A 62,600-nucleotide genomic window follows, 5' to 3' on the forward strand; every position below is an offset into this window, starting at 1 on the left:
GGCGGGGGCACAGGTCACTGTGGCTTCGCCCTCTGCCTGGCGCGACGTCCTGGCTTTGACTTTTGCGAATGCACGCGGAGCTGTGGGTGTGTGGGGACATCGCCAGGCGACAGGAGGGGAGGGGCTGGCGCCGGAGGCCGAGGAGAAGCAACGGGTCCTTATGATGCAGCTTTTATTTCAAAAAGTAAGAAACCCGGCCTGCCCATTTCCTGCGTCAGCCGGCCAGACGGCGCTGTCCTCCCGTCCGTCCGTCCTCGCTGCTGGGCCGCGTCGGGCCCTGTGGTTTCCTGGGTCCAGAAGCCCTGGCCCACGCCTCGGCCGAGCACTCACTGCCTCTGAAAGTGGGCGAAGAAGGTCCGGATCTCCTTGGGGCCGATGGTGACGACGGGGCCTTGCTGGGCGCTGGGCCGGGAGCTGCCTGGCAGGGGCAGAGGTGGTCAGCCCGGCCCTCCCCCTCGGAGCCCCTGTTCCCGGGACCCCCAGCACCACAGCGTGTGTGGCTGCCCCTCCTGCCAGGACCCACGGCCGCGGCCTGGCATTCCTGCCTTCCCGGGCCCTGGGCCTGCAGAGGAGCTGGTGCTGGTCACGCGGCCTCAGGACCTGAGGGGCTTCTCACTGAGGCCATTGGGGGCCTGCCCTTTAGGTCACTGCCTCCCCAAAGTCACGCCCTGGGGTTTGGGCTCATACTGCTCATCCACCCTCCCCTCCTGCACCCACCCATGCATGATCCACCCGTTCACCCCCCCACACACTGACTGAACGGCCCCCCCTCCCGCCCCCGCCACGGTGCTGCGCAGTGGACAGAGAGGAGGTCCTGGGACCGAGACTCGCGGCACGGAGAGCAGAGGCTCTGCCCCTGCCTGGCCCGGAGCAGGACAGGCCGGAAGGCAGGGCCAGGCGCGTTCCGGCGGAGGGAACAGCGGAGGGAACAGCGTCGGCCAGGCCAGGGCGGCAGGAAGCAGCCCGTGGTTGGCGGGGGCCACAGTGGTGTGTGCGGAGCGAGGCACAGCCTGGCACACTCAGACCCTGGGGCACGCCGGCGAGCGTGGGTCTCACCCAGGGCACGGACAGCGGCGTGGCCTGCACACACGCACACGCACTCGCACCCGCACACACCTGTGTGGAGCCCTGGCAGGCAGGCACTGACCCAAAGCCTCTCCTAACTACCCGCTCGGGTAGATTCAGGGCGGCTGCGGAATCAGAGGGGGTGAGCGGCCGCTCAAGGTCACACAGCCTGAAGGGCCGCGCGGGCAGCACCCAAACCCGGGCTCCCAAACCTGCGTGGCGTGTCCTCCACCTCCAGCGCTGCAGCGAGTTCACACTCCAGGTCCCCGTGAGCGAGCGCTCCTCCACGGCCACCAGCGTGCCCAGCCCCCGCAGCACGGACTGCAGGGAAAGCGGCGCGGGGAGGGGTGAGCCGCCCGGGCTCCAGGGCTGAGCCGAGGACACACAGCTGCAGGGGGGGGCACCCGGGCCCAACACGCCTCCCTCATTCCATTCCCGCAGCAAAGCTACCGGCGGGAGCCCACTTCACAGGTGAGGAAACTGAGGCCAGGAGGCCTGCTTCCCGCTGCCCAGCGGATGGGCGTGCCCAGGAGGTGGCTGCGCTCAGAGCTGCCCCTCCCACACGGAGCCCCCTCCTGCCCAGCGGGGCTCAGGCGGCGCCAGGCCCGGCCCGGGAGGAGGCCCGTCAGTTACCCACCCCCTTTGCCACGTAGCTCAACCCAGCCACCCACGCAGGGAGGGAGGCAGGGGCCCGACTGGCCGTCGGGAGACAGGGACAGTGGCTGGCCGTGGGCGGAGGTTCTGGGCCAGCTGCCCATGCTGATGGACGGGACGCGCACGGGCGACCGGGCCCCGGGTGCTGCAACCCTGCTTCGGTCTTTACGCCTGCTGGTGAGGCCCGACCGGCTGTGACCACGGGCGACAGCAGGAAGGACAGGAGCTGGCGTGCTGAGGACGGCCCGGAGGACAGAGTGACCGAGGACAGCACGGCCCAGCCGCGTCCGCCGGTGAGACGCGCCCGGCCTGCTCCAGGCGCCCTGGCAGCCGCGCACCGTCCTCCCTGAGACCCGCTTGGGCCACCGACCAGCACCACCACGCGGAGAAGCAGCGCGGCGTCCGCCCGGCCACCTGCCCCCCAAGGGCCTCGGCACGCCACCTGGGCGGGGGCAGCACAGGGCGACCGACGCCCAAGTGCCCCCTTCATCTTCCCTGCGCCCCGACCACACTCAGACCTGCTCTCGGCCTCCGAGGGGCCCGTGGACGGGGGCAGGTGAGGGAGGAGACTGGTGAGGCTGGGAAAGGGGGCGTCGGGAGGCACACCGGGGAGAGGGGAGGCGTCTCGAACTACCTTCCGGGAGAAGGGTCCGGCCGGGCACCGGCTGGGGCGGGGCGGGGCGGGCCCACCAGAGCCCACACGGTCCGTGGTGAGCGCACCCTGACACGCCTCTAGCCGAGTGGTTTCCGAGTCGGGATTGTGACCTGGGAATGTGACTCCCTGGCCCAGCGCCCCCAAGAGGCTGGACAGGGTGGTCTGGCAGAGGGACATGGGGGGTGTGTTTCACCTTCAGGTTCACGGTCACCGGCCGAGACAGGACCCGGTGCTCCCCGACCTCGTACAGGTGGTGGAGCCGCAGCAGGACGCGGCGGAGGTCGGCCTTGGCCTTCCTCGGAAAGCCTGAGGGACGGGAGGAAGGCGGCCGTGAGGGCCCGACTGGTGCCCGCACTTCACACACTCACTCCCTTTCCACCCTCACGCCCCTGGGAGGCTGCGGCACGGCCTCCACCGGCTCAGAGAGGGGCAGCCCCCGCCCGAGGCCACACAGCGCTGCTGAGCAGGGAGCTGCCCGCCCTCCGTCCTCCCCTGTGGCTGTGGCCTCGCGACCCTGTCCTCAGATCTCCTGTCTCTGGAGCATTCTCGCCTTCTCTGCCTGTGGCCACGGAACCCTGAGGCCCGTGCAAAGCCAGCAGAGGTGACCTGTCACTCGAGACAGGAGCGTTTCCTGTCACCGGGACTAAGGCGGCACGTGGTGCACCTGGCCTCCGTCTCAGGTCCCTGGTCCCACAGCGAGAGGGGTTTGCTGCTGCTGACCGGCAAGACAGACAGCGGTGGGGGCAGAGCCGGGGGGCAGGGGGTGGGGTGGGGGGAGGGGGACGTGCTGTGGGCACAGGGCCAACTGGGCCCTTGGTTACGGCGGCAGAAGGTTTATAAAATTCCTTCTCCGTGGTCCTGGCGTGGAGGTTCAGGACGGGCCTCGAGCCGAGCGAGGCTTCGGGCCCCGATGAGGTGGGGGGGGGGGGGGTGAGGAGGACGGTGAGGATGACAGCCTACTTCATGGGGGTCGGGGGACGCCCGCCCTCCCGGTGCTCCCCGGCCTCTCCAGGGAGGGGTTTCTCATCGGGGCTGCGGGGCTCCCCGGCCCAGCCCCTTCCTCCTCCTCCTGGGGAGCCAGCCGCCCACAGGAGTCTCGTTCGCAGTCGGCTGGGCCACGCGCCCGCCCGTGGGAAGGGTGTGCTGCGGGGGGCGGGGGCGGGGGGGGTGAGAGGCCGCCCGCCCAGTGTCTCCTGTGATGGGGGGTTGAGGAGCTGGGGTTCAGTGTTAGGGTGCCTCTAGGATGCAGGCATGAGCCAAGGTCGCCCACATGCACTTTTTCAGGGACAAGGATGCTATTTGGCCTGTCGCCGCTTCCTCATTCCACAGGCTCGTACTTTGGGGGGGGACTGTGGGGACCCGAGGGTGGCTGAGGCGCAGCCAGCCTGCCTTTGAGCCGCTCGAGTGCAAAGGGCAGAGGAGGGGCAGCTGGAGCCTTGGCAGCAGGACCAGTCGCTTCCTGGTCGGTCTCGCCTCCACCGTGAAGCCCTCCCTGATGCCCAGCCCCGGGCTTCGGTCTGATCACTGTCATCGCTGCCTGGTGGCTTGACTGCTTCCCCCTCTAGACCGAGAGCTCAGCGAGCAGAGACCTTGCCGCACCGGTCACTGCGCACCCCCGGCCCCGGCCCGGAGACGTTGGCTTCACGAATGAATGGAAGCTCCGGGCAGGCGGGCTGCCAGGGCTCCGAGGGGGAGGGAGTCGGGTGCTCGCGGCCCCAGGAGGAGTCCCTGGGGGAATCAGGCCCGGAGCGCAGCCCTAGGTCCGGCAGGATGTGGACAATGGTCTGGAGATGAGGTGGGCTTAGAGGGGTCCAGGGAGAGTCATTTGGGCAGGTCCTGGGCTGGGGTCCAGGCCCCCCGTCCCTGAGCCCTCGATGCTTCTCTGTGGGCCTCAGTCTCCCCATTGGACAGGTGAAGGGACCAGGTGACCTCCTGAGCCATGACAACTCTGAGGAGGCCCCTCGCCAGGCGGTGCGGTGGGGGCCGGGTCGGCAGGGGAGGGAGGAGTGGCCGGCCCAGGGCCCGCTCACTTTTCTGGAGGTTCTGCAGGTGCTTGGTGTGGTCTGAGCTGTAGTTCCAGCCGGGGATGCTCAGGATCTGCAGGTGAAGACTCGGGGGCAGCGTCACAGCCTCCTGCTGACGGGCGACGGGCCTCTTGGAGTCAGCCTCTGCCAAGCCCACGGACACAGCGAGGGGACGGGTTTGGGGCCAAACTGCTCCTCCTGCATTCGGAGCTCTCCACACCGCCCAGCCCACCTCCCGGCCTCCCCACGGGCAGCCTACACGGCTGGTCCAGAGTCCACCCAGGCTCCCACCCCAGGTCCTTCCCCCACAATGCCCCTCCTCCCTCAGGGCCAGCAGCTCAGATGACGAATCTAAGAGCTGGACGGACCCTGAATCTCCGGTCCATCCACGGCAAGTACAGGTGGGGGACCACGGCCCCGAGGGGCACTGTTTGTTGCAGGTCAGGTGAGGCGCTCACGAAGAGCCCTGTTTTCTATTCACGCCCGGGAAGCCAGCTCCTCCCTCGTCTGGTCACCCGGGGTCTCTGCTCTGAAGACACCTCAGCCCCTCATCTTTCTGGAAAATGCTCCTTTCAACTCTGGGCTGCAGCTGGAGTGCCATCTCCCCGCTGTACTCCCGGCCACAGTGATTGGTCCAGGCTGGGGTCATGTGATCCCATAGGGCCAATCAGAATCTTTCCCTGGGACTTTTGCGTTTGAGACCCGTGGGGAGATGGCAGAGGCGGGAGAAACAGCCTCGTGCAGGTTCCAGCCTCGGGTCCGCGTTACACCCTGCCCGTCCCTCGATGTCTCTCACTTGCAACCAACAGAGACCGGAGTGAGGCCAGATGGAGGGAGCAGAGCGCAGCCTCGGCGCTTTCTCAGACACGGCTCTGCCCCTCCGGGGGAAAGGCCTTTCCCAGGAAGAACACGGGCGGCCAGCGTGGGGCCTGGCGGGGCAGGCAGCCGCTCCGGGCAGTCCTGGGAGAGATGGCTCCCGAGAAGCCCAGCTGCCCGGCCGCCCGCCTGCCCGGGCCGCTGCCCAGCTCTGCCTCCCGCCCTGGGCTACCCAGCCTCTGCCCAGCCAGCTGTTCCCTCAGCGCTTTTCCTGTCAAACACGAGAACCCTGAGACAGCCCCCAGAGCTGGCCCATGGGCTCGTCTCCGCTTGTGGGTGACACTACCTAACCCCCAGGTCACCGGCCCTCTCGTCAGCCCCGCCCACTGTCCGCCCTGAATCTCAAAGGACATCCCACGAGGAATCCCTCCCGAGAGGACTCGGCCTCACGGCGCACACAGCCCAGGCCCCGAGGACACCCACTCTCCCAGGTTCTCGCCGGCCCGACGGGCTCCTTCTCGGCACCCCCTTACCAGTCAGCCTTCCCAGCACCACCACGGGTCTGTGCTGCAGGGCCAGCCCACTCCGCGGGCGCAGGCGCGTGGTCATGGACGGCGGTCCCAGCAGGAGCCAGAACACCGGGCGGATAATCGAGGGTTCTTTCAGGGAGACGTTGAAGTACTGGGTCAACTCCAAGTTGTTCCACAGCCGCCGGTGAAGCAGGACCTGCAGGGGAGAGCTGGGTGGCAGGCCCCTGGCACCGGGGATGCCGTGGGGGGCAGCGCGGGGCCCCGCCTACCTCCACCTCTCCGTCCCCCTGGCTGGAGACGCCGTGCGCCTGCTCAGAGAGCAGCACCAGCCGGCTCCTGCTGTCCTCGATGTAGGCCGACTGCACCATGGGGTAGTAATTCTGTGGACACAGACATGGCCAGGAGGGCCGTCGGGCAAAGGGCAAGGCAGGCCACCTGGTCAGCGATCGCCCTCTGCCCACCCAGCCGAGCCCCAGCTCAGGCGCAGCGGCAGCTCGAGGTGCCATCGGGGAGGGACTCACATCCGGCTCCCCTGCCACCTGACCTGTGAGCTGGGGACCTGAGCCCACTCGAGCCTCAGTTTCCCCTTCTGTAGACGGGGCGCGAAGACCCACTCTGGACAAGTGCTGCAGGGAGGAGGTGACACAGGCCGGTCAGGGCCCTGGGCCGATGCGTGCTGGCGTAAGGCCCGTGAGCTGAGCAGCAGCCACACAGCCGTGCCCCTGGCTCCCGAGGGGGAGAACCTCCCGGGGTGACAGGCTGGACTGTGGGGGGCCTGGCCGCAGAGGGTGAGGACCAGCGAACAGAGATGCCAGGGAACACACTCAAGGCAGGCAGTGCGGGGCGGGGCGGGGATCCCGTGGGAGGAGGAATAACCAAGGCGCATTGCGGGCACACGAGGTTCCCCTAGGGACCCTCACAGCCCCGGGGCGAGGAGAGGGCACGGGCACCGGGAAGCTAAGTCACTTGCCCAAGGCCACCCCGCCTGGAGCTGAAGGGCGTGGGCGCTGGACCCCACGTCTGACTTGAGGCCCCGCTGCTGCATGTTCCGGCTCAGAGCACGAACACGCCAGCCCTCGACACGCGTCATCCCGCGAACCCTCAGACGGCTCTCTGAGCAGCGAGCCCTCATCTTACGGAGGTGGAAGCGGGGGCCCCTCGGGGACTGTCCTCAGCCGGGGCAGCCCGAGTTCAGAGGCCAGGCTGACCCCGCGGGGGCTCCACCCCACCGGCAGCCCGTGGGGCCCCTCCGGAGGCCGCCGCGCCCAGGCCTCGCCGGCCTACCCGGGAGATGGCGTGGACCAGGTAGTCCCGGGGGAGCCTCCGCTGCATCTGGAAGGCGTTGCTGTCCGAGTGCAGGACCCGCAGGCTGTGCAGGTCGGTGCTGGTCCTCAGGATGGCCTCGCGGTTCACCTCCAGGGGGCCCACGCGCAGCTCCTGCTCGATGCGGCCGCAGAGCAGCTCCCGGGCGGGCGGCACGTGCGCCAGGCGGGAGTAGATGGCGTAGGTGTGCTCTTTGGCGTCCAACGTCCTGGAAGACAAGGGCCGAATCGGTAAGCAACCTCCGGGCCCTCTGGATGCCCTCCCCCTCCCCCTCCTCTCCTGCCCGCTCTTTCTTTTTTCTTTCTTTTTTCTAATATATTTTCTTGATTTCAGAGAGGAAGGGAGAGGGAGAGAGGTAGAAATATCAATGATGGGAGAGAATCATTGATCGGCTGCCTCCTGCACGCTCCCTACTGGGGATCGAGCCCCCAACCCGGGCATGTGCCCTTGACCGGAATCAAACCTGGGACCCTTCAGTCCGCAGGCCTACGCTCTACCCACTGAGCCACACCGGCCAGGGCTGCCCTTTCTTGCTTCTCTCCCCCTTCCTCCCGCAGGCAGGCGGGCAGGGTGCCTTGTCAGGGACAGGACAGGAGGCGCCGGTTCCCTGAGGGTGCAGGGCCCGGCCAGGACCGATGGCTTCTGGCAGGGAAAACACGAGAACTCCCCCTGTGCTAAGTCACTGGCGCCGCGGGTCCCTGTCCCGGCCCCGCTCAGACACCGCCAAGGTGACACAGCACACGCAGACGCAGCCGGAACGCGTGGCCCGGAGCCCTTCATTCCTGCACCAGACTGCCATCCCATACGGGTGCCCACGTGCACCCGGAGGCCGGCGCACCTGTAGAAGTACTGCCGGATCTCCGTCAGGAGGCGCCCGCGCTCGATCTGCACTCTCACCGCCTCCCACGCCGGGTCCGCGGGCCCTTTAGGCAGAAACACGTAGTTGTCAGAGACGGGGCCGTCATTCGAGTCGCCATTGACGGTGTACTCCAGGAACTCCTGGGTCACGCTGACCGTCCGGTTGTTCCATCTACAAAAGCAGCCCAAGAAAGTCGGTCACTGCGTGCCCAGCACCTCCCGGCATCACCGCACCAGCTGGAGCCAGGTGGCCGCCCTCTCTGCCGCTCCAGCTGCCCAGCAGGCGCGAAGGGAGGATGAGTCGCCTCTGCACCCACTCTGGGGTGGCTTAGGGCGTCTGCACCCACTCTGGGGTGGCTTAGGGCCTCTGCACCCACTCTGGGGTGGCTTAGGGCCTCTGCACCCACTCTGGGGTGGCTTAGGGCCTCTGCACCCACTCTGGGGTGGCTTAGGGCCTCTGCACCCACTCTGGGGTGGCTTAGGGCCTCTGCACCCACTCTGGGGTGGCTTAGGGCCTCTGCACCCACTCTGGGGTGGCTTAGAGCCTCTGCACCCACTCTGGGGTGGCTTAGGGCGTCTGCACCCACTCTGGGGTGGCTTAGGGCGTCTGCACCCACTCTGGGGTGGCTTAGGGCCTCTGCACCCACTCTGGCATGGCTTAGGGCCTCTGCACCCACTCTGGGGTGGCTTAGAGCCTCTGCACCCACTCTGGGGTGGCTTAGGGCCTCTGCACCCACTCTGGCGTGGCTTAGGGCCTCTGCACCCACTCTGGGGTGGCTTAGAGCCTCTGCACCCACTCTGGGGTGGCTTAGGGCCTCTGCACCCACTCTGGGGTGGCTTAGGGCCTCTGCACCCACTCTGGGGTGGCTTAGGGCCTCTGCACCCACTCTGGGGTGGCTTAGGGCGTCTGCACCCACTCTGGGGTGGCTTAGGGCGTCTGCACCCACTCTGGGGTGGCTTAGGGCCTCTGCACCCACTCTGGGGTGGCTTAGGGCGTCTGCACCCACTCTGGGGTGGCTTAGGGCCTCTGCACCCACTCTGGGGTGGCTTAGGGCCTCTGCACCCACTCTGGGGTGGCTTAGGGCGTCTGCACCCACTCTGGGGTGGCTTAGGGCCTCTGCACCCACTCTGGCGTGGCTTAGGGCCTCTGCACCCACTCTGGGGTGGCTTAGAGCCTCTGCACCCACTCTGGGGTGGCTTAGAGCCTCTGCACCCACTCTGGGGTGGCTTAGGGCGTCTGCACCCACTCTGGGGTGGCTTAGGGCGTCTGCACCCACTCTGGGGTGGCTTAGGGCGTCTGCACCCACTCTGGGGTGGCTTAGGGCGTCTGCACCCACTCTGGGGTGGCTTAGGGCGTCTGCACCCACTCTGGGGTGGCTTAGGGCCTCTGCACCCACTCTGGGGTGGCTTAGGGCCTCTGCACCCACTCTGGGGTGGCTTAGGGCCTCTGCACCCACTCTGGGGTGGCTTAGGGCCTCTGCACCCACTCTGGGGTGGCTTAGGGCCTCTGCACCCACTCTGGGGTGGCTTAGAGCCTCTGCACCCACTCTGGGGTGGCTTAGGGCGTCTGCACCCACTCTGGGGTGGCTTAGGGCGTCTGCACCCACTCTGGGGTGGCTTAGGGCCTCTGCACCCACTCTGGCATGGCTTAGGGCCTCTGCACCCACTCTGGGGTGGCTTAGAGCCTCTGCACCCACTCTGGGGTGGCTTAGGGCCTCTGCACCCACTCTGGCGTGGCTTAGGGCCTCTGCACCCACTCTGGGGTGGCTTAGAGCCTCTGCACCCACTCTGGGGTGGCTTAGGGCCTCTGCACCCACTCTGGGGTGGCTTAGGGCCTCTGCACCCACTCTGGGGTGGCTTAGGGCCTCTGCACCCACTCTGGGGTGGCTTAGGGCGTCTGCACCCACTCTGGGGTGGCTTAGGGCGTCTGCACCCACTCTGGGGTGGCTTAGGGCCTCTGCACCCACTCTGGGGTGGCTTAGGGCGTCTGCACCCACTCTGGGGTGGCTTAGGGCCTCTGCACCCACTCTGGGGTGGCTTAGGGCCTCTGCACCCACTCTGGGGTGGCTTAGGGCGTCTGCACCCACTCTGGGGTGGCTTAGGGCCTCTGCACCCACTCTGGCGTGGCTTAGGGCCTCTGCACCCACTCTGGGGTGGCTTAGAGCCTCTGCACCCACTCTGGGGTGGCTTAGGGCCTCTGCACCCACTCTGGGGTGGCTTAGGGCGTCTGCACCCACTCTGGGGTGGCTTAGGGCGTCTGCACCCACTCTGGGGTGGCTTAGGGCGTCTGCACCCACTCTGGGGTGGCTTAGGGCCTCTGCACCCACTCTGGCATGGCTTAGGGCCTCTGCACCCACTCTGGGGTGGCTTAGAGCCTCTGCACCCACTCTGGGGTGGCTTAGAGCCTCTGCACCCACTCTGGGGTGGCTTAGGGCCTCTGCACCCACTCTGGGGTGGCTTAGAGCCTCTGCACCCACTCTGGGGTGGCTTAGGGCGTCTGCACCCACTCTGGGGTGGCTTAGGGCCTCTGCACCCACTCTGGCATGGCTTAGGGCCTCTGCACCCACTCTGGGGTGGCTTAGGGCGTCTGCACCCACTCTGGGGTGGCTTAGGGCGTCTGCACCCACTCTGGGGTGGCTTAGGGCCTCTGCACCCACTCTGGCATGGCTTAGGGCCTCTGCACCCACTCTGGGGTGGCTTAGAGCCTCTGCACCCACTCTGGGGTGGCTTAGAGCCTCTGCACCCACTCTGGGGTGGCTTAGGGCCTCTGCACCCACTCTGGGGTGGCTTAGGGCGTCTGCACCCACTCTGGGGTGGCTTAGGGCGTCTGCACCCACTCTGGGGTGGCTTAGGGCCTCTGCACCCACTCTGGGGTGGCTTAGGGCGTCTGCACCCACTCTGGGGTGGCTTAGAGCCTCTGCACCCACTCTGGGGTGGCTTAGGGCCTCTGCACCCACTCTGGGGTGGCTTAGGGCGTCTGCACCCACTCTGGGGTGGCTTAGGGCGTCTGCACCCACTCTGGGGTGGCTTAGGGCGTCTGCACCCACTCTGGCATGGCTTAGGGCCTCTGCACCCACTCTGGGGTGGCTTAGAGCCTCTGCACCCACTCTGGGGTGGCTTAGAGCCTCTGCACCCACTCTGGGGTGGCTTAGGGCCTCTGCACCCACTCTGGGGTGGCTTAGGGCGTCTGCACCCACTCTGGGGTGGCTTAGGGCGTCTGCACCCACTCTGGGGTGGCTTAGGGCGTCTGCACCCACTCTGTGGTGGCTTAGGGCGTCTGCACCCACTCTGGGGTGGCTTAGGGCGTCTGCACCCACTCTGGGGTGGCTTAGGGCCTCTGCACCCACTCTGGGGTGGCTTAGGGCGTCTGCACCCACTCTGGGGTGGCTTAGGGCGTCTGCACCCACTCTGGGGTGGCTTAGGGCGTCTGCACCCACTCTGGGGTGGCTTAGGGCGTCTGCACCCACTCTGGGGTGGCTTAGGGCGTCTGCACCCACTCTGGGGTGGCTTAGGGCCTCTGCACCCACTCTGGGGTGGCTTAGGGCCTCTGCACCCACTCTGGGGTGGCTTAGGGCCTCTGCACCCACTCTGGGGTGGCTTAGGGCCTCTGCACCCACTCTGGGGTGGCTTAGGGCATCTGCACCCACTCTGGGGTGGCTTAGGGCCTCTGCACCCACTCTGGGGTGGCTTAGGGCGTCTGCACCCACTCTGGGGTGGCTTAGGGCGTCTGCACCCACTCTGGGGTGGCTTAGGGCCTCTGCACCCACTCTGGGGTGGCTTAGGGCCTCTGCACCCACTCTGGGGTGGCTTAGAGCCTCTGCACCCACTCTGGGGTGGCTTAGAGCCTCTGCACCCACTCTGGGGTGGCTTAGGGCCTCTGCACCCACTCTGGGGTGGCTTAGGGCCTCTGCACCCACTCTGGGGTGGCTTAGGGCGTCTGCACCCACTCTGGGGTGGCTTAGGGCCTCTGCACCCACTCTGGCGTGGCTTAGGGCCTCTGCACCCACTCTGGGGTGGCTTAGGGCGTCTGCACCCACTCTGGGGTGGCTTAGGGCCTCTGCACCCACTCTGGGGTGGCTTAGGGCCTCTGCACCCACTCTGGGGTGGCTTAGAGCCTCTGCACCCACTCTGGGGTGGCTTAGAGCCTCTGCACCCACTCTGGGGTGGCTTAGGGCCTCTGCACCCACTCTGGGGTGGCTTAGAGCCTCTGCACCCACTCTGGGGTGGCTTAGGGCGTCTGCACCCACTCTGGGGTGGCTTAGGGCGTCTGCACCCACTCTGGGGTGGCTTAGGGCCTCTGCACCCACTCTGGGCATGGCTTAGGGCCTCTGCACCCACTCTGGGGTGGCTTAGGGCGTCTGCACCCACTCTGGGGTGGCTTAGGGCCTCTGCACCCACTCTGGGGTGGCTTAGGGCCTCTGCACCCACTCTGGGGTGGCTTAGAGCCTCTGCACCCACTCTGGGGTGGCTTAGAGCCTCTGCACCCACTCTGGGGTGGCTTAGAGCCTCTGCACCCACTCTGGGGTGGCTTAGGGCCTCTGCACCCACTCTGGGGTGGCTTAGAGCCTCTGCACCCACTCTGGGGTGGCTTAGGGCGTCTGCACCCACTCTGGGGTGGCTTAGGGCCTCTGCACCCACTCTGGGCTGGCTTAGGGCCTCTGCACCCACTCTGGGGTGGCTTAGGGCGTCTGCACCCACTCTGGGGTGGCTTAGGGCGTCTGCACCCACTCTGGGGTGGCTTAGGGCCTCTGCACCCACTCTGGGGTGGCTTAGGGCCTCTGCACCCACTCTGGGGTGGCTTAGGGCCTCTGCACCCACTCTGGGGTGGCTTAGAGCCTCTGCACCCACTCTGGGGTGGCTTAGGGCCTCTGCACCCACTCTGGGGTGGCTTAGGGCCTCTGCACCCACTCTGGGGTGGCTTAGGGCCTCTGCACCCACTCTGGGGTGGCTTAGAGCCTCTGCACCCACTCTGGGGTGGCTTAGGGCGTCTGCACCCACTCTGGGGTGGCTTAGGGCCTCTGCACCCACTCTGGGCTGGCTTAGGGCCTCTGCACCCACTCTGGGGTGGCTTAGGGCGTCTGCACCCACTCTGGGGTGGCTTAGAGCCTCTGCACCCACTCTGGGGTGGCTTAGGGCGTCTGCACCCACTCTGGGGTGGCTTAGGGCGTCTGCACCCACTCTGGGGTGGCTTAGGGCCTCTGCACCCACTCTGGCATGGCTTAGGGCCTCTGCACCCACTCTGGGGTGGCTTAGGGCGTCTGCACCCACTCTGGGGTGGCTTAGGGCCTCTGCACCCACTCTGGCGTGGCTTAGGGCCTCTGCACCCACTCTGGGGTGGCTTAGAGCCTCTGCACCCACTCTGGGGTGGCTTAGAGCCTCTGCACCCACTCTGGGGTGGCTTAGAGCCTCTGCACCCACTCTGGGGTGGCTTAGGGCCTCTGCACCCACTCTGGGGTGGCTTAGAGCCTCTGCACCCACTCTGGGGTGGCTTAGGGCGTCTGCACCCACTCTGGGGTGGCTTAGGGCCTCTGCACCCACTCTGGCATGGCTTAGGGCCTCTGCACCCACTCTGGGGTGGCTTAGGGCGTCTGCACCCACTCTGGGGTGGCTTAGGGCCTCTGCACCCACTCTGGCATGGCTTAGGGCCTCTGCACCCACTCTGGGGTGGCTTAGAGCCTCTGCACCCACTCTGGGGTGGCTTAGAGCCTCTGTACCCACTCTGGGGTGGCTTAGGGCGTCTGCACCCACTCTGGGGTGGCTTAGGGCGTCTGCACCCACTCTGGGGTGGCTTAGGGCGTCTGCACCCACTCTGGGGTGGCTTAGGGCCTCTGCACCCACTCTGGGGTGGCTTAGGGCCTCTGCACCCACTCTGGGGTGGCTTAGAGCCTCTGCACCCACTCTGGGGTGGCTTAGAGCCTCTGCACCCACTCTGGGTGGCTTAGGGCGTCTGCACCCACTCTGGGGTGGCTTAGGGCCTCTGCACCCACTCTGGGGTGGCTTAGGGTGTCTGCACCCACTCTGGGGTGGCTTAGGGCGTCTGCACCCACTCTGGGGTGGCTTAGGGCCTCTGCACCCACTCTGGGGTGGCTTAGGGCCTCTGCACCCACTCTGGGGTGGCTTAGGGCCTCTGCACCCACTCTGGGGTGGCTTAGGGCATCTGCACCCACTCTGGGGTGGCTTAGGGCGTCTGCACCCACTCTGGGGTGGCTTAGGTACGGTGCTGGGGACAGGACAGATGAGGAGGCGTCCGAGAGGCCCCTCTGCCCTCCGAAGGAGGCGGAAGAGAAAAGCCTCCTTTTTGTTCATCGGGCCTCCAAGGCTCCCCGCTCGGCTTCTTCCACAAACACGCCCCCAAGGGAGTGAAAAGTCACCAGGACGGGAGGTCTGCAAACCACGCCTGACAAGGGCCTTGCATCCGGAAAAGATAAAGAACTCTTACAACTGAATAATAAAAAGGCAACTCAGCCCGGCCGGCGTGGCTCAGCGGTTGAGCATCGACCTAGGAACCAGGAGATCATGGTTGGATTCCTGGTCAGGGCACATGCCCGGGTTGTGGGCTCCATCCCCAGTGTGGGGCAGGCAGGAGGCAGCCGATCCATGATTCTCTCTCACATGGATGTTTCTATCTCCCTCTCCCTTCCTCTCTGAAATCAATAAAAATATATTCTTTAAAAGACTTAAAAAAAAGACAACCCAATTTCAAGCTGGACAAAGGATCTGCCCAGAGATTTCATCAGAGAAGATATACAGGAGGCCGCCGGCCTCGCGAGAGATGCCCGGCACCACGGTCAGCAAGGAAATGCAAGTCAGAAGCACGTCGGACGGGCGCCACTTCACCCCGAGGAGCGCGACCAAGCAGCGGCAGAGAGCGGCCCCCACACACCGCGGTGGGACTGGAAGGTGGAGCTGGCACCGTGCAAACAGCCTGCCGGTGCCTCACATGGTAGACGGATTCCTCCTGCGACCTAGTGATTCCGCTCCTAGGCGTCCACCCAAGGAAAGGAAAACCACATGCGCACAAAACCAGGTGCATGGCCGAAACCGGTGTGGCTCGGTGGATAGAGAGTCGGTCTGCGGACTGAAAGGTCCCAGGTTCGATTCCGGTCCAGGGCATGTACATTGGTTGCGGGCACATCCCCAGTGGGGGGGGTGCAGGAGGCAGCTGGTCGATGTTTCTCTCTCTCATCGATGTTTCTAGCTCTCTATCCCTCTCCCTTCCTCTCTGTAAAAAATCAATAAAATATATATTTTTTTAAAAAACAGGAGCATGCATCGTCATGGCAACATGCCTCAGAAGAGCCAAAACGGACACTACACAAATGCCCGTCCGCTGTGGGCTGGATGAATAAGCTGGTGTGGCTAAGCGGTGGAATACTACTGAGGCATGAAAAAGGCACGCCGTGCACATCAAACGTGCCCCGTGGATGAAGCTTTGGGAACATGATGCTACCTGACAGAAGCCAGTCACAAAAGGACCACGTGTGGTCTGCTTTCATTTTATGAAATCTCCAAATTGGGCAAATCCAGAGGGACAGAAAGGAGACTAGACCTGCCGGGGAGTCGGGGACAAGGAGCATGAGCCGTCTCGTTGGGTGAGGAATATGTTCTGACATTGGTGGTGGTGACGCCTGCACAGCTCTGTGAACATGCTAAAATCATAGGTGCATGCAGTTAAGTGGGTGGGCGGGATGGTGTGTGAATTACAGCCGTCCAGCCCTTATCCACCGCAGGCCCGGCGCGGGCGTTCCCTTCTATGGCACAGTGCCCCTCATCTGTGCCAGCAGATTCTCCCCCTCGAGGCCTCAGGCCCGGCCCCTGGGGTCTCCTCCCCGCAAGCTCCTCTGAGCACTCCCACTCCAGCTCCAGCAGCTCCTCTCTGAGAATGCCTCAGATGCTGCTTTGCGTGAGCTCACTGGGACTTCGGGGAGCCCAGTGAGAAAGCTAACAGGGAGACAGGGGCAGGAGGTGGGTGGTGGGTCCTGGCTTAGGTGCGGGCATCCAGGGCTGGGAGAAAGGGGTGGCGAGCTGGAGCTGGCCCTGACAGGGGCATTCCGGATGGTGTGCAGGACCGAGCAAAGAAGGACCCAAAGCCAGCGGCTGACTCCACCTTTTCCACCTGACCAGGGAGCTCAAGGCATGCTGGGGCATTTCTGTGTCTCCCCTCCACCACCTGCTGAGGACCAGTCTCCTGAATGAGTGACTGAATGGATGGATGGATGGATGGACGGACGGATGGATGATTGACAGACAGTTTGATGGACAGTTTGATGGCTGAGTGCAAAATCGGATGGGTTGGTGAATGGATGGATGGATGGACGAATAGATGGATAACTGGGTGGATGGATGGATGGATGGATGGATGGATGGATGGGACAGGTGTGTGGATAAATGGGTGGGTTATATGGAAGAATGGAGGTGTAATGGGTGAATAGATGGGTGAGTGGGTGGGTAGATGGGTAGTTTGGTGGGTGAGTGAATAGATTAAGGAATTTTATGTTTCACTAAATTTTAAAAAGGGGGTAAAATGATTATTATATTTATTCCCTCAGGTGGAGGTCCTTCAATACCCCTTTTTCCTCAGGATCAACAGCTCTGGAATGAAAAAGTTTAAGAAAGTCTTTTTTGCACTGGCCAAAACTCATACTCCTAGAAATAAAGATGGCAAAATACTGAAAGGCCTAAACCCACCATCAGGTTCTTCGCCCAGGCAGGAGAGGAAATAAAGTCCCCTGTGGGGGAATGACAGCTCGGGCCTCAGGGAATGCCTCCACCTCAGAGCCAGCAATGGCTGCACCTCACCTCTCCCAGATGCTGTGCATCAGGTTGGTGTCCGGGTCTAGGAAGACCGTGTAGCAGTCGTTCTTCACGGACACCAGGTTCTGGCCCCTGGGCCTGGTGCGTAGTTTTCTCGGCTTGAGGTCAAGCTCGGAGGTGACCGTCATGGTGGCACTTGATGCCTGTTTGCCATCCGGGGCCTGCTTGGTGGGCCTGATACTATAGTACCGGTAGCTGAGGCCCGGGATTGTGGTCAGCACATACAAGTCATATTTATGTGGGATCTCCTTCGATCTCTGGACCTGCAGGGCCCAAGGTACAAGATAAAAGAGATTCGGGGTTGGAGGGCCAGTCTCCGCAGTAACCCTCAGCTTGCCCTCCTCCGGTGCAGGGTGCTACCCAGGAGGCAGCGGGGTCTGTCCATCATCAAACTGAGCTGAGTTCCCCTCCTTGCATCCTCCCTGCTCAGCAGACTCCAGCCCTGGCCTCATCTGCCTCCCCTGCCTCCCTCCCTCTGGGCACCAGCACCACCAACTGCCCTTCCTTCCCAACACTCCTGCTGCTTCCTGCCCCCGAGCCATTGCCCATGCTGTTCCCTCTGCCGGAGGCCCCCTCCCGGGAGGGGGCAGCCTTCTCCCTCCATCCTCCAATTTCCCATGGAGGGACGCTTTGGAGGGAATGACCCTTTTCACCCCCTTCTCTGGTTTGGGGAGGGGCTTGGAAAAGACATGGGTCCCACTCAGCCATGCCCCTCACTCTTAGGGCAAGTGGGAGGTTTTGGGGAGGCCCGTCAGCACACCCCGGAAGCCCCACACAGCCTCCCACCCGCCTTCACTGAGATGCCGCGGACGTCTGTCCCCCGCAGCCTGCCCCGGGACTTCCTCCACCATCACCGTCATCACTGTCACCGTCTGCACTTCCTCCTTTGGTTTACTGCCTGTCTCTCCGCTAGAAGGCGGGCCCGGCGGGCAGGGACTTTGGCTGGGATAGTACCCCAGTGCCTAGACCAGCGCGGACACGTGGCAGGGGCTCCAGAATATTCGGTCAGTGATTTACTCTGCGTGGTGCTGCCCTTGACGGGAAGGGGTCCGTGCTGGGTCTGCACAGACCAAGCCCTCCTCCAGCGCCTCCTGCTCAGGCGCACTCCCCCCGCCTCCGGTGTCAGCAGGGGCTGCGGCCCTGGCTCCTGGGCGCCACGCCACGCCTTCCCTGGCCACTCAGCACTGCTCCCCTCCCCACAGTGACGGGTCCGGAGACCCAGCACCCAGCCCAGAGCCAGGCCCAGAACAGGCACGGGGGAGTGTTTGCTGAATGACTGGCGGTGGTACCCCCCAGGGAAGGGCCCGCAGGATGGCAGGAGGGGTGCCCGGGGGCACCAGGTCCAGTTCCAGCCCGGGGAGGAGAGGAGAATGGACCACACACTCACAGTGGGGGACCCCTCGGTGTCTGGGTGCTGGGCCGAGAGGCAGCCCCTGATATCAGCCCCTCCATAACCACCCCTTTAAGGGACAGGAAGGCCTTTCCCTGGCAAAGTGGACATTTGCACGAGAAAACGCACACTCTCGGGGCGGGGCGAGCAGCCCGCAGGCACGCAGGCCACAGAGGCCCTCCAGGGAGGGACTGTCCCGGGACCGTGGCCACGTCAGATGCCCCAGCCCAGAGTCAGCCCCCTGGGTAGGTCCCTCCGGCCCTCAGTGGACACGCCCCCCATGGATGTCCTCCGGGAGGGCGGGGCGGTCGGAGGTCCCTGGGAGGGCCTGGTCCGGGCAGGTGTCAGCAGCAGCAAGTGCATCCGCGCAGAAACGGCGCCCATACCTGGGCCTCCGCCGGGTGGCCTGACTCGTCGGTGACCGTGACGTGGGGAACGCTCACGGTCAGGTTGATCAAAGTGGTGACGGTCCAGGCCAGGGGGTTGTAGACCGCGGCCAAGTGTCCCTCGGGCTCGGAGCCTGCAACCGAGGGCGGGCTTTCCTCCTGTTCTCATGCGCCACCGTGGGGGGCCCCTCGGTGCAGGAGAAACAGGCAGGCGAGAGCGGCCCCGCAGGGCTCCCCAGGAGAGGGCCAGGGACGGGGTGTCATCCCTGCAGGGCGCCCCACACCGCTCGCTCCGTGTGCTCCTGGCTCACCTGCCGGTCAGCCCACCTGCTGCTGAGGACACCGAGGCCAGAGAAAGATCGCGGCCCCAGGTGGCCCAGCTCCGGAGGCCGCGCTCCGAGGCTCTGAGTGCCTGGCGTGGGGAGTGACCGGAGAATTCTCTGGAGCCTGGAAGTCACGTCCAACTAACTGCCCAGCCCGGCATGCGAGACCCTTTCTGTTCCATCGTGTGCCCCGCGTGCAGCCAGCTCTGACCCTGCCTGTAACCCGCGCACAGCACACGCTGTCCAGCGCCTGCCCCTGCTCGGCTGCTCCCTCGGGCTGCGGTGCCCTCCCGGTCGTCTCCGCTGACCCCTCGCTGCACCACTGCCCCGCCAGCAGTGGGAGGGACTGCCCTGTCCTAGCTCTTACCTTGACTGTCTGTCTCTCCCTCCCAGCCCAGGCCTGTAGGCAGCGCTCTGTGTGCTGCCCCCGTCCCCAGGGCCCCCCAGAGTCCGAAGGTGGGATGGGGTCCCACACAGACACGGGGCGGGGGAGCAGGCCAGGTGAGCAGTGACATGAGGGGAGAGGCCCGGTGCAGCGTGCAGGCTGGGGGTGGGGTGGGGGCTGTGGGTTTGAAGCCCCTCAGACCCGTCAGACGGGTGTGATCGTCACTGCAAACTCGTGCCGCCCTCGCAGTCAAAGGCCCGGGTCCTCGGCTGCGCGGGGGTGTCTGTGCCCACGCTGACGCTCGGCCGGGGCGGGAGCCCAGCGAGTCAGGTTCCCGGGGTCCTCTAGGCCTGCGCAGCCCTTCCCGCCGGCGTGGCCTGGGGAGTCCGCAGCACCGTCCCCCCATGTCCTCAGCTAGAAGAGCAGGGCAGGAGCCGCCCTCGCATGCACAGAGCGGGGGCGGGACATGAGCCGGCCTGGGGGGAGGCCCAGCGATGCTCGGCCCGCCCTTGTGCAGGGAGAGGAAACGGAGGCTCGGAGCAGTCACGCGGCTGCCCAAGGTCAGGCGAGGTCAGCGCACACGAGGGATGTGGCTGCTGCCTTTGACGGTCAGGTATTCAGCCCTGGCCCCGGCCCCCAGGCTCTCTCAGAAAGGACCAGAGCGTCCGCACCCCCAGCCCGCACCCCACCCTGCGGGCCTCGCGCACCTGGTGAGTCCCGGCGCCGGTCCAGGACGATGGAGGCCATCAGCCGGAGCACGGCCTGCACCCCTGCGCGCAGGTGCCCCACGAACATGTCCCGCACCTGCACGGCCTGCGTCCCCGTGATGCCGTCGTGGTGCTGCACCTGCGCTCCCACCAGAGGGAGCAGTGGGTCCGCCTGCCCGCCCAGAGCGTGCTGGGCCCCTGCCTGCTCGGCCCTGGCCACCCTTCCGCTCAGCAGGTGGGCGGAGGGGTCCCTCGCACTTCACAGAAGGGGCACCGAGGCGCTGGGAGGCCAGCAGCTGGCGCGTGCCTTCCTGACCTTGCGGAAACCAGCTGACTTTGGGGAGGGACTAGGCTCCCGTTGGGCACTCCCGGGACACACTGGGTCCCCCCCCCCCCCGACACGCTGGGCGCCCCTGAGACACACTGGGTCCCCCCCCCCCCGGGACACGCTGGGCACCCTGGAAACGCTGGGTGCCCCCGGGACACGCTGGGCTCAGTCAGCCCCTGCGCTGCGGCAGGGCGAGATGCAAACGGCGCCATGTGGCCACCGCCAGGCCAAGCGGGTCCTGCACATTATGGCACTCAATTGCCCCCGCCCACCGGGTGGGCATGTGTTGTCATGGCACAGGGACGGGTTAGGGCTCGGGACGTCCCATGCCCGAGGCCATGGCAGAGCAGGGCCTGCATCCAGCGTCCCCCGTCCAGCCTGGTCACCAGGGCCGACCTCTGCGCCGTGGCCAGTAGTGACCAGGGCTGGACAGGGAGGGCACGGCATGGGGATTCCGAAGCGCGGCCGCTGCGGTGCCGTTACCTCGGAGACAGCCCAGCGGAGCTTCTGGAGCTGCTTCAGGGCCCAGCCGGGGTCCAGGCGGCGCCCGGGGCGGGGCCACATGTAGCGCGTGAACATGGACTCCCCCGCATGCAGCAGCGCGCTGGCCCGCCTCGCCAGCCCCTTGAGCGGGCTGCGGGAGGCGTAGAAGCCGGTCCACACCTGCGACTCCTCTGGGAGACAAGGGCCGGCAGGGGAGTGAGCCCCCGGCCCGCAGAGCCTCCCAAGCCCTGGCCCGAGAGAGCTGGGCCCAGAGGGGCAGGGTCACCTGGCTCACCCAGGGGGTCACCTGGCTCACCCAGGAAGGCCTGGGGCTCCTGCCACAGCCAGGCCAGGGACTGCCCAGAGCCCTGGAGGCGCTGGGGCAGGTGGGAGGAGGGTGCCTGGGTGGGCTGGGGGACAGGAAAGCCCAGGGAGGGTCAAGAAGGCCTGGCTCAGCCTTGAACCAGGGGCCTTCAGGGCCTGGGGGAGGGGAGGGAGGCCAGGGGAGTGGGCAGGACCCGCTGAGAGGCCCGAGCACCGCAGCCTCTGAATGTGATTCTGGGACAATGGGGGCCCAGGACAGGCCTGCACTCGGCAGGTCCCCCTGGCGGCCCAGGGAGGGTGGGAGGAGGGTGGAAGGAGCTGAGAGACCAGGAGATGCTGTCCTCACCCAGACAGAGGATGAGGCCTGACCAAGGTGGGGGGAGGGGGTTGAGGGTCTCCAAAGCGGGGCTCTGTCAGATGGGTCCACGTTTGGCCCACACCGTTCCCAGCTGCCCCCCACGCAGGCGCAGGAGGGCGTTTCCTGCAGCCAGCTCCCCGCGCCTGCACGCGGTGCTGCGTCTAATTTCTCCGGGTTGCAGTGGGGGAGCTGGGGCCTGCAAGGGGCCCCTCAGCAGGGGGCTGAGCACCGGGTGGGCGGCCTGAAGGGGCACACGCTGCAGGCCCCGAGTCAGCCTCCTGGGCAGGGCCTGCTCGGCTCACACCCAGGGCGGGGCCTGGCACAGCCGGATGGGAACGGCGTCAGTTATTCATCGCTACATCTGCGGGCCCTTGCTCTGCGCTGGACCCGGGATCCGAGCTTTCCTTCTTTCGCTTCATCGTCACAACGCGATAGACTAAGCGCCATCACTGTCCCGGTTTCGCTGAGGCACCGCCCGTCCGTGAGGTGCGCGCAGCCACAGAGCGGGCTCAGGCCGGGCCGCCTCCCCAGCTTGGCGGCGCCGTGTGGGGCCGGCGCACCGGCCTCCAGGACGCAGGCGTGAAGCATCGGGCTCCCCTGAGCAGGACCGTGGAGGGCCATCGTCACAGACGAGTGGAACTTGCGCAGGAAGAGGCGGAGGGGGCCCTTCCGCGGGGAAGCCGCAGTGCAAGGTGCGGACGCAGGAGCCTACTGTGTGCGGGGGCAGCCTGGGAACCAGGCTGTGGGTGTGGCGGCCCGGACGGCCAAGGGGGCAGGTGGGTGGGGCCAGGGCCAGGCTCCCAGACTGGAAGGGCAGACACTGAGGGGGCACCGCCCTGGCACCAAATGGCCACCCTCCCCCCGAGGCGGGTACCTGAGGAGTAGGGCAGGAAGTCCTGGTGGCCACGGACGTGCCAGGTGGCGTTGTGGGCGTGCACAGCCTGGAAGTAGGAGCTCAGGGTGGCGTACTCCACCGTGATGCCCAGCTGGGATGATTGCGTGTTGATGAAGCTCAGCAGAAGGTCCATGTTGGCAAACTGCATGCCCGCGTTGAAGAACTTCCTGTCACACCCCTGCGGCAGGACACGGGCCACGTCCCGTCCTGAGGGCAGAGCTCAGCCCAGCAGAACGGCCCCGGGGGCCTTCCCAGGACACCCTGCCACCCTCCACAGGCCGTGCACGTCCCCACACCAGCTCCCCAGCTGAATTCCTGGCCGTTTCCTTCTCTCTTTTTCTTCCTTTTCTCTACATCATGTTGTACATCCCCTATATTTGTTTATCTTTTATCTTATAAGAAGTTTGTTCCTGCCCTGGCTGGTTTGGCTCAGTGGATAGAGCATCAGCCTGTGGACTGAAGGGTCCCAGGTTCGATTCTGGTCAAGGGCATATGCCCAGGTTGCGGGCTCAGTCCCCAGTGGGGGGCGTGCAGGAGGCAGCCCATCAGTGATTCTCTCTCATCATTAATGTTTCTCTCTCTCTCCCTCTCCCTTCCTCTCTGAAATCAATAAAAATGTATTTTTTAAAAAAGAAGTTTGATCCTTTGACTAATCCCCCACCCCCCACCTCTGACAACCACAAATGGGATCTCTATTTTTCTACGTGTTTTGTGTTTTTAAATTTTACATATACTGTAAGTGAAATCATACAGTATTTTGTCTTCCTCTGACTTATTCCACTCCCTGGCATTTCTAAAAGCCATTTAGTATTACTACTCATCGAAGTCACCCATCCTAGAACTGTGAGAATTGTGAATGACAATGAACTAGCCACGACTCACATTTCCTGGCCTTAACTTCACCTTCAAAACAGCAAAGTCAAAATTGTTAGAAACATAGTACCTACCAAGACTGAATCTGAAAAAGTAGGAAGTGTAAACAGACATATTACTAGTAAGGAGACTGAATCAGTAATCAATAGGCTCTGAACTAAAGTCCAGGACCAGATGATTTCACTGGTTAATGCTATTAAAAGAAGAATCCATACCAATCCTTCTAAAATCTTCCCCAAAAAACAGAAGAGGAGAGAGCATTTCCACACGCATTTCCGAGGCCAGCATTATCCTGATGCCACAATGAGACTGGACACACCACACGTGAAGAAAAGTGCAGGTGACCACCCCCAATGAACACAGATGCAAAAATTCTCAACAAGATGTGAGCGAACTGGATTCAACAACACACCACGGGGTCAAGTGGGGAAACAATCCAATTTTAAAATGGACGAAGGATTTCCGGAGATGCCTTTCCAAAGAGGACATACAGATGGCCAGCAGGCCCAATGCAAAGGGGCCCAGCACCCCTAATCTTCAGTGAAATACAAAGCAAAAACCACATTGCCCTGGCCAGTGTGGCTCAGTGGATAGAGCATTGGCCTGCAACCGGAAGGGTCAAGGGCACGTGCCTCGGTTGCAGGTTCCTCCCCGGCCCGGGCCCTGGCCGGGGCTTGTGCAGGAGGCAACCAATCGATGTGTTTCTTTCACATTGATGTTTCTCTCTGTCTTTCCCTCTCTCTTCCACTCTCTCTAAAAATCAATGGAGAGCCGAAACCAGTTTGGCTCAGTGGATAGAGCATCGGCCTGCGGACTGAAAGGTCCCAGGTTCGATTCCGGTCAAGGGCATGTACATTGGTTGCAGGCACATCCCCGGTAAGGGGTGTGCAGGAGGCAGCTGATCGATGTTTCTCTCTCATCGATGTTTCTACCTCTCTATCCCTCTCCCTTCCTCTCTGTAAAAAAATCAATAAAATATATTTTTAAAAAAATCAATGGAGAAATATCCTCGGGTGAGGATTAAAAATAATAATAATAAACAAATCAAAAACCACAGTAAGACATCATCTCACACCTGTTAGAATGGTTACTATCAAAAAGACAAGAGAGAGTGTTGGTGAGGAGGTGGAGAAAAGGGAACCCTTGTGTACTGTTGGTGGGACTGCAAATTGGGGCAACCACTCTGGAAAACAGTATGGAGGTTCCTCAAAAAATTTAAAATAGAATTACCATCTGATCCAGCAAGTCTACTTCTGGGATTTAGTCAAAGAAAACAAAACATTAATTCTAAAAGTTAAATGCACCCATATTCATAGCAGCATTATTTACAACTAGAGGCCCAGTGCACGAAATTTGTGCACTGGGGTGGGGAGTGGTGTCCCTCAGCCCAGCCTGCACCCTCTCCAATCTGGGACCCCTCGGGGGATGTCTGACTGCCAATTAAACCAGCAGTTGGACATCCCTTTCACAATCTGGGACTGCTGGCTCCCAACCGCTCACCTGCCTGCCGGCCTAATCACCCCTAACCACTCTCCTGCCAGCCTGATCAAAACCTAACTGCTCCCCTGCCAGCCTGATTGCCCCCAACTGCCCTTCCCTACTGGCCCGGTCTCCCCCAACTGCTCTCCACTGCCAGCCATCTTGTGGCTGCCATCCTTGACCACATGGGGGTGGCCATCTTGTGCGAGGGTGTGATGGTCAATTTGCATATTACATCTTTATTATATAGGATAGCCAAAACATGAAAGCAACCTAAAGTGTCCATCCATAGATGAATGGATAAACAAATGTGGTACACACACACACACACACACACACACACACACACACACACACACACCATTCAATTCCCGGTGAGACACATGCCCAGGTTCCAGGCTTGATCCCCAGAGAGGGGCATGCAGGAGGCAGCTGATCAATGATTTTCTCTCATCGTTGATATTTCTCTCTCTCTCTCCCTTCCTCTGTGAAATCAATAAAAATAAAGAAGAACAGGGGGAGGTCACCGGATGATACTGTTGGGGTTTTGTGGCCTGGACACCAGTTATTTTAGGCAGGTGCTTCTGTGCCCCTTTGCAAGCATCACATTCTATTGTGAACTCCTGAGAAAGCAAACATTTCATTATCTTGTTTCTTTATTGCCTACGTATATTTTAAGTTATGTCTCAAGCCTCATCTAAAGTTATCCTATATAATAAAAGGCTAATATGCAAATCAACCAAATGGTAGAACGACTGATCCCTATGATGTACACTGACCAGCAGGGAGCAGACACTCAATGCAGGAGCTGCCCCCTGGTGGTCAGTGCACTCCCACAGGGGAACACTGCTCAGCCAGAAGCCCTGAGCCAGGCTCACGGCTGGCAAGCGCAGCAGTGGTGGCAGGAGCCTCTCCCGCCTCTGCAGCAGCACTAGGATGTCCAACTGCCGGTTTAGGCCCATGGGGAGCAGGCCTAAGCCGTCAGTCAGACATCCCCCGAGGGCTCCCAGACTGAGAGGGCACAGGCCGGGCTGAGGAACACCCCCCACTCCAGTGCACAAATTTCGTGCACTGGGCCTCTAGTGTGTGTGTGTGTGTGTGTGTATGTGTGTGTGTTAGATCAAATGTGTCATACAAGTGGCCTGTTGACATCATGAATGGAGTTCTATAGTTTTCAAAAAATATTATTAATATCTCCACCTATAGAAAAAAGGAATCACAAATAAAAAGAGCAAAACAATAAAAGTGGCATTAAAAGAGAGGCAGTCACACGTGAAAAAGTCGGAGAGAGCTGGTGGGAGCCTGAGGGGGCGCGGGCCAGGGGCTGTACTTCAGCGGAGCGGCTGGGGTGAGTTCAGGGTGTGGGAGGAGCTGGTGGGGGCCGAGGCCCAGGGTGTGCAGGATGGCAGGCCAGCCCAGCGCCTGGGTAGAGACAGGCCCGGTTCGAGGGAACACGAGCCTGGAGTGGCTGTGATGCGGACACCGGGCCCGGGACGCCGCTTACCCAGGGCCAGAGGATTTGCGGGGTCCGATACCAACCGGCCCGCAACTTCACGTTCAACACAAAGCTCTCCAAGTACATTTCGATGTTATGCACAGTGACGGGGTCGTTCAGGTTAGTGTATGCCATATCCTGGAGTCGTGCTGGGAACGGGGCGTCGCCTTCCCAGGAATACCCCACCCTGTGGGAGAGAGAAAGGTTTGGGGGGGAGGCCCACCCCAAGAAGAGAGCAGTCTGGGGCCCTCGGGGCCTGGCAGGGCTCAGGAAGTCCATGGGGCAGCTCAGGACCTGCAGACCCTCCTCGGTGACCCCGTCTCCCACCAGCGCCACGGGCAGGCTAGGGGTGGGCAGGCAGGAGCTTTGCGGACAGAGGGGGCTCCGGCCCAGGCCCCACACTCCCCAGCTGCGGGACAGGCATGCCACTCCCCAGGCCCGCGTCATCAGCTTCCCGTGGAGCCTACACCCACCGCGTCCCGTTCCACCACAGGGGCCACGTGGGACCCCTTAGATCACTCCTTCCCTGTGCACCTCGGAGCCTGCAGAACGGGGTGCAGGGCCATGGACAGCGCTGGGACTAGGCTGGGGCCAGGGGAGCAGCCACCTCAAGCTCCAGTCTCAGTGCCCCGGTAACGAGATTTAACGCAATGTTTTAGCAAATGCGATGAATGCCGACACAATCCTGGTGAACAAAGCCTCACGGTGTTCAACAAAGGCAGACGCCGCGCCGACTTCCCCTCCACCCGGCTCCCGCGCGTGGCACGGCTCTGACCCTGAGGACGAGCCTGGCGCCGGCCTCGCTGGGCAGCCCAGAGGCACGGGGGGACGCGGGCCAGCCGGGGTCTCGTGGGGAACATGTGCTGAGGGCCATGATGAGGATCCAACGACGATAGTTGGTGGGAAACCGTGAGAAACAGCACCTGGCACGGAGCGGGCCTGACCCCCCGCCTCGCCGGCAGTGAGCCCGCCGGCGTCCCTCTCCCAGCGGCCCCTCCAGCCTGCCTGCTGGTCCCTCCTTCTCCAAGAGGGAGGCCGCCCTGCCCCCGGCCGCGCAGGTACAGAGGGAATGGCTGTACCCAGGACCTCAGGCCCGGGACCTGGCGCCTGAACCGAGCACCACTCCGAATGCTGGCTAGCCAGGGGGCACTCGGTGCGTCTCTCAGGGTGTGGTGAGGGTCCCCGTGAGGTCACACAGGGACAGCGCTGAGGGGGGCCCGGCACGGCGCGTGCTCACGTGCAGTAGCTGTAATAGTCCAGGACGTGCGTGAAGATCTCCTGCTGCTCCGCCAGCGACTGGGACCCTCGCCACACGAACTGCATCTCCTGCGAACCGGAGGGACCGGAGCGAGACTGAGGGCCCGGCGGGCGGCGACAGACCTCCCCCGCTGCCTCCTCCCGAGGTCCCATCCCACCCCCCAAAGACGCGTGAGCTGGGGATTTGCCCTCGGCGCAGCTGGCCGGCCCGGTCACCCGCCTCCTCCTCGGGGCCCCTGCCAGGCACGGGCTCAGCGCGCTCCCTGCACGGCAGCCCGTGTGCCCAGCTCAGAGGGCCAGGCCGTGCTCAGGGTGACAAGCGGGGTGAAACCCTGGTCCCGTTAGCATCATCTCTGGGGCACACACAGGCTCCCCAGCGACTTGATTTCGGGCCTTGGGAGACCGCAGAGCCACCCTCAGTGAGAGCTGCCTGCGGGGAGCTGCTCCGTGCTCCGTGCTCCGTGCTCGGGCCCGGGGGGCGCTCATAGCGTCACTGCTCTTGCCCACTGGACCTCCACCGCTTAGCCTGCCTCCTGCGGGCGGTTCCCACTGCTCTGCGGACCCTCAGCCCCGCTGCTTCCCTGCTGGGGTGCGGCCCGCCCTGCAGGGGTACCCCCCTAAGGACGGGTCCTCCTAGGGCGCAGGGAACCGCGAGGAAGGGCCCCGGGGGCAGCGGCCGGTGCCCAGCACCCACCTTAGCGTGTATCATGGCCTCCTTGAGCTCATAGTCGATCCGGGAGATGACATGGGCATTGAACCCCGCCAGGGCAAGCAGGGTGGGCGTCGTGGCAGAGGCGCCAAACGCGTCCGCCTGCCAGGAGATCTGCGGCCGGATCCCGAACGTCTCGTAGAGGAAGCCGTGTCCTTCTGCAGGAAGAGACCGGCGCCCACACTGTGGACGGGGCGCCCGCCCCTCGCTCACCGGGCACTGGGCACCGGGCGCCGGGCAGGCAGGGTCTGTGGCACAGATGACTCATACAGAGGGCTCCAACCCAGTCACCCTGCCCTCACTTATTCCTCCGGGACTGAAGGGCCACCCAGGAGCCAGCGGCCAGGCTGAGTGATGCTGGGAGAGGAGATGGGCTGGGCTGGGACACGGAGCCTCTGGGTCCACCCTAACCCTAACCCTTCCTGTCCCGCAGCGATGCAACCCCGTTCGGGGCGCCATGCGCTAGGTCAGGCCTGCAGGGTTAGCACTGGGCGCTGAGGGTTCGAGGGCGTGGTGGGCTGAGTCCTGAGGCAAGGCTGTTGCTGCTGTGGGCACCCCTGAGGCAGGCCGGCAGCGCCCCCCCACCCCTGCCATGCCCATCAGCACCCTCCCTCCCCTGCCATGCCCATCAGCACCCTCCCTCCCCTGCCATGCCCATCAGCACCCTCCCACCCCTGCCATGCCCATCAGCGCCCTCCCTCCCCTGCCATGCCCATCAGCACCCTCCCTCCCCTGCCATGCCCAGCAGCGCCCCCTCTCCCCTGCCATGCCCATCAGCACCCTCCCTCCCCTGCCATGCCCATCAGCACCCCCCTCACCCCTGCCATGCCCATCAGCATCCTCCCTCCCCTGCCATGCCCATCAGCACTTGTCCAGCCAGACCGTGAACCGAAGAGACCCCAAAGATGACTCAGACTCAGCTGGTAATAGAGACCCCCTGGAGTTTCGGGGTGAAAGGGAGGTGATAAGAACTTTGGGGACCCAGAGGAGGGGTCCTGGCAGAAGAGACTGAGATGAGCTGTTCGGGTGGAGACAAAAGGAAACATTACGACCGAAAACACAGGATGGGCTCCAGTTGGAGCAGGTAAAGGGCGGGGTAAAGGGCGGCAGGAGCCCTGGCCGGTGGCTCAGTGGTTAGAGCTTCAGCCGGCAAACTGAAAGGTCTCGGGTTCGATCCCAGTCAAGGGCACAGATGTCCGTCACAGGCTCAATTCCCAGCCCCGGATGGGGCGCGTGCAGAAGGCAACCAGTCCATGTGTCTCTCCCTCATTGGTGTCTCTCTCCCCCACTCCCTTCCACTCTCTCTAAAAATCAATGGAAAAAATATCCTCAGGTGAGGATCAACAAAAAAATATAAATAAAAATTCAAAAAAAGGGGGGGGGCAAGCAGGAGGGGAAGAGGAGCCGGAGAGGAGCCCGAGCAGCCCGAGGCCACACGGAGGAGACGGGACGTGTGATGAAACGAGAACTAAAGCGCCTGCCCTCGCGTTCCCAGCTCCCACGCACCGTGCTCTCCATCAGACCGAACAGCCTCACTCACTCTCACTGGGACCAGTTCCCGCCCCGCCTCGGGCCTGCCTGGCGGCTGTGGCAGGAGGCTGCCCTGAGCCAGGGCCCCCGCGGGGTGTGAGCACGTGCGAGGGCACAGGAGCAGCCCTGGCGTGCAGTAGGGGCTCTGTGGGCGGAAGGCATCTTGAACACAAGAGGGACGTGAGTCTGAGAAGAAAGGGTCTTGTCAGCAACACTACCTTCCACACGAAAGTGGCAAAGAGGGTGAAGTCTGGGATTAAGGCAGGGAGACCCTGATAAGGGAAGGGCTCCAGATTAAAGGGGGGGGGCGGGGAGGCAGTGCTCAAAGACCCTAAGACAGCATCCGGTTCCTCCCACTCTGCCTTGATGTTTGCACCCTCGGCACCTGGGGCCAGGCTATCGTGGAGGGACCGGGGCGGCGGGTTCAGGCCCGGTTTCCTTCTGGCTCGTCCACGGGCTGTTTTCCTTTTTTGGTCAGTGTTTCAGCTGCCCTAGTTTCCTCCCGGCAGCCGGCCCTTACATGCTTGTCAGGAAGCACCTGGTAAACCGTGAGAGAAGTAGCACCATTGCCATGGTGGGTGGAGATGGTAAGGTGGAGGGGGGATGAGGAAGGTGCTGGTGGTCATGAAGGTGGTGGTGCTGGGGGTAGACGTGGAGGTTGTGAAAGTGATGGTTGTGATGGTGCTGGTGGTGGTGGTGGTGGTAGTAGTGGTGGTGGTGGTGATGATGGTGGTGGTAGTGATAGTAGTGGTGGTGGTGGTGGTGGTGGTAGTGGTGGTGGTGGTGGTGGTGGTGATGGTGGTGGTAGTGATAGTGGTGGTAGTGGTGGTGGTGGTGGTAGTGATAGTAGTGGTGGTGGTGGCAGAGGTAAGGATGGTGACACTGATGGCTATGTTGGTAGAATTGCAGATGGAGCTCATGGTAATGGTGATGGTGATAGTGGTGATGGTAATGGTGGTGGAGGTAAAGGTAATTATGTTAATGGTGGTGGAGTTATAGGTAGAGCTGGTGTTGATGGTGATGATGATGATGATAATGATGGTGATGGTGGTGGTGGTGCTGCTGCTGATGGTTATGTTGGTGGAGTTGTAGGTAGAGCTGGTTGTGATGGTGATGATGACAATGATGGTGATAATGGTGGTGGTGATGGTAGTGATAATGATGGTGGTGGTGGTGATAATGATGGTGTGGTGGTGATAATGATGGTGGTGGTGTTGGTGGTGGTGATGGTGGTGACAGTGGTGGTGATGGTGGTGGTGATGGTGATGGTGATGGTGGTGGTGATGGTGATGGTGGTGACAGTGGTGGTGATGGTGGTGGTGGTGATGGTGATGGTAGTGATGGTGGTGGAGGTAAAGGTGGTGATGGTGATGGTGGTGGAGGTAAAGGTAGAGCTGGTGTTGATGGTGATGTGGTGGTGGTGCTGCTGCTGATGGTTATGTTGGTGGAGTTGTAGGTGGAGCTGGTTGTGATGGTGATGATGATGATGGTGATAATGGTAGTGGTGGTGGTGATGGTGGTAGTGATAATGATGGTGGTGGTAGTGGTGATGATGATGGCGATAATGATGGTGGTGGTGGTGATAATGATGGTGGTAATAATGATTGTGGTGATGATGGTGGTGGTGGTGGTGATAATGATGGTGGTGATGGTGGTGATGATGATGGTGATGATGGTGGAGGTTATGGTGAAAATGATGGTGGTCACAGTGATGATGGTGATGGTGGTGATAGTGGTGGTGATGGTGATGGTGATGGTGGTGGTGATGGTGGTGATGGTGGTGGTGGTGGTGGTGATAGTGGTGGTGATGGTGGTGATGGTGGTGGTGATGGTGGTGATGGTGGTGGTGATGGTGGTGATAGTGGTGGTGATGGTGGTGATGATGGTGATAGTGGTGGTGATGGTGGTGATGATGGTGATGGTGGTGATAGTGGTGGTGATGGTGGTGATGATGGTGATGGTGGTGATAGTGGTGGTGATGGTGGTGATGATGGTGATGGTGGTGATGATGGTGATGGTGATGGTGATAGTGGTGGTGATGGTGGTGATAGTGGTGGTGATGGTGGTGATGATGGTGATGGTGGTGACAGTGGTGGTGATGGTGGTGATAGTGGTGGTGATGGTGGTGATGATGGTGATGATGGTGATGGTGGTGATGGTGGTGGAGGTAAAGGTGGTTAGGGGGTGGTGCTGATGGCTATGTTGGTGGATTGTAGGTGGAGTGGTGGTGATGGTGGTGTAATGAGGAAAGGCATCTAACCTTTAATGAGTATTCACTAGGGAACACTGCACTTTACTAAAGTGATCTATTTGAATTATTGCCATCCATTTCCCACACAAACCTTTAAGGCAGGTTCATCAAACTCATCTTCACGAGGAGGGCACTGAGACACCATAGCTGGCCTCCTTGGCCCAGGTTCAGGGCCCGGGCCCAGCAGGCTAGCGGGTCTAGCATCCCCGCTCGGAGCCCTGCGCCCAGCAGCCAGGCCTGTGGCACCAGCCGTCGCCGTTTGCACTGTCACCGTCTCCCGCGCAGAGGGGAAGACGAAGCCCAGCAGCTGGATTCAGACACCAAGTCCCAGCCCGAATGGAGGCCCGAAAGGCCCGTGGCTACGGGGAGTGGCCGAACCTGTGAGCTGCAGGATCTGGTCGTCAAAGTGCGTCACCGCCTCGTCGGGCATGACCTGGCCTCCGCTGACAAACTCCAGGCGTCCGTGGGCCAGCAGCTCGCGAACCTGGCACGGCAGGCACAGAGGAAAGGCCAGGTCACAGCCCGGAGCTCGGTGGCTCTGCAGGGGACATGTGACAGCGTCTTGGGGTGCCTCCCCTGGAACTCCCCCCTTCATTCCTTCTGCAGAGGCAGGACACTGTGTCCCACTCAGCACGGCGCCCCTCCCCCAGGACAGCACCTGGCCTGGGGCTGCTGCAGGTTACAGCTTTTAGATGTTTTTACTTTTTAAAATAAAAATATATATATATATTGTACTGATTTCAGAGAAGAAGGCAAAGGGAGAGAGAGATAAAAACATCAATGATGATTGCCAGGACTGGTTTGGCTCAGTGGATAGAGCGTCGGCCTGCGGACTCAAGGGTCCCAGGTTCGGTTCCGGTTAAGGGAATGTACATTGGTTGCGGGCACATCCCCAGTGGGGGGTGTGCAGGAGGCAGCTGGTCGATGTTTCTCTCTCATCGATGTTTCTAGCTCTCTATCCTTCTCCCTTCCTCTCTGTAAAAAATCAATAAAATATATTTAAAAAAACAAAACATCAATGATGAGAGAGAAACATGATCGGCTGCCTCCTGCACGCCCCCTACTGGGGACCAAGCCTGTAACGCAGGCATTCACCCTGACTGGGAATGGAACCGTGACCTCCTGGTTCATGGGTCGACACTCAACCACTGAGCCACACTGGCCAGGCTAAATTTTTACTTTTGAAATAATCTCAAAGTTAGAGAAAATGTGCAAGAATTACACAAAGAGCTCCGTGTGCCCCTGGCTGGAGTCTTCAAGGCTAACGTTACCCAGTTCCCTTCACACTCCCCCATCTCTTTCTGTGCAGTGAGTTTCCGCACCATTTGAAAGTATACGTTAGCAAGCGCATGCCTTCTACCGCAGAATTTCAGTTAGCGTCCGGTGAGAAAAGGATCGTTTTCATCACCACACAATGATCAAAAGCAGGAAATTCACCCTCGCACACCCCTCTCCAATCCCCAGACTCCCCCCACTTTGCGAGAGCTCCGCGAGCACCCTCCTCCAGGGGCGCTTTGAGCTGCCGGGGCCCTGCGGCCTGCCCTCTGGAACCCCGCCTCCCTGGCCCGGCCTTCGGGAGGGGCCGTTTTGGAGGTCACAGTGAGGCACTTTGGAGGACATCCTTCCGTTTGGGTTTTCCCATGACACACGGAAAGCACGTATGTTTTCAGAAGACATGCATCTCATCCACGTTCTCCAACATGTTTCGTATGTTTTTCTAATATCGGAAAAATACTAGGTCACCTGAAGCGAATGAATGGGAGAATGGAACATAACAAGGGCCCAAGAGTGTGGGCCAGGACGCCACCCTGCCGTTGTAGACGGCATTTTCTATTTGCTTTATGAAGGGGCAGTATTTATACCGCATTCACTCAGCAAATACGGAATGAGCCCCTACTCGGTGCTGTTTTAGCTGACCACCTACTACACGCCAGGCCCTGTTCAGGCTTTGCGGATCCGGCCGTGAAGCCAGCAGACAAAACCCCCTGCTCCCAGCACGCTGGGCCACTGAGTTGCCTGCCGGGTCTTTGTTGGGACCCTCCTCTCCCCGGCGGGGCAGAGGGGGTAGGAGACGGACAGCTGGCTTTGGGGTGTCCACGGAAGGAAGTGTGGAGCGCCCACTGGACACCTGGAGAAGCATCCTGTGTCAGACAGGTATGGTTCAGAATCCCACCTGTCACCCAGGAGCTGTGTGACCACAGCGCCGTCACCTGCCCTGTGAGCCTCCCCAGCTCCGTAAAGTGGGGTAACGGGCCCCACCGTACAGCCAGGAGGGACGGCTCAGTGAAGTACTGTGTGCAAAGCAGGAGCCCAGCCCGCTGGCTCAGTGGCTGAGCATCGACTTATGAACCAGGAGGCCACAGTTAGACTCCCCGTCAGGGCGCATGCGGGCTCGGTCCCCAGTGGAGGGCGTGCAGGAGGCAGCTGGTGACTCTCTCTCATCACTGCTGTTTCTCTCTCTCCCTCCCCCTTCCTCTCTGAAATCATTAAAACATTCATTTTTTTAAAGCAGGAGCCCAGCGCTGGCCACGGCCCCACCGAATGTGAGGCTCCTCCTCATGACCCCACAGCTTCAGGCTCAGACACCCCTCCAGGGGGACCCGGAGCTTCCTGATCGGCCTTAGCTTTGCACCCTTGAGCGAGTCACTCTGCCTCTCTGAACTGTGGGGGGGTGGGGGGGGCTGTGCTGAAGGGAGGTGCCAGCCCTCTGAGGAGGGGGGCCCTCCCGCCCACAGCTGGGGGCCTGCAGTGACAGTCCAGCCCGGCCTGGGCGCCCTCCGGAGTGGGCCGTGGGGATGGCAGCCCGACCCAGGCCGCCTCTCCGCAGGGCCTGGCCGCTCTGACTCCCGCACCGTGTGGTTCCAACCCGCTGCCGCTTATAAACCACGGGGACCGTTGCACCTGGTCGGGGCGCCCAGGTCCGGGCCCACGGCCGTGCCCCTCGGAAATGAAGGGCGCAGGTGTGGGCACAGGGCCGCCCCGGAGGGCCATGCGGGGGGCCACTCAGCAGGGCTCAGAGCACGGGGAGCGGGGCTGAGGTTTCATGAGCGGCCAGAAGGCCGGGGTCGTAGGCGGCTGCCGGGAGGGAGAGCCGACCGCACATCTCAGCAGCTGTGCCAGCCCAGGTGGCCCGGCCCTGCCCCTGCGTCGTCCCGTCCCGTCTCCCCTCCCGGACACCGCGGCCACCCCTCTCCCAGGCAGCGTCACCTGGAGCTTCTGGGTCCTGGAGGCCATCTGGTCCCACCACAGCCGGAAGTACTCCTGCTCCACGGCGATGAAGCGCCGGTGCTCCCCGAGGGCCAGCTCCCGCACCACCGTCGTGTACACGCTGGCCGCGTAGACCCGCATGCTCTCCTGGGGGGGCGCCGTCACCAGCCGGGGCCGGTCCGTGCCCGCCCGCCTCTCGCTCTCCCCGCCTTCCCTCGGTCTCATCAAGGACCCACGGCCCCGGACACGCAGGGGGCCTGGGCCGCAGCCAAGGACACGCTCTCCAGCTCGGGGAGGACACGCTGTCCCCGAGAGGTGAGGGTCGGACCCTGACAGCCCCGGGCAGTGCCCGGAGGGCCAGCGGCCAGAGCCAGGAGAGGACCTAGGCCCCAGGGACCCCCCCGGGCCTGCTGGGCTCAAAGGCAGGGAAGGCCGTGTGGAGAGCGGGCCCTGAGGTCACTGCCTCCTCCCCCCGGGAGGGGGCTCTCGGGGTGACCGGGCTGCGTCCCGTCAGGGTGTCCGGGTGCACGCAGCGTGCCCAGGGCTGCTGGGCTCCAGGCTGGCGAAGAGCACTGGGCCGCGAGTCAGCAGGCTGGAGGTTATTCCTGAGTGGCCTGGAACCTTCTCTGGCCTCGTTCCTCTTCCGTAAAAGGGGGTGACATGCCCCCCAAGCCATCTCCATTTGCAGGAGTCGTCACCCCCGCAGGCTCCCAACGTGCCCCGGACCAGACTTCACCCTCGGCCTCGGGGCCTCTTCCTGCCCGTGTCCCTGGAACGCGAGCCACTGCCTGACGAACGCCCTTCGCCGTGCCGGGCCGCACACGGCGGTCTTCGCTCAGTAACGGAGGCATTGCCCTCTCTTTCCAAAGAGTGGGAGGCGGCCCCAAACCTAAGGAGGTCAGAGACCTCCACGCCTTCCTCTTGGTGCCGGTCCGCTCATTCAGGGGCCCTCCATGGCCATCAGCACCCAGAGGACGTGAGTGACAAAGGGATGCAGCCACCCTGGCTGTGGGCTCCCCTCTGGAGGGAACAGACTTCAGTGACGGCCGGCAAGGCCTCACCCGGAAAGCGACCCGCAGGGGCGCCCTGAGGAGTTGGTGACGGGGTCCCGCCGACATCTGGGAGGAAGCCTCTTGGGCAGAGGGAGAACCCGTGCAAGTCTGAGACCTGCACCCCCTGCGGGAGGGGGCGGGCCCAGAGCATCCCCCAGACAAGGGCTGACCCGGCCTGACAGGCCAGTGCACCTTCCTCTGGCCTGGGCGGCCCCGTCCCTGGGGGGGGGGAGCCGGCTTCAGAGGCAGGAAGGGATCAGCTCAAGGTCAGCCACCCAGTTACCCACGCCTCCCAACACCCCTGGAGGCAGGCTGACCCCTCCACGCCTCCCAACACCCCTGGAGGCAGGCTGACCCCACGCAGAAGCCCACGCTGGGGTGCGCGGGGAGAGGAGGCGGCCGCACCGGGGGCGCTCGGCGGAGGAGGCCGCACCTACCTGCACCGTGTAGAGCCAGCCCACGTCCATGTGGCTGTGCGGCACCACGAAGACCCTGATGGTGTCCTGGGCCCAGGTCCCTGACGGCGGCAGCGCCACCAGCTGCGCCAACAGAGGCAGCCAGCGCGGCAGCCCCATCCCGGGCCTGGCGGGCGGGTGCAGGGACTTCTCTCCACAGCCAGAGGCAGCCGCTGGGCAGCAGACTGGGCGGCTGCCCCCCCCCCGCCCCGCCCCCAGAGGCTTGGAGCCCCGGGCTGGGTGTGGCCGGAGCCCTGCCGGAGGGTGGTGCTCGCTCCACAGCGTCCGGTGATCGGCCCCACCTCGTTTCCAGGCCATTGCTGTCCGCCTTCTCTTTCTTTTCTTTTTTTTTAATTTTTAGAGAGAGGAAGGGGGAGAGAGAGAGAGACATCAATGTGAGAGAGAAAGAAAACTCGTTCCGTTGCCTCCCACATGTCCCTGATGGGGATGGAACCCACAACCTGGGTGCATGCCCTGACCGGGAATCAAACCCACCACTTCTTGGGGTACAGGACGATGCCCCAACCAGCTGAGCCACTCAGCCAGGGCCATTGTGTCCACCTTTAAGCTGAATCCCAAGTGCCACCTCGCCCAGCAGCCTGCCCGATGTCCCTCCGGCTAGGAACGCCCCTCCCGCACCCCTATGCCCACACGCCTCGCTGGTGCCTCTCTCGGGTGCTCTCTCTTGGCATCCCCACCCGCTGGAATGGACTCCTGGACTCCGCGTTGGTCTTGCAAAACTCAATTCAAAACTCAGCTTGGGCCAAAACCGGTTTGGCTCAGTGGATAGAGCGTTGGTCTGCGGACTGGAAGGTCCCAGGTTCAATTCCGGTCAAGGGCATGTACCTTGGTTGCGGACACATCCCCTGGTAGGGGGTGTGCAGGAGGCAGCTGGTCGATGTCTCTCTCTCATCGATGTTTCTAGCTCTCTATCCCTCTCCCTTCCTCTCTGTAAAAAATCAATAAAATATATTAAAAAAACAAAACAAAACAAAAAAACTCAGCTTGGGAAGCGCCACCACCGGGAAGCCTGCCCTGATAGCCTCTCCCTCACAGGGATCCCCAGTCTGGGCCCGGGACAGGGACTGGCACTCCACTTTAGGAGGAAAACTGGCCTCAGAGGACTCGCCGAGATCACGGGGCTGGTGGAGGAGCGAGACTGTCCTCGACAGCCAGGACCGGGTCTGGGTGCGGGAGGGCGACCCTGGCAAGACACGGGAGCCCTCTGACTCCCCGCCAGCGCATCGGACACTGGGGTGGCGGCAGGGGCTGTGGACTCAGTGCCACGCACTGCACTGCGGTGACACTGCAGCGCCCCCGGCCACCCGGAGGCTGGCGAGGCCTCATCGGTGCAGCCTGGGCCCTCTCTGTGCCCAGGAGCGGAGGGTCTGTCGTGGGCGACACCTGAGAGCCACGTGCCCACTGCCCCGCGCTGGCCGTCTTGTCTTGTCATTCACTCGGCAAATACACCCGGAGAACAGCGCCGTCCTCAAGCCAGCGGGGGTCCCTCTGGGGCAGACAGGACGTGCCCAGCACCTGCGCCCACATCCTGCCAGGCCACGTGGCCGCGCTCAGCCCAGGGAGGTGGGTGGTGCTGCCCCCTTCCAGGCTGGCCCGAAACACACACCCCCTCCCTCCCCCACGCCCCCGCTCTCCCTCCCCCACGCCCCCGCCCTCCCTCCCCCACGCCCCCGCCCTCCCTCCCTCCCCCACGCCCCCGCTCTCCCTCCCCCACGCCCCCGCCCTCCCTCCCCCATGGCCGAGCAGAAGGCACTCCAGGACCTCCGGGCTCAGAGCAGCCACTGGCCGTGAGCTACGAGTGGCTGCAGGTGGTAAGCCACGGGTGTGTCTGACAAGCGCGCCCCGTTTCCTGCGATGGCCATGCAACGCCCCGCACCGGAGCATGTCACAGGACACGACACTGGCGTCCTCCCACCGTGGGGACAGCCGTGGAGGACGGGCTCTGGGCCTGTGACTGGGTCCGAGCAGCCGCTTGTCCAGAGGAAGGCGGTGGGCGGCGAGGCTCCGGCAGAACAGTCGCCCTCCCCGGGGAGACCACACGCCTGGGGGAAGGCTGCGGGGAGAGCGTGACGCGCGGGTGATCTCGAGGAAGGCACAGCGCGCCCTTTCCGGTGTGCGTGGGAGCCGGCAGGATGGGCACAGCTGCCCCAGTTCTCCGAGTCCCCGTGACAGCAGCGCCTCCAGAGCGAGGGACAGGCCCGGGGGCTGCCGAGCCCGGGGCGCACCGGTGCCCACGGCCTGGGGGACCCGCGCATGGACGGCATCGCCCCGCCTCCGCCCTGCCAGGGCCCCCGCCCTCAGCTGTGCTTCAGGCCTTCGGGGTCAGGCTCTCGCCCCGGACCTGGGACTTCCGGAAAATCCGGTTCAGGTTAAGCCGCCGCGCTGTGGTGCGCTGCCAGGGCGGCCCGGAAAGCTAACGGGGAACCTCAGGCCGCAGCCCGGCCGCTGGGCCCAGCCGTGTGAACAGGCGCGTGGCCAGCTCACAGCACCTGCTCAGTCAGATGTGCGCTTGGCCGCCCAAGGCCACGCTCACCTTCTGTTTGTACGGATTTTAGGGCCGTCAGTTAAGGAGTCTCTCCGAGGACCCCTGAGGCAGGGCTGACACCAGAGGGACCGGGGCCCTTGTGATTAACAGGCCAGTGACGAGGCTGGCGCTGGAGGGTGTCAGGCCGTGGGGGCCCTGCAGGAAGGACGTACTACCTGGTATTTGCTGAGCCATCAGCGAGAGAAAGCGTCCACCAAACAAAAAGAGAGCCCACGAGGGGAGAACGTATTTGGCAATGAAACGCCTGATAAGGGTTAATCTCCAAAACATATAAGGAACTCGCACAACCTAACAAAAGGAAGATAATCCAATTTAAAAATGGTCAAAAAACCTAACTAGACTCTTCTCCAAAGGGGGCATACAGAAGGCCAAGAGACATGAAAACATGCTCAAAGTCACTAATTATCCGAGAGATACAAATCAAAACAACAATGAGGTACCATCTCACACCTGTCAGAATGGCTATCATCAACAAATCAGCAAACGACAAGTGCTGGCGAGGATGCGGAGAAAAAGGAACCCTCGTGCACTGCTGGTGGGAATGCAGACTGGTGCAGCCACTGTGGAGAACAGTATGGCGTTTCCTCAAAAAACTGAAAATGGAACTCCCATTGACCCAGTGATCCCACTCCTGGGAATATATCCCAAGAAACCAGAAACACCCATCAGAAGGATATATGCACCCCTATGTTCACAGCAGCACAATTTACAATAGCTAAGATCTGGAAACAGCCCACGTGCCCATCAGGAGATGCATGGATAACAAAGCTGTGGTGCATCTACACCATGGAATACTATGCAGCAGTAAAAAAACAAGAATCTCTTACCCTTGAGACAGCATGGAGGGACCTGGAGCGTATCATGCTAAGTGAAATAATCCAGTCAGAGAAAGACAAGTATCACATTATCTCACTCATATGTGGAATCTAATGAACAAAATAACCTGATGAACAGAGTGGATCCAGAGACATGGAAGCATGGAACAGAGTGCGGAATCTCAGAGGGAAGGCGGGGAGGTGAGTGGGAGGGAGGTAATCAACCAAAGACCTTGTCTATATATACAAAAGCCTAAGCGACCGAACGACCGGAACGACCGGGTGACTGGTCACTATGACTGCGCACTGACCACCAGGGGGCAAACACTCAACGCAGGAGCTGCCCCTGGTGGTCAGTGCGCTACCACAGGGGAGCGCCGCTCAGCTGACCGACCTGTCCCAGCAGCCCACCAGCCCGCAGCAGCCACTCCCGCCCTCAGTGGTCCTGCAGGTCCAATCTGGGGAATGGGCCAGGCACCGACAGACCAGTGCCACCGGCATGATCCCGACAGCGCCACTGGCCTCCTGGAAGTCACCTCGGGCTCTGTGGCTGCTTCCCCTCACCGCTTCCCTCCCTAGACGCCCTGCAAGAAAGAAACGATATAAAAGTGGCCACCAGGTAGCTCCCGACAACCAGCTCGAACGTCAGCTGGACGGATCCGGATCCACCACCCACCCGGAGGGCCAATTGTGTCCCGGGCGCCCCCCTCGGGATGGGCGCCAGGCACAGGGCTCATGGCTGGCGAGCGGCCCTGCAGCGGCACGAACCTCTCCCAATGGGTTGGAACTGACTGGGCTCGAGCCTGCAGCAGGCACAGCGGGGCCAGGATGAGCGGGATCGGCAGGCAGGAGCAGCAGACAGCGTTGGACTGCCAGTTTCGGCTGGATCCCCGCAGACCACCCCGAGGGACCCCACCCGTGCACCAATTCGTGCACTGGGCCTCTATATGCATATATGCATAACCCCTGGACACAGACAATAGGGTGCTGAAGGCCTGGGGTTGGGGGGGGCAGGCTTGAGGGGCTCAACGGGGGGGAAAGGGGGACATATGTAATACTTTCAATAATAAAAAATTATTATTAAAAAAAAAAAAAGAATCCTCCCATAGCCCAGCCTGCATAGCTCAGTGGTTGAGCGTCAACCTATGAAAACCAGGAGGCCACAGTTTGATTCCCAGTCAGGGCACATTCCCTGGTTGCAGGCTCGATCCCCAGTGTGGGGCGTACAGGAGGCAGCTGATCAAAAAAGGAAGGAAGGAAGGAAGGAAGGAAGGAAGGAAGGAAGGAAGGGAAGGAGGGAGGGAGGGAGGGAGGGAGGAAGGAAGGGAGAGAGGGAGGGAAGGAAGGAAGGAAGGAAGGAAGGAAGGAAGGAAGGAAGGAAGGAAGGAAGGAAGGGAGGGAGGGAGGGAGGGAGGGAGGGAGGGAGGGAGGGAGGGAGGGAGGGAGGAAATACACTTGATGTTGGAGAGGTTGCGGAAAAAAGGGAACCCTCATTCACTGCTGTGGGTGCAGCCACTATGGAAAGCAGTCTGGTGACTCCTCAGAAAATTAAGAATAGAGCTACCATACGACCCAGCAATCCCTCTCCTGGGTATACACCCCAAAAACTCAAAATCATGTATTCGCAGATATATGCACCCCTATGTGCACTGCAGCATTATTCACAGTGGCCAAGACATGGACACAGCCACGGAGTCCTGTGACAGAGGACTAGATCAAGAAGACGTGGTACAGCCCGGCCGGCGTGGCTCAGTGGCTGAGCGTCAACCTTGAACCAGGAGGTCATGGTTTGATTCCTGGTCAGGACACAAGCCTGGGTTGCAGGTTTGGTCCCCGGTAGGGGGCATGCAGGAGGCAGCCGATAATGATTCTTTCTCATCATCAATGTTTCTATCTCTCTCCTCTCCCTTCCTCTGAAATCAATAAACATATATATATATTTTTTAATGTGGTCCATATACACAATGGAATACAACTCAGCCATAAGAAAGGATGAAATACTGCCATTTGCAACAACACGGACAGATCTTGAGAACATATGCTGAGTGAAATCAGTCAGTCAGAAAAAGCTAAGAACCCTAGATTTCACTCATATGTGGGATATGAAACTGGAACTCGTGAACAAACAGCAGTGTGGTGGCTGCCAGAGGGGAGGGGGTGGGGAAAGAAGGGGCCCAATATATGGTGATGGGAGATTTGACTCTGGGTGGTGGGCACACGGTGCGATATACAGATCTTGTCACGTAGAAACCCAAATGTCAACAAATGTCACCCTGATCAATTTAATGTTTTTTAGAAGAAATACACTTGACACATTGTCGAGGGAAAGCGAGTTTCAGACCCCGTATGCGTGCTTGGGCGGCCCCCATGGCAGAGGGCCGCAAACGGGGGGCTGGGACAGCTTCTGGGAGACCAGAGCCCACAGCTGAGGTGCCAGCAAGAACGTGCTCCCTCCACGGGCTCACGGGGAGGGTTCCTTCTCACCAATGCCAGCCTTGGGGCTCCCCGCAGTTCCTGGGGTCCCCTGTCTTAGCTCCTCGCTCGCACTCACTTCCACCTCCACCGTCTGGGCCCTCTCTGCCTCTTCTCATAAGGACGCCAATCCTGGCGGGTTAAGGCCCCGCCCACTCCAGCACGACCTCATCTTAACGGGATTACTCCTGCAAAGATCCCACTTCCAGAGAAGGTCCAGTCACAGGCATGGGGGTAACACTGCAACTCACTGCACCCCGGACAGTACAGGTTGTGTCTCTGTGGGCAGACACACGTAGAGAGATTTCCAGGCATCAAAGTGTTTGGGGAAATTCCAGAGAAAACCGCCAGAGTGCCGAAGACCCGTGTTTTCGGGAGAAGATGGGACTCACGGGTTATGGTCACTGAGCAAGTTGTGGCGTTCATGGTGACTCCAGGTGGTTAGTGACCCAAAGGTTCGTCCGCAGCAGCATGAGAGACAGAGGAGGGACGTCTCCCAGTGCGCGGAGACCATACAAGCACCAGCCGGGAGGCTGTCACAAGTGCAAATGGCCGGGCCCCACCCAGACCCAATAAGCCAGCCACCGTCGGGGTGGGCCCAGCAACGCGTGTGTGTGAGTGTGTGTGTGTGTGTGTGTGTGTGTTTGTGTGTGTGTTTAAAAATATATTTTATTGATTTTTCACAGAGAGGAAGGGAGAGGGAGAGAGAGTTTGAGAGAAACATCCATCAGCTGCCTCCTGTACACGCCCCACTGGGGATGTGCCTGCAACCAAGGTACACGCCCTCGACCGGAATCGAACCCAGGACCCTTGAGTCTGCAGGCCGATGCTCTATCCACTGAGCCACACCTGTCAGGGCAACGTTTCAACAAGCTTCCCGGTGACCCGACGCACACGGAAATCAGAGGAACCACCACGGAGCCATCGAAACCGGGGACCTACGGGCCTGCGTCCCACGGGGAGATGCATGTACGCAGGGTTGATTCCACATATAAAGTCCAACACGGGGGGAATGTGTCATCTTACTTATGATTGCATTCATAGCTCACAAAACAATAAAGGAAAGAAACTGGGTTAAAAATATTCAACAATAAAGGATTATTTAAAAACAAAACTGGTGAGAAGCAGCCGTGCCTCCGGCCTTGTCGTTCCTCCAGCGGCGGCGGTTCTCGCTACAGCGCCAGGGCCAGTCCGGTTTGCCTCCGACCGCAGAGCTCTCTCTTCTCGCTCGGCTGCGGGAAATGGGGCTGAAGCGACCGAGCCCGCGATGGACGGAGAAAAGGAACAGTTCCGTAGACTCTTTATTGGTGGCGTGAGCTCTGAAACCACAGACTTTTGAGGAACGGCCATGAGCAATGGGGACTCCCAGCGCGTGGTCATGAGACCCTGCAAGCCGAGGCCAAGAGGACCTGGCTCTGTGACGTCACATCCACGGCTGAGGTTGCTGCCGCCGTGGCTGCAAGGCCGCATTCAACTGATGGGAGAGAGGTTGGGCCAAAAGGTGCTGTTGCGAGAGAAGAATCTGGAAAGCCAGGGGCTCAGGTAACTGTGAGGCTGTCGGTTGGTGGGATTAAAGGAGATCCTGAGGGACAGCATCTTGGAGATGACCTTGAGGAGTGTGGGAAAACTGATACCAGGGAGATCATCACCGACAGGCAGTCTGGAAAGAAGAGGCTGGATTGTTACTTTTGATGAGCATGACCCTGTGGATAAGACCAAACCACCCATGGCCGTTGTGCAGGCTTCTCTGGACAAGAAATGCAGGAAGCTCCAAGTTCTAGAAGTGGGAGAGGAGGCAACTTTGGTTTGAGATTCTCGAGGCGGCGGTGAAATTTTGGACCAGGACCAGGAAGTAACTTTAGGGATCGGATGGCTATGGAAGTGGCCGTGAATTGGGGGAACAGCTAAAATGGGTATGGAGGGCCTGGAGGAGGACCTGGCTCTGGAGGGGGAAGAGGAGGATCTGGTGGTGGACCGGATATGGTACCCTGGGGGGGAGGGGGGCCGACTACAGAGGTGGTGATGACAACTCCGGAGGAGGAAATGACGGAAGTGGAAATTGCAACCATCTAACTATGGTCCCAGGAAGCGTGGACATTTTGGTGGTAGCAGGAACATGGGGGGACCATGTGGTGGAGGAAACTGTGGTCCTGGAAGAAGTGGGGGCTATGGAGGGAGAAGCCGATTTCTTCCTATTTGTCATGAGCGTCCTTGTATGAGGATGAGCCCAGAGGTAACAGAACAGCGTCAGGTTATGCAATAACCATGTCAAGGAAACCCTCAGTCATGCATAAGCATGCAGTGCTGTGGCAGGAGCCACCAGAGCGGATGCAGAGAGCCATTCTGTGAATGGGCTGGATTACTTAACAGTACCTCACTGTGGAAGGAGGATTGTAAAAAAAATGCCTCTGAGATAGTTTCTTAGCTTTTTACTTGTTTATTTCTAATGGGCTTTGTAAGAGTGTAGATGCATTCCTTTCTAATGATGTTAAATTCATAAGTTGCAGGTGACATGTGAAACCTTTAAGATTTTTCTCAGTTTTGAAAAGCTATTAGCCAGGATCATGGTATAATAAGACATAACATTTTTCCTTCCAAGAAAATGTGTGTGTGTAGATTTAAGAAGCTGTTGTACATTTATGATCCTATATAATAAAAGGCTAATATGCAAATCGACCAAACGGTGGAACAACTGGTCACTATAATGAGCACTGACCACCAGGGGGCAGACACTCAATGCAAGAACTGCCCCCCGGCGGTTAGTGCACTCCCACAGGGGGAGCGCTACTCAGCCAGAAGCCGGCTCACGGCTGGCGAGTACAGTGGTGGTGGTGGGAGCCTCTCCTGCCTCCGCGGCAGCGCTAAGGATGCCCAAGGGCTCCCGGACTGCGAGAGGGCGAGAGGGCACAAGCCCGGCTGAAGGACCAAACCCGCCCCCCCCCAGCAAGTGCATGAATTTCGGGCACAGGGCCTCTAGTTTAATATAGTAATACTATGGGGGCGGGGGAAGAAATTGGTAACCTGGTCACAAGAGGGATTACCTCTAGGGGAGAGAGGAGAGAGGCAGGGCTGGATTAAGAGGAGACAGAATTTCTGAGGGTGTTGGCATGGTTTTACTTCCTGATCTGGTGTAGGGTTACACGCGAATTTCCTTCAAAGTTATGCAGTTATAGTTGTTTATACTAGTATGTAACACACTTCCTATATATCCTATCACATGTATTTCCTACATAAATATGTATTACACATGTAACATCCCTGTGTCTCCACACCCGTCTCTGCTGGAATGTCACGTATCAGAGATGCTGCCTGGCCATCCTACGTAAAGCAGCCCACCCTCCCAGGCTGCCTTCTGCTTTTCCTCCAGAACTCACTGCTCACACACAGCACCTTTCTTCCTGCCTCCCATGGCCTGTTCTCTGCTCGCAAACCCAGCTCCAAGGGCGCCACACGGGGTCTGCTCCCTGACGGAGCCGCGCCTCCGGGGCACCCAGTTTCCGTGCTGCCGCCAAGACCGGCGCTGGGGCACCACACTGTCATGGTGGGTTACAGCCGTCTCCAACTACCAGCTCGTCTCTCCCGGAAATTCCTCGTGTTCAGGGGACTGTGGGCCAGCACATGGTCCCAGTGAGTGAGTGACTGAATGGACTGTGGGCCAGCACATGGTCCCAGTGAGTGAGTGACTGAATGGACCTCCGGAAGGTGGACCGAACCAGATTCCTTCCTGAGGCCCCTTCCTGCTCTGCTCCTCCCCCTCCTGCTACCGTCCCTGCAGCTCAAACCTCCCTCCGGGCCACACGGCCTCTGAACACATTCCTAATCAGGAGCAACTGACCTCCATTACACAATGACGGACAATCAGTGAGAAAATTGCATTTTGAAATAAATTTATTTACCTCACCTTTTCTGGCCAACTCAATGGCTTTGGTCATTTGTACAAAGATTCTAAAAATTGGTTTTCCAGGCAAATGAACTTCATCACAACAAGCGTGAGCTCTGACCTCAGTCCCGGTGAAGTCTGCGCCGATGGCCTAGGGTCGTCTGAGCCTGGGAGGGGCCTCGTGCTCTCAGCCTGGGCCCACCGTGGCCCCAGGCTCCTCGCTTTCCTCCCCAACTCCTCCAGAGCATGTGCATTTGTGGCCGAGAAGCCGTGAATGCACGACTGTATTATATAAAAAAGTCACCAAATACGTGTAGTGACAAGAATTCGTCCCCTACCCTAGGTTACTCACCAGACAGGTTACATGATGTACACCAATTAACGTGCCACAGAAAAAATTACATTTCTGAAAAAAAAGAAGGAAAAGAAACAGGACACAGCCCTCCTGCCTTGATCTGCCGGACTGTGTAGTCCCAAAATTCACACACCACCACTCTCCACGCCAGCCGTCCTCTGGGCCGGCTCCATCTTATCCAGGGAGGGGCCCTCGCGCACACCCTCCATCGGGACTTGGGTTCTGGCTTCAGCAGCTGCAGCCAAGGTGTGTCTTCTCTCCTGCAGAACGCTGACCTCAAGTCTCTCTCGTGGGTCCCCAAACTCCAGGAAGCATAAAAAATAGCAGAGCACAAGCGTGTACTGGCAAACTTTAAAAACACAACAGTCACGGTAACGAATATGACCACACAGCAGCTGACAATCTAGGCCCCATTTTTCATGGAAGAGCATTTAATAAAAAGTAAAACGACACCTACGCTGTCTTTTCCAAACCGAATGCACCAAGTAATCCTATTGCACGTATGACACCGTAACACTGAACACATCTCCCAGAAGGGCCTGGAGATGCCTTTGCCATGATGGAAACGCAGACAGAGAACCAGGAGGGAGGAAAAAGAAAGCCTCGTGGTTCCAGCCTCTCCAAGTGGTCAGTCCTCCTTACCGGCCGAGCCCATCAGCGGATAACCTAGAGCACAAGCGGGAAAATGTATCATCACGACCCAAACACCCAGCCACCTTGCAGAATGTGCCCCTGCCGCACGTCACCCGAAACACTCCGAGTCCATCAGGGCCGTCAGTGACAAGTTTCCATCCGACTTCAGTTTCCCACTTCCCTAGTGACTGGTCCACATTCTGCAAATATTTCCTGTAGTGTATGTCTGTTTCACAGCCACAGACCAACCAGTTTCCTTCTAATTAGCAACATTAAAAGTTAAGAGTAAAATCTCGGCCTCCGCGTACCCACGGCCGAAGCCTGTCGGCGCGGGGCGTCACCCATCACTCCCGCGAGCCGGCTGCCCGCGGCCCGACACGCACCGGCGCCGCGCCTTCAGCAGCACTCGCGGCTGTCGATCTGCTGGTGGATCTCCACGATGCGCTTCCCCATCCGCGCGGCCTCCGCCGCCTTCTTCTCCACCTGCTCGCACAGCTTCACCACCCGCTCCTCCGCCTCGGCGCCGGGGCTGCGCGCCGGGTCCAGGGCGCTCTCCTCCGAGGCCTCCACCTCGCTGTGGATGGCGTCCAGCAGGCTCTCGATCTCCCGCAGCCGCCGGCGGGCCCGCAGGTGCGCGCGCACGTGCTCGCGCTCGAGGGCGCTGACGTCACGGCGGGCGGCGGCGGGCGCGGGGCTCCGGACCCTCGCCCAGTCCAGCTCGGGCTCCTGCGCCTCGTCCGCGTCCACGGGCCGCATCGCGCCGCCCGCCGCCGCCCTTCGCCGCCCCGCGGCCCCCGCCGCCCGGTCACCGCCCCCGGGAGGCCGGCCGGCAGGCAGCGAGCGCCGGGCGCGGGGCCAAGCTCGGCCCAACCGCCACCGTGACGAGCAACAGGTTCTTTCAACTTTCGCAGCGGAGACGGCGTCCAAAATGGCCTCCCCGCCGTCTGCCAGGGCGCTGCTGGCGTGCGGCGCTTTTACGACGCGCCGGCGCTCCTTTACGGCCACGCCGCCGGTGGGAACTCGCGGACCTCCACTGGCGTGTGCACGCTCCCGACCTCCCATCACGATGGGGCTCCTGGAGGTCTGGAGCGCGGGTTCCTATTCTAACGCGTCGTGAATTTTATTTTATTTTTTAAAAATATATTTTGTTGATTTTTTACAGAGAGGAAGGGAGAAGGATAGAGAGTTAGAAACATTGATGAGAAAGAAACATCAATCAGCTCCCTCTTGCACACCCCCTACTGGGGATGTGCCCACAACCAAGGTACATGCCCTTGACCGGAATCAAACCTGGGACCCCCTGAGTCTGCAGGCCGAGGCTCTAGCCACTGAGCCACACCGGCCAGGGCCCGTTTGAATCTTTTAACGCACGGAGCAAGGCGGTGGCTCCCCCAGGGTGGATGTCAGCTAGGCCAAGGCCGCCGTAGGGCAGTGGCTGTTCCCCGAGGCTAGCTGAGAACTGCCATTCCCCAGTGCTGATGCTAATGGCCCTGTCCTCCTCACCACCCACCCGACCTCGCCACCACTCTTGTACTCTTGTCCGCAGGCTGGGTCTTACTCTGCCCTGGGTTGTGGTTAGGTCTGCATCTCGCTTTCCGGGACTTCGTGTTGGCCTGGCTCAGCAGGTTCCTCAGCCCCACCTGGCACCGAGTGCGCCCCTGGAGAAGAAGCTGAAAGAACCCATTCTTCACTGTGCTGCCCAAGCACCCCTACAAGACAACAGCCCCCCGGGGCAAGCGTTCGTCCTCCAGTTCCTCACAGCCCTCATCGGAGGGGCACACCGCAAGGGCTCAATAAATGTTGCTTTAACATTGTTTCCCAATAGGTATTGTCATGTGCTGTTACTGTGTGTTGTCACTGTGGGCTGAATAAAGTACGTTTCTAGGGGGTTCGCTCTGTCCGTCTAGCAGACAATATGTGGGAGACCCTCTTTGTGGGTGGGCCAGGGCCACTCTGGTCCTTGCACATAGTGAGTGCCCTCCGTATGCAAAGCAAGCAGCAGCATGTCAAATCGATATCATCCTTGTCATCTCTCTGACAGCCCTTTGCTCTCCGCCAAAGGAAAGTCTGCTTTCAGGATTAGGTTACCTGGATAATCTCTTTTACAATATAAGGTTAACATAATCACAAGAGTAATAGATCATAGAGGGCCATCTTAAAATCTGACCTGGCACAGGCTCCTAGGAATGCTAAGGGCATGATCTCACAGCAGCCAGATATGGCCAAAGTACTGGTAATGAGGTCTAAAAAGTTAAACATACCTCAAAAAGACTCGTCTTGCTTCTGGCACATGAGTGGAATGGAATAAAGTACATAGGAAACCCACAAAAATTTTGAGGCAGCCATCCTCTATAATAAAAGCCTAATGTGCAAATTGCCCCCTTGTGTGGTCATTTGACCAGTTCAACCACTCGCTATGACATGCTCTGACCACCAGGGGGCAGCGCAGAACATGGTGGGCGTCTCAGCAACGCAGTGCTGGCAGGGGTGGCAGTTGGAGGTGCTGCCAGCCATGATGGGCCCTGACGAGAGCAGGACCACAGCGGGATGGTGGAGCAGGTGAGTGGGTGGCACCAGGTCAAGGTGGGTGCGAGTGGGACCCCCGTTGCCCCAGTGACCAGCAGTAGCAGCCGGAGGCGAGGTTGCTGCCCTGCTCCCAGACACTGAGGGAGCCGGGTGGGGGGCCTGGCCCTGATCGATTGCCCCACAGGGATGGTGGAGCAGGTGAGGGGGCTGCGCCAGGCCAAGGCAGGGAGCCAGGCAGGGCTGCGAGGCTGGGGGCACAAGCTGGGGCCCGATCTCCACAGGCCACCCGGAGGGACTCCCTGCCCCCCATACACGAATTCTTGCACCGGGCCTGCAGTATTAGCAGAAATGCTGCCAGCTGGGATGAAAAGAGACTAAGACTGTTCAAAATATAAAACATCTAGACTCCCAATTTTCTACCAGCAGAAAGCAGACTCTGGAGCTAAAAACTGACATATTTTTCAATGCTCTCTTCAGAAATGGTCAAGAAGTGAGATGGAAAAGGAAAAACATGTTGGAGAGCCCCGAGGGTATTGTGAAGAATAATGCCCATTGAGTGTGGCTCAGTGGTTGAGCACCAACCTATGAACCAGGAGGTCACAGTTCGATTCCTGGTCAGGGCACATGCCCGGGTTGTGGGCTCCATCCCCACTAGGGAGCATGCAGGAGACAGCCAGTCAATGATTCTTTCTCATCATTGATGTTTCTCTCTCCCTCTCCCTCTCTGAAATTAATTTAAAAATATATATGTTTTTTAAAATAATAAATAAAAATAAAATAACGGACAAGGACAGGGGTTGGCAAGCTATAGTCCCTGAACTAAGAATGGTTTTCACATTTTTAAGGGCTGTAAAAAAAGAAAAGAAAAAGAAAAACAGGAATATGTGACAGAGACTATTTGGCTCACAAGACCTAAAATTTTTTTTTTTAATTTACTATCTCTTTATAGAAAAAGGTTGCCAATCCCTGCCCTAGGGAATCACTTCTAAGTTCAGAACCAAAGCCTAATGATCCTCCACCTTGTCAGCCTCCATCGGGTGCCCTCATTTATTCTCCACTTTGGCACCTGCCCCCGGTCTTCCTCTCCACCGCACGCCCTGCCATCACCTGGATGCTCACACAGCCACCATCCCACACCTGGGCTCTAGGCCCTCCGCTTCCTCGTATCCAATGAGCTCCTCCACGCCTCCAGCCACGCATTCCCAAGGGTGACTTGGAGCTTGCTTTCACTGCACACCTGCTCAGCGCCTGCTCCGCACTCCTCTTTGCTGCCCACATCCCACCCTTCCAGGGGGCACTGCCACTCTAGCCACCAGCACTTGGTGAAACCTCTGACCCTCAATTCACTTTAACCGCTACTTTCTCCTGCTGCTCCCCAGCTTCTCATTCCCCCGCTACCCAGTCAGTGTATGTGGTCCTTTGAGGCAGTAACACCTCGTCAAAACCCTAACCTCGTGCTCCCGTTTCCTTTTCCCCCTTCTCTCTACTCTGTCTGAAACGCAGCCCCTGGTCCCTAGGAGGGCTACTAGGGACCATCACCATCGAGACTGCTGGGAAGCCCAGGGCTTGAAGGAGTCCAGCCTCAGCTGTTACAGGTGGAAAGAAACATGCTTTGAAGGGGCAAAAATAATATGAGTAAATAGTAGTCAAAACAGCATGGTACTGGCATAAAGACATACAGATCAATGGAACAGAATAGAGAGCCTAGAAACAAACCCAGGCCTGTACTGTCAATCAATATTCGACAAAAGAGGCAAAAACGTACAATGGAGTAAAGACAGTCTCTTCGATAAATGGTGCTGGGAAAATTGGACAAACACATGGAAAAAATGAGACTAGACCACCTTCTTACACCATAAATAAGAATAAACTCAAAATTGATTAAAGGTGTCCTGGCCTGTTTGCTCAGTCGTTAGGGCATTGGCCCATGCACCAACAGGTCGTGGGCTCAATTCCCGTCAAGGGCACGGCCCTGGGCTGAAGGTTTGATCCCCAGTCCTGGTCAGGGCGTTGGCAGGAGGCAGCCAATCGATGTTTCTCTCTCACATTGATGGTTCTTTCTCGCTCTCACTCTCTCTAAAGGTCAATGGGAAAAAAATCCTCAGGTATGGATTAACAAACAACAACAAAAATGGATTCAAGACTTAAATGTTGGACTCAAAACCATAAAACCCTAGAAGAAAACATAGGCAGTAAATTTTTATAGCGATATTTTTTCTGATATATCTCATTGCCAAGAGAAACAAAAGAAAAAATAAACAAATGGGACTACATCAAACTAAAAGTTTTGCACAGCAAAGGAAACCATCAAGAAAATAAAACGATAACACAATGAATGGGATGACATATTCACCAATACGTCTGATAAGGGGTTACTATCCAAAGTTTATAAAGCACTTATCAAACTCAGCACCGAAAGAACAAACAATCCGCCCTGGCTGGTTTGGCTCAGTGGATAGAGCATTGGCCTGCGGAATGAAGGACTGAAGGGTCCTGGGTTCGATTCCGGTCAAGGGCATGTACCTTGGTTTCGGGTACATCCCCGGTGGGGGTTGTTGCAGGAGGCAGCTGATCGATGTTTCCCTCTCTTCGATGTTTCTAACTCTCTGTCCCTCTCCCTTCCTCTATGTAAAAAATCAATAAACTATATTTAAAAAATTCAATTAAAAAATGGGCAAAGAGCCCTAGCTCGTTTAGCTCAGTGGATTGAGCATCGGCCTGTGGACTGGAGAGTCCCGGGTTCAATTCCAGTCAAGGGCACATGCCCAGGTTGAGGGCTTGATCCCCAGTAGGGGGCGTGCAGAAGGCAGCTGATCAATGATTCTCTTCATCATTGATATTTCTATCTCTCTCTCTCTCTCTCTCTCTCTCCTTCTCTCTCTCCCTTCTTCTCTAAATTAAAAAAAAAAAATTTTAAAGATGGGCAAAGAACCTGAACAAATACTTCTCCAAAGAGGACATACAGAAGGCCAATAGACATATGAAAAGATGCTCAACATTACTAATCATCAGAGAGATGCAAATTAGAACTATGAGATACCACCTCACATCCTTCACAATGGCTGTCATCAGTAAATCAACAAACAGGTGTTGGCGAGGATGCGGAGAAAAGGGAACCCTCCTGTACTCTTGATGGGAATGCAGACTGGTGCAGCCACTGTCGAAAGCAGCGTATACTGAAAGAATATGTGCAGCCCTGTGTTCATTGCGGCGTTAGTTAGCCAAGATTTGGAAGCAGATAAAAAAGCGGTGGTACATTTACACAATGGAATCCTACTCAGCTGTAAACAGAAGGAACTCTTACTCTTTGTGACAGCCTGCGTGGGCCTGGAGAGCACTCTGCTAAGTGACATGAGCCAGTCAGAGAAAGACAAGTACCATAGGATTTCACTCATATGTGGAAGCTAATGAACAAACTGAATAAGCAAAATAGAGACAGACTCACAGAGAGCAGGCTGACAGCCGTCGGGTGAGGCTAGGGGAGTGGGTGGGGGATGAGGGTGGAGGGATTGAGCAAAAAGCGAGAAAAAATCATGGACATGGACAACAGTGTGGTGATTGATGAGGGAAGTGGGAGTAGAGGAAGGTGAGAGGGGGAGGGGTGGGGAGGCGAATGGGGATGGAAGGAGACTTGAAGGGATGGTGAACACAGTGTACAGATGATACGTTGTGGAATTGTGCACCTGAAACCTGTGTAATGTTATTAACCAGTGTCACCCCCAATGAATTCAATAAAACAGAGAAAACAAAACAAACAGAAGATTTAAAAAATCGTATGAATGAGTTTGGGAATAATAGAATGGAGGATTTTGTGAGTCACGGAATAGAAAGTTTGAAGGATATAAATCAGGAGACGGGAACTACAGAACATTATGGGGATCAGAAGAGGGGGAAATGGAATTGGCCAGGGAGAGGGTCTTAGTTTGGCACTGTAGGGGCAAAAATAATATGAGTAAATAGTAGTCAAAACAGCATGGTACTGGCATAAAGACATACAGATCAATGAGTAAATAGTAGTCAAAACAGCATGGTACTGGCATAAAGACATACAGATCAATGGAACAGAATAGAGAGCCTAGAAACAAACCCAGGCCTGTACTGTATGAAGCAACTGGATGAAGCAAGCCCTGGATAGATGTCCATTCATCTGGCCACAGTGTTACCAGGTAACAAATCCCCATCTATCTCAGGAAGAGGATGGGAACTCCGCGCCGTGCGTATCCACTGCCCGGATAAAACCGCTAAGGTTTTTCCTCGTTTGTGCCATGTGTTCATCATAGGTTGGCAGGGAGCTACTCTCACCCAAGGAACATCAGCTGATGACCAACCACCCATCTTGAATGTTGCTGGTCCCTGTGCCAGAGGGAAGAGAGCTCTGGAGGGTCTCTCGTGGGTGGTTCTGGCTTGGATGTGACTTACTTTTCTAACTCATTGACCAGAATTAGCCACCCACCACCACCACCACCACCACCACCACCATCGCCACTTGGGGGCTAGCGAGTGCACCTGGGAGGTGGAGAATTTGAACAGCACTAATTGCCCCTCGAGCAGTTTCCTCCAGATTAGCTTTAGTTGGAGAAATCATACAGAATGTCATGCTGGAAAGAACCTGACACAAGCCAGCGTCTGCTCAAGGTCACAGAGAGCAGGTAGCAGGTGCCGGGAGCCAGGCCCCCCGTGTCCCAGCCGTTCCCAGCAGCCTAGATCCTGAGGATTCTCTTTGGGAAGGTGAACGCTGCGGACGGTCCTGCAGTCAGGCCTTTGTTAATGCCCCCTCCCCGGCCAAGTGTTGACTGTGTCCTTGGCTGTCACCAGTCCTCCAATGTCCACGAGATTCAAATTTTTCTTCCCAGGGCTCACCTCTGCTGAAGAAACATCCGGATGCGGAAGCCTCTGTGGTACTACTCTGGGGACTGTCTCCCAGCCCGATCCTGGCCAAGTGCGGGACCGGGGGAGCATAAACATCCTGCACACTCGCCTCCCCTTCTCATCAGAGCTCGCTACCTAACCCTCCACGCTCCCCGGCTCTTAGGGTCCTTTCTGTAACAGCACTGCTATAAAAGGACGCTTGTCACACCTGAGCTACCCCAGCAGATAGGCCCCAGACTCAGGAACCTGTCCCAGAACCCCAACAGCCCTTCTGCTCAGCCGTCCGTGGCCTGAACTCCGCAGGGCGCCCAGGAAAGGGACGGAGAACTTGGAGCTCACGAGGGACATATGGATCTGCCATGAAAAGCTTCCGGCAACCCTAGCTGGTCTCAATTTAGCCTCTCAGAATGGTTCATCAGGTTTTTTGCTTAGAAAATGCAAGATTCAATCGATCCTCCAATTACTGGCAAGCCAGGACAGACTTAGGGGCTGGGGAAATCTGAATTGGCAGCTGCTTTGCAATTGTGACTAAAATCACAAGGAAGAGGAACTAAGCAGTTAACTGAAAAGAATTTAGGACAATGGTTCTCAAACTGGTGCAAGAATCACCTCTGATACTTAACCTTATAGCACAATGAACACGCGCAGCCATTTTAAAAAGGTAGACCTAGATGTTTAGAGTTAAGACTTTCAAACTATGGTTTAGGTAGAAAAAAGCAACACGCTACGGACGCTAACAGGTTATATGTGTGTTACCATGTAGGTAAAAAAAAAAGTTTGGGCGAGTTTTATGCTCACCCATATTTGGAAGGATATACAAGACACTGGGAAATGATTGTCTTCTCAGAGAAACTGGGAAACTGATCTTCAGGGGGGTGAAGATCATTTGCATCTTTTGAACTGTGCCATTTGTAGTACCTATTTTATTCACTTATTTTTTTAATATATTTTTATTGATTTCAGAGAGGAAGGGAAATATCAATGAGAGAGAATCATGGATTGGCTGCCTCCTGCATGCCCCCTACTGGGGATCAAGCCTGCGACTCAGGCACGTGCCCTTGACCAGAATCAAACCTGGGAACCCTTCAGTCCACAGGCTGACGCTCTATCCACTGAGCCAAACCGGCCAGGGCTGTAGCACCTCTTTTTAAAGTCAATTACCAAATGCAATGTGGTACCCTAAAACAGAAAAAGGGCTTTGGTGGAAAACTGGTGAGATCAGAATAGTCTGTAGTTTATGTACAAGATGAATTCTCGTTTTAACCAACGTACCAAGTGCAGCTTGGGTGGTGGTGGTTTCCTGGTTCATAATTCCGTCCTACCCACGTCTCCCCACCATTAGAATGTGCTCAGAAAACTCCGACCCTCCGGCATCTTCTCACTGCTCCCGTGCCCGGATGTCCCGCATTCCCTCCTGGAGTACTCATTCTTCAAGGCCAAGTTCACCGTTTACGTGCTCTGAATGCTCTCCTTGGCTCTCCCACTCAGTGCTCTGACACGCAAACGTACTATCTTACATTTTCCCATGGTTCCCCAGGAAGCGCTCTGATGCAGGTTAGAGCGCAGGAAAGCTCTTAGGGACTAACACCTGTGAAGGGAGGACTGGGCAGAGGGAGAAGCGGGCTGTGATGAGGCCCTAACAAAAGCGTCAGCGGACCCACAGGGAGCTCTGAAGCCAAGGCGCCCTTCAAAGTTGCCCCAAGTAGCAGTGAGAGGGAAACGGCCTTGGACCCCAGCCCACTTAGCCCTGGAGATGGGCACCTGCGGAAGGGGGACCTGACCTTGGCTAAGGCAGCTCTTAAGCAGAGACATTTTTTCAGAGAGTGGACCAGCTGGGGCCGCCGGCAGCAGTACTTCCAGCAGGAAGTCCTTCCCTCCGGAAGGACTCACCGTCTCACCACTTATTCCTACCGCAAGGACTACAGTAGACTTGTCTCCGTCTTCCAAGTGGGAAGACGGAAAGCACTCTGGCTTCTGAGGGCAGGAGGCGCCTTTCCTCTCAGTTCCCAGCGCAGCATGCAGAGATAAACCTTCCCATTAGAGGTTACTGAGAGCATCAAAACCCACAGCAATTCATTTTCCGTTTGGCAACGACGCCAAGGAGACAGACTTCATTCTAAAGGAGAAAGATTTCATCCTAAAGGAAGGTCGTGTGTCTTTTCAAGCAAATGAATACTTTTATTAACATGGTAACTTTTTTTAAAACACATGGTAGGGTTTTGACCTCAAATACTTGTCAGGTCTGCTACTCGAATGAACTGATAGCTGGACATCGTATGAACCTTAAAGATCCCTGTCCGTTTTAGGGTCCAATGCAGACAGTCCTTGCTTTCCTTTCCCAGCCCCTCAAAGGCTTTTGCAAATTTCTCTTTCATTTCATCCCCTGAAATGCATCAGGGTCTTACACCAACTTGTACAGAATACTAAGATCTCGTCGCCCACCTAGGTTCCTCGTCCAATAAAGCTGAGTTAGGTTGTCCAAACAAACTGACCAGACAGGTTACATCGGATAGTGTGCCACATAAAATTTAAATTTTGAACAAAATACATCTCTCCTCCTTTGGTCTCACACAGAAATTCAAGTCCCAAAATACAGACAATGCCATCTTCCGCCTTCGGATTCACCAGTCCCAGCCAGATCAGCCCCGTCCGCGCCGGTGGAAGTCCGGTCCCTTCCTCAGCTTCTTGGGCCGCTGCTGCACGGAGTCCTCTCCCCGCAGCGAGCAGCCCTCGGTCCTGCAGAGCTGGAGACCTCCAACTCCGGGCCTGGCGTCCCACACAGACCCCGAGTTCCAGGGAGCTATCAGGTCGCACAAGAAAGAGCAAAGCACCTCAAAACTCAGAAATAACCAAAGCCCAGGAACAATGCGACTGCTGCAAGAGCTTACAATCTAGGCCCACTTCTGTGTCGGGGCATTTCCCAAATCAAAGTTACTTCCCCAAACGAAAACATCCAACAGTCAAAACTCATATTGAGGTCATCAACCACAGACCACAGCAGAAACGTAGTGTAAATGAGGACAGAGCGTAGACGGAGAAAAAAAGGGGGGAAAACAAAAGGCTCTCTGGTTTCAGCTTCTCCAGGGTGTCAGCCAATCTCCACCAGTCGACCAGAATCCATTGGCTGTAAACCTGAAGTGCAATGGCGAGAGACCCATCGTGAACAGGTTAATTCCGTGAGAAACACAGCCCCCCGTGGACAGCCCTGCGGGACGCCCCTCCCCGGGAAGCCACCTGCCGCGGCCCCATCTCCTAGCAAAGTCCGGAGCCCTTCCCTCTGAAAACCCCACCTCTCCGCCCCCGGATCGGCGGCCCGTGTCGTGATTTTGTTCCCTTGGCGACTGTTAGGTTCGCTATCCCGCAGTTACTGCCCTGCCGCGCGACCTCAGGCTCCCTCCAGATACCAAGCCAGCCACGGGCAATGTTTTCCCTAGTTACCAGCGTAAAAAAAAAAAAAACAAAACAAAAAAAAACTTAAAGGGCAGCGAGGAAGCCTCCTACAGGGAACACGGGGCATGCCGCTCTCCCCTCCCCCACCCCCGCCCCGCCCGCGGGCCCGCCCGCCCGCGGGGACGACGGTTCCTCCGACCCCGGAGGGTCCCCGGCCCCGGCGCGGCCTTACCGCCGGCCGCTCAGGACGACTCGCTCTTCTCTATCCGCCGCACCAGCGCCACCAGCATCTCGGCCATCTTCGCGATCTCCTTGGCCTTCTCCTCGGCCTTCTCGCCGCGCCGCGCCCCGCGGCCCTCGGCGCCGTCGCCCGGGCCCTGCAGGTGGTTGAGCGCGCTCTCCTCCGAGGCCTCCACCTGCGTCTGGATCTGCACGAGCATGTGGTCCATCTCCCACAGCTTGCTCCGGTTGCGCAGGTAGGCGCGCCCGCGCTCGCGCGTCAGCGCCGCGATGTCCTCGCGCATCTCGTGGATGACGGGCAGCAGGAACTGCTCGAAGTCCTCCTCGGGCTCCAGCACCTCCACCTCCTCCGGCTCCGCCAGCTCGACGATGTCCAGGGGCCGCATCCTCCTCGCTCCTCCGGAACCGCGGGGTCGGCGTCGGCTGCGGAGAGAAAACGGAGACGCGCTACGCTGAGCCACGGAGTTCCAGAACCGTCCTCCAAACTTTTCCCCGGGCTCAACTTTCCGCCTCCGAGAAGCCACGGAAAGGGGCGACTGACGAGCAGAGTAGCCGCCAACAAAATGGAGTCCCGGCCGTCAACCAGCTCCCTGCGCGTTGCGGCCCCGTTCACGACACGGCCGGGCCTCTTTACGGTCGCGCCGCGGGTGGAGCGAGGGGCGGGCGCGCGCGCGTCGGCGGCGGAAGACGCAGCCGGCTCCGCCGCGATCGCGCGCGCGCACACACACGAGCACGAGCACGCACGCGCGCTCCCGTCCCTCTTTCCGCTCACCGGGTGCCCCGCCTAGCTGCTCCCCCGGCTTTGGGGTGAGCTCTTCCGGTGCACCCTCTCCTCCTAGATTGCTTCTCAAGCGCGGAATCTACATTTTAAAGATGTAAACGCTCTCTGTCTAGACGGAAAGAGGAAAATGCTACGCAATAGTGTGTTAAAGGCTGTGACACCCCGGCTTAACCCCAATAGCCCCTTCCTTTTGAGAACCAGAGCTCCAGGTGTCTGCTGTGTGTCTGCGTGGGGTGGGAGGGGGGTGGGGGTGGGGGGGGGGTCTTACTCAACTGTGTGTCCCCACAGCCCGGAGCAGAGCTTGGCACGCATGAGTAAATTTGCTTTTACGTCACTCTTCTTTCTCCTTAGAGGACATGCAGCTGGCCAATAGACATGTGATACCATGCTCAGCATCACTAATCGAAGAACTGCAAATTCAAACTACAATGAGGTATGGCCTCTCACCTGTCGCAATGGCTACCATCAATAGCTCAACAAGTGTTGGTGAGGTCGTGGAGAAAAGGGAACGGAACCCTGGTGTCTGCTGGTGGGAATGCAGAGGGTGCGGCCCCTGTGGAAAGCAGTATGGCGTTTCCTCAAAAAGTTAAAAATGGACCTGCCCTATGATCCTCCGATCCCACTTCTGGGAATACTACATCTGCAGAAACCCAGAACGTGAATTCAAAAGCATACCCACACCCTGTGTTCGTTGCAGCGCTATGTACAATAGCCAAGATTTGGAGGCAGCCCCAGGGCCCACCCGAGTGGATAAAAAGCTGTGGGACATGTACACAGTGGAATACTACCCGCCGTAAAACAGGAAATCTTGTGACAGCACGGATGGACCTGGAGAGCATTATGCTAAGTAAGCCAGTAGGAGAAAGAAGTGTCACATGATCTCACTCATATGTGGACAAAATTAACTGATGAGCAAAATAGTAACAGGCGGCCCTCGCTGGGTGGCTTCATTGGAGCATCGTCCATACACCAAAAGGTTTCAGGTTTGATCCCAGTTGGAGTGATCAATGTTTCTCTCTCACATCAATGTTTCTCCCTCTCCCCCACCCCCCGCTTCCTCTCTAAAGTCAATGAACATATCCTCAGGTGAGGATTTTTTTTTTTTTCAAATAGAGCCCTGGCCAGTGTAGCTCAGTGGTTAGAATGTAGCCCACACACCAAAGGGTCACGGGTTCGATTCCCAGTCAAGGGCTTGTACCTGGGTTTCAGGTTCCATCCCTCCAGTGATTCAGGAGGCAACCAATCCATGTGCTTCTCTCACATCAATGTTTCTCTGTCTCTCTCTCTCCCCCTCTCTCCCCTCTCTCCCACTCTCTCTAAATTAAAGTCAATGGAAAAATATCCTCAGGTGAGGTTTAACAACAACAACAAAATAGAAACAGACTCATAGATAGAGATCAAACTGACAGCTGTCACGGGGGGACGGGGGCGCTCGGTGTGGGCTGGGTGAAAAGGGTGAAGGGATTAGGCAAAAACAAAAAAACACCTCATAGACACAAACAACAGAATGGTGAATATCAACGGGGAAAGGGGGAAGAGGAGCTAAGAGAGGTAAAAGGGGGGATAAATGGGGATGGAAGGAGAATTGGCTTGGGGTGGTGAACACACAATACAATATACAGTTGATGTATTATAGGATGGCACCCCTGAAACCTATATAATTTTACTATCTAATGTTACCCCAATACATTTAATTTTTAACCGGTTTGGCTTAGTGGATAGAGCATCAGCCTGTGGACTAAAGGGTCCCGGGTTCAGTTTTGGTCAAGGGCATGTACCTGGGTTGCAGGCTCAATCCCCAGTAGGAGGCGTGCAGGAGGCAGCTGGTAGATGTTTCTCATCGATATTTCTAACTCTCTACCCCTCTCCCTTCCTCTCTGTAAAATCAATGATGTAACTTAATAAATAAATAAACAAACAAACAAACAAATAAATAGGTTCATCCGAGCCCTTTACATTCAACACCGACTACAGCTCTGTCCAGCAGGAGCTGACGAGAGGCTAATGAGCCCTTCAAACTGAGAGCAGAGGACTGTTTTGGAGCTGATGTCTAAAGACGCACACAATCCTGTGCCATCCGGTTGCTGTTGTTTGGTTTTCTCTTCATTTGTATGCACAAGTTAACCAACCCCGGTCCAAATGAGTGGACCCATTTCAGAAGAAGTAAGTGGAGAGCTGAGTATCACTAAGAGGAACACAGAGTTGTAGAGGTTTGTAGAGAAATGAGACAGTGCGTTGAATGGGTTCCTCCCCCTGCTCGAGTCCTACCTGCAGACTTCCCGTGTGTATTCTGACTCCCAGGCACTCAGAATAATGTTCCAGACCTGACTTGCAGTTTTATGTCTTTATTCTTCTATTTCAGTTATTCCAGACTGTCTTCTGTTTAAAATGCAAATTAAACTTAACCCAAGTGTTTTTTAAAAAGTCACTCGACACAAAAATTAAGGACAGGTAAGTTAGTTTTCTAGCCTGTTGACCCAGCCTCAGAACAGTGAGAAACATGGCAGGAATCCGGCTGCAGAGCGCCGTGGCCTGGTGTCTGTTCTCGTCAAAGGCACACAAGCCCTCCTTTAGAATACGACAGGAACTTCTCACTGCCCGTCGTTCACATTTAAATTCTCCGCGGTGAGAAGGCCTGCCCTTCTAGACTCGTGGTTCTCACTCTGGAGCAGGCAACAGAACCACCTGGAAGGTCGGCCAGCTCCATCTCCCAGCCACCCTGGCGGCTGGGCCCTGCCCGGGGTTTCTAATTCAGAGCGTGTTGATGCTGCTGGCCAGGGCCACACGGGAGACCCCTGGGCTGAGCCCTTTGTCTCATGGCCGCCCTTCAGCACCACCCCCTCCAGAAGCCTTCCTGCTCCCCGCTCCCCCGGGCGGGCTAGCTGTTCCTCGGGGCTCCCACGGCCTCTGGCACGACCCTCCCATGTCACTGTTTGCTTGTTTCTCCACGTCCAGACTCAGGGGACCCTTAGAGACCTGGAAAGAGATGGCAGCTGGGAAACTTAGAAGGAAGAGGAGCAGAGGAATGGAAATAGTGCTGAGCCCGGCCGGTGTGGCTCAGTGGTTGAGCATCGACCTATGAACCAGGAGGTCACAGTTCGATTCCCGGTCAGGGCACATGCCCTGTGCAGGAGGCAGCCGATCAAAGATTCTCTCTCATCATCGATGTTTCTATCTCTCTCTGCCTCTCCTTTCCACTCTGGAATCAATAAAATATATTATCAATAAAAAATATATATACATATATGTATATGTCTATGTGTATGTATATATGTGTGTGTATATATGTATATGTGTGTATGTATATGTGTATATGTATATGTGTATATGTGTGTGTGTGTATATATATATATGAAATAATGCTGAGTACTGCAGGCCTGACACTCAATGCTCCGCCCCAGTTCGTCACTGCGGCCGGTCCCCCGTCACTGCGGCCGGCCCTCCGTC

General features: G+C 59.1%; 3 protein-coding genes and 1 pseudogene across 5 annotated transcripts; 1 reads left to right on the top strand and 3 right to left on the bottom strand.

Annotated features, from left to right (window-relative positions):
- Positions 1-326: 326 nt before the first annotated feature.
- Positions 327-36,746, bottom strand: MAN2B2 (mannosidase alpha class 2B member 2). Its single transcript, XM_054722435.1, has 20 exons — positions 36,609-36,746; positions 35,120-35,266; positions 32,291-32,396; positions 28,117-28,289; positions 27,404-27,491; positions 26,175-26,380; positions 22,298-22,496; positions 20,742-20,932; positions 19,908-20,069; positions 18,516-18,641; positions 16,725-17,002; positions 7,906-8,097; positions 7,029-7,275; positions 6,014-6,124; positions 5,740-5,940; positions 5,356-5,371; positions 4,405-4,518; positions 2,568-2,680; positions 1,278-1,386; positions 327-418 (listed from the first exon to the last, which is right to left on the bottom strand). The coding sequence occupies exons 1-20, from the start codon at positions 36,744-36,746 to the stop codon at positions 327-329; spliced, it is 3,009 nt and encodes a 1,002-aa protein (XP_054578410.1).
- Positions 36,747-43,327: 6,581 nt separating this feature from the next.
- Positions 43,328-48,103, bottom strand: MRFAP1L2 (Morf4 family associated protein 1 like 2). Of its 3 annotated transcripts, none has more exons than XM_054708210.1 (2): positions 47,731-48,103; positions 43,328-44,139 (listed from the first exon to the last, which is right to left on the bottom strand). In XM_054708210.1, exon 1 carries the CDS (start codon positions 48,101-48,103, stop codon positions 47,744-47,746), a length of 360 nt encoding a protein of 119 aa, XP_054564185.1. In that variant the 3' UTR covers positions 43,328-44,139; positions 47,731-47,743. The 3 variants fall into 3 exon arrangements, 2 of the variants coding, with proteins under 2 accessions (XP_054564185.1, XP_054564182.1); XR_008554519.1 differs by lacking the exon at positions 43,328-44,139 and adding an exon at positions 46,350-47,380 and having other exon boundaries at positions 47,656-48,103; XM_054708207.1 differs by lacking the exon at positions 43,328-44,139 and adding an exon at positions 46,350-47,380.
- Positions 43,747-44,742, top strand: LOC114234897 (heterogeneous nuclear ribonucleoproteins A2/B1-like; annotated as a pseudogene).
- Positions 48,104-56,897: 8,794 nt separating the features above from the next.
- MRFAP1L1 (Morf4 family associated protein 1 like 1) lies at positions 56,898-58,963 on the bottom strand. The gene is made up of 2 exons (XM_008150887.3): positions 58,365-58,963; positions 56,898-57,874 (listed from the first exon to the last, which is right to left on the bottom strand). The coding sequence occupies exon 1, from the start codon at positions 58,756-58,758 to the stop codon at positions 58,375-58,377; it is 384 nt and encodes a 127-aa protein (XP_008149109.1). The 5' UTR covers positions 58,759-58,963; the 3' UTR covers positions 56,898-57,874; positions 58,365-58,374.
- Between the last annotated feature and the right edge of the window lie 3,637 nt (positions 58,964-62,600).

This window comes from Eptesicus fuscus, chromosome 2, assembly GCF_027574615.1.
Source record: "Eptesicus fuscus isolate TK198812 chromosome 2, DD_ASM_mEF_20220401, whole genome shotgun sequence".
Classification (NCBI taxonomy): Eukaryota; Metazoa; Chordata; class Mammalia; order Chiroptera; family Vespertilionidae; genus Eptesicus; species Eptesicus fuscus.

Coding starts and splice junctions, on each gene's coding strand:
- MAN2B2 (XM_054722435.1), bottom strand. CDS start 36,746: ATGGGGCTGCCGCGCTGGCTGCCTCTGTTGGCGCAGCTGGTGGCGCTG. Junction 27,492..28,116: donor AGGCCATGATACACGCTAAG/GTGGGTGCTGGG, acceptor TCCGGTTCGCAG/GAGATGCAGTTCGTGTGGCG. Junction 26,381..27,403: donor GGACTATTACAGCTACTGCA/CGTGAGCACGCG, acceptor TGGGGTGGGCCT/CCCCCCCAAACCTTTCTCTC.
- MRFAP1L2 (XM_054708210.1), bottom strand. CDS start 48,103: ATGCGGCCCGTGGACGCGGACGAGGCGCAGGAGCCCGAGCTGGACTGG.
- MRFAP1L1 (XM_008150887.3), bottom strand. CDS start 58,758: ATGCGGCCCCTGGACATCGTCGAGCTGGCGGAGCCGGAGGAGGTGGAG.